This window comes from Stenella coeruleoalba (assembly GCF_951394435.1).
Source record: "Stenella coeruleoalba genome assembly, chromosome: 5".
In the NCBI taxonomy this organism is placed as follows: domain Eukaryota; kingdom Metazoa; phylum Chordata; class Mammalia; order Artiodactyla; family Delphinidae; genus Stenella; species Stenella coeruleoalba.
The window spans coordinates 17,494,482-17,566,570 of record NC_137150.1 but is presented as its reverse complement, the minus strand read 5'-3'; the positions used below and the strand labels follow the sequence as shown (position 1 = coordinate 17,566,570).

Genomic DNA, 72,089 nt, shown 5'->3' with positions numbered 1-72,089 from the left:
GCAATCCCACTACTGGGCATATACCCTGAGAAAACCATAATGCAGCTATATTTTAGTGGCAGGATTCTGTGGGCTGTTTTGTTGGAGTCAACAGTCCTCTGGAATCAGCAGGTGCACACCAGACCTTTTACAAGGGTTGATCAGCCTTGGGGGTCATTGATAAGGGTTAAGTTTCTTAGGTACCACTGATGCCAGTGGGTTCTTTAAATTGTGTTATTCATCTATATATGTTGAACAAGCTGTTAACTTTACGAATGGAAAGTCATGTTTAGTATCCATTAGGCTAATGAAAAAACTTCAAGTGCTGGTGAGAGATAAAAATACCTGAGGAGCTTATAGCAGCTCCCTCTCGAGTGGGGCCTTTTGATTAAAGGCCAGCGCACCACCCCTGGAGTGTATATTCCTGATTAGGGCATGACTGTCACAAGGGTGTATATATTTACAACACACTGTTTATGTTGAAATATTTGAAAGCAAACTACAGATGACATGAGACCTCTCACACCCTGGCTTCCTCTTCCTCAAAATGAGGGTAATAAAACCTATCTCACATGGTTGACACCGGACTGTTAAATTATGAGAAAGCTTACTATAGTGCCTGGTAAATAGTAGCGGCTCAGAAAGTGTTAGTGATATTGTTATTTTTTGCTTAGATACACCCAAGCAAACTTTTTTTTTAAAGATGTTGGGGGTAGGAGTTTATTAATTAATTAATTTATTTTGGCTGTGTTGGGTCTTCGTTTTGTGCGAGGGCTTTCTCTAGTTGTGGCGAGTGGGGGCCACTCTTCATCGCGGTGCGCGAGGCTCTCACTATCACGGCCTCTCTTGTTGTGGAGCACGGGCTCCAGACGCGCAGGCTCAGTAGTTGTGGCTCACGGGCCCAGTTGCTCCGCGGCATGTGGGATCCTCCCAGACCAGGGCTCGAACCCGTGTCCCCTGCATCAGCAGGCAGATTCTCAACCACTGCGCCACCAGGGAAGCCCCCAAGCAAACTTTTTAAAGAAATTATGTACCCATTGAACACTTCGAAGTTGACATCTAAAATTTTTCATTACAGATTTTTATAATAGCAAAGGATTTAATTTCTGACATGTAGTAATTATTAACATTTTAAATTAAAACTGTTGTATCAATCCTTTAAATATATCCAATGGAATCTAAATACAATGATTGGGTGCCAGCTATCCCTATTTTAAAAACACATGAACAAGCTTTTCTTTCTTGTAAAACCTCTTCTGTGATATTTAAAGTAGAACATTTTATTTCTTTACTTTTTCTCCTTGAATTTACATTTCCATTTCACTTACCCTACAGAATTTTATTCTAACATAATATACTTTTATGCTTGAAAGTCTTTTATTGATCACACTATTGTATTTTCTGCAACAAATATGTGTATGTAAAAAAAGGTTTGTAATTATTTCCTGTTACCTCAGGGCTCCAAATGTTAAAAACATTTAGCTTGGGTTGTCATTATAGTTATTTTTTTGTGTAGAGTTGATCAGAATAACAAACGTATGATACTTTTTTTTTTTTTTTTTTCCGGTACGCAGGCCTCTCACTGTTGTGGCCTCTCCCGTTGCGGAGCACAGGCTCCGGACGCACAGGCTCAGCGGCCATGGCTCACGGGCCCAGCCGCTCCGCGGCATGTGGGATTTTCCCGGACCGGGGCACGAACCCGAGTCCCCTGCGTCGGCAGGCGGACTCTCAACCACTGCACCACCAGGGAAGCCCCAAATGTGTGATACATTTTGATAAACATGTGCCAAAGAAAAAGTAAGCTTGTATTAGAAATAAACTTAATAAAATGATTTTTTCAACTAATTCATGTATCTGAATACTGTTTATTTCTAGAAGGAGACAGGAGTCGGGGAGAGCAAGAACAAGCTGGAACCCACAAAGGCAGACCGAAACCTTTCCCATTTTCCCAAATACTTTCCCATTTTTATTTTTATTGATATGAGAAATGAGGACATTTATTCATGTATACAGGAAGTTGGGCATGGAAGGACTCTTGCTCCAGCAATGACATTTAATTCTTTGAACTCTGTATATTTTAAGGGATATTATAACAACCCCTGAGAATTAGCTTGTAAAGTAGATTATGAAAGCAGTGACGTTGTTGTTTAGATCACGTGGACCTGGTAGAATTGATTTATCCACCCCACCTGGGCAAGGAACCACAATCAGCTGAGGTGTTTGCTGAGGGCAACAGTAAAGGTAAGAACTAAAAACTCATGCTCAGTTGAAAAAATCTAACAGGGTATTTCTTTCTTTCTTTCTTTCTTTTTTTTTCGGTACGCGGGCCTCTCACTGCCGTGGCCTCTCCCGTTGCGGAGCACAGGCTCCGGACGCGCAGGCTCAGCGGCCATGGCTCACGGGCCCAGCCGCTCTGCGGCATGTGGGATCTTTACGGACCGGGACACGAACCCGCGTCCCCTGCATCGGCAGGCGGACTCTCAACCACTGCGCCACCAGGGAAGCCCTCTTTCTTATTTTGATATATATCAGCCAGATAGTTTTGTTTTTCTTCCCTTATTATCATCCTTTTATCACATTTTAAAATGTGTCAATAGTATTTAACTTTATATCTCAGTATGTAAGTTACAGGATAGCAAAAGGGGCATGTGAGTCAGCTAGAAGAATGAACAGCACCCAAGAACAAAAAAAGGGACTTGGCGTCTCCTCTTGGGGAAGGGATTAGTGGGATTTTGATTGAGCTGTGGTTCAGCTCATTGGCAAGAGGCGGCAGCTGGGTCTACTTTAGCTTTTCTGACTCCTGGGCGGGGATGTGTGTTCAGCTACGTGAAGAAAGGCCCTGGCTTTTGCAGGACACCATTAAGGTCAGAGGCAACAAGAGCTGACATAGGTTTTGGTCTGCCTTTGTGGGTTCCAGCTTGTTCTTGCTCTACCCGACTCTACAACCATCTTCTCTTCTTGACCCCCCTGTCCATCATCAGTCAGGAAGACAAGCCCTGACTGTGATAACTAATTTTATGTGTCAATTTAGCTCAGCTAAGGGATGCCCAGATAGCTGGGAAAATATTATTTCCCCGGGGGTGGGGAGTGGGAAGTCTGTGGCTTCTGGAAGAGACCAGCATTCGAACAGGTGAACTGAGTAAAGCAGCCCGCCCTCCCCCGTGCCCGTGGGCATCATCCAATCCACTGAGGGCCTGAATAAAACACAAAGGTGGCAGAAGGGCGAATTCACTCTCTCTTTGCCTGAGCTGAGACATTCATGTTCTCCTGCCCTGGTAAGTTGGTACTTCTGGTTCTCAGGTTTTTGGACTTAGGTTAGGATTTACACCATTAGCCCTTGATTCTCAGGCCTTCGGACTCAGGCTAGATTATACCACTGGATTTCCTGGCTCTCCAGTTTGCTGATGGCAGTTGTGGGACTGATTTCTCAGCCTCCATAACTGCATGGGCAATTCCTATAATAAATCTCCTTTGATCTATATGTATAGCTGTCTATATATCTGTATCTACATCTATCCTATTGGTTCTGTGTCCTCAAGTCCGTTTTCTACGTCTGTGTCTTTATTCCTGCCCTGCCACTGGGTTCAACATTACCATAATGTTTAGATTCCATCTATATGCATTAGCATATGGTATTTGTTTTTCTCTTTCTGACGTACTTCACTCTGTATGACAGACTCTAGGTCCATCCACCTCACTACAAATAACTCAGTTTCATTCCTCTTTATGGCTGAGTAATATTCCATTGTATATATGTGCCACATCTTCTTTATCCATTCATCTGTCAGTGGACATTTAGGTTGTTTCCATGACCTGGCTATTGTAAATAGTGCTGCAATGAACATTGGAGTGCATGTCTCTTTTTGAATTATGGTTTTCTCAGGGTATATGCCCAGTAGTGGGATTGCTGGGTCATATGGTAGTTCCAATTTTAGTTTTTTGTTTTTCTTTTTGCGGTACACGGGCCTCTCACTGTTGTGGCCTCTCCCGTTGTGGAGCACAGGCTCCAGATGCACAGGCTCAGCGGCCATGGCTCACGGGCCCAGCCGCTCCGTGGCATGTGGGATCCTCCCGGACCAGGGCACGAACCCGTGTCCCCTGCATCGGCAGGCGGACTCTCAACCACTGCGCCACCAGGGAAGCCCTTGACTCTGTATTTTAATTCACAACATCCCAACACAAGCCAAACTACTCAGTTGCATTTCACAATTATAGTTCTATTTGACAGAATCCCTAATCCATTGGCTTTCACCGTTCTGCATTTTGTGCACCCCAGCACCAGTTGGCCCGCTTAAAGTTTGAGCTCTGCCTTTAACCTTAGAGGTGTATAAGACAGAGAAAGGCAGGAGTTATGGGTTCCTGATTGATTAATTAACAAAGGGAGAGGTTTTTATTCCCTGTGGCAATGCAACCGTAAGATCTGGAATAGGTGAGGGCTAGTGTGGGAGGGACTATTGTGGTGCAGCCCCCTCTCCTAGGTGGATCAGTTTGAGCAGAGTACCTAAGGAAGCATAGGGTCTAGAAAGCCGGCACCTTAAAATAATCCCTGCTCTAGTTTCTCTGGGAAGGTCTTTGTTTATCTGCAGAGGTGCAGGCTCTCATGTGAAGACTGCTCATCTACAGCTTGGCGTGGGTCCTCAGCATCCCCTGATGTCCTGCTTCTCTGACCAGGTCTCAGTGCAGGGTGGCAGCTCGTGCCCTGTACAAAGGAGCCAGAGTGCAAGAGGAGGGAGGAAGTCCAGCCCCAGGCTCGCCAGGCTTGCAGCCTGGCAAGGAAGGGCCTTCAGGTACCTCATCTTCTGGGGAGTTTTCTGTAACCTGTGCAGAGGTGACATCTGTGCTAGTGGAGACCCAGGCGCTGGGTGCCCATCCCTAACATTCTCCCAGTTCCATCGTCTTCCCAGTGTCAGGGCTTTAGGCCTCAAGGGTAGGAACCCCAAATCATCTTCATTTTGGCGTTTCAGTGGCTTTGTGTTGATTGTAGAAGTGGGGGGGGGGTCTTTCTTATATCATCTACTCAGTCATGTTCAGAGGACAGTAGAGCTTGGAGTCTCAGGGACACGCAGACTGTAAAGTAATCTTCATCGTATCCTCCCTTTTCTCCTTTAAACCCTTACTCCCTCACTGCAAAATCAGATGCTTTCAGCATCTTGAAAATTATACACGGATCCTTTTAACAATTTAGATATACAATGCTTGCTACAGAAATATTTTTAGAATAGCATTTTCCTGATTATAAAAATTATACCTGTTCATCATAAAAAAATCTTGGAAATTTTTTGAATGGAGACAAAAAGTTCTACCGTTCAGAATAAGTATTAACATTTTCTAATTATCTACTTTTCATGCATAGATGTCTATGTAGCTCTATTTGACAATATTAAGAATGACGTGTATTAACAGTTTTACATCTTGGTTTTGTCATTAAGTCTTTAAACAATTTGTTAAAAAATAATTAAAGAGTGTACTAGGAAAGGCACTGTGCTCGGCTGTAGGGTATACAGTGTGTGTGTGTGTGTGTGTGTGTGTGTGTGTGTGTGTGTGTGTGTGTGTGTGTGTGAGAGAGCTCATATAGGCATGATTATATTTTCCAGCCTGTTCCCCAAAGTAAAGAGGCAATAGATGTTATCTCTGCCCTCCCAGGCTTTCCAATCTAGTAGAAGAAATAATACATGTACATAATTAATTTCAATACAGTGGCAGCATAGAATAATAAATCATGAATTCCTCAGAGATAACTTGGAGATGGGATGAATCTACACATGCATATTCTGGGCATTTTCCTGTTCTAGTAGCTGACATTGAAGAACTGTAACAATAGTCTTGGAGCTTCCCCTGATCTGTGAATGAACAACTTCTGCTTTTCAAATGTAGAAATCATTGAAAAGTTTGGTATGCGCATGACGAAGGGATGTCGGGATCAATGGAATTTGTCTCATTTTCATTGTTCCCCACCTCTGAAAGGTCATTCTACCAACACTCTGTTTTGTCAGAGTCCTGGGGAGCTCTGCCACCTGTCTCTGGAATGTTTTGAGGGTGAGGAATAGATGAGACATTCAAAGAATGAGGAGAGGTTTTGCTCCTCCCTCCTTGGTGTGCCATGGGAAATCACTAATTTGGAGTAATTAGGGCTAAGTAATGGAGAAGGCATAATGGGACATTAGCCATGCATATGACACAACAGGAGATTGCCCCTGCTAATGAGGAGAGAAGACCCAGTCTCCAGTAATTCAGAGACTGCACAGTGAAGTCCCATCTGAAAAGTGAGACTTCCAGGTAGGAGGGGACTGGGAGATCAGAAGTGAGCCTATGATGGGTGAATGTACCCTTTACAGAGGCAGAGAATTCCCAGTGTGTCTCCTGGTGTGTTTCACGTAATTTTCTCCTGCTTCAGTGTCTGATCACCATTATTTATAAAAGGGATAATCCAAAGACCAAGGGGTCACCTATGCCTTTGTAGCTGAGGCTCTGCAGACTTAACTGGTTACCCTTCCAGAAAATGGAGGTGGTATTTCCAGTGCTTTTTATTGTCTTTCCTGGGAAGCTTTCAGGATTTCGGTGAATTTGCTTACACTCATACTCACAGAAAAATCCCATTAAATCTTGCTTCAGGGTGATTTGATTTTATTTGGGAAAGAAGGCTCTCTTCCCACCTTCCAGCAAGGATTTGCATATGCTATTTATTCCCCCTTAGTGCAGATATTTTATAGGAAACTGTGCAGACCTTATTTGGCATTCTTTATTTAAGGAAAAGAATCACTATTTTGTTGCCACTCACCGTTTCTTCAGGGAGGAAAGTCATTACATGACAGGAGCTGGGCCATCCGATACCAGGTGGAGAAATTTCAGAGAAAGCCGCCACCAGAGCGCACTGCTCCCAGAGCGCTGTTCAGAGCGCGAATACACTTGGGTCGCCTGAGGGATGTAAACGGCCGGGCCAACTTCGGAGTATTTTTTGGGTATGCTTGTATGGAAAAATCAGACTAAGAAAGTAAGTCAGGCTCCACCTTGAGAAAAGCTTCAGTGAATTTATCCCTGACTGCAAGGGAGCCCCCTGTAATGACAACCCCATTCAGGTGGAAAATGATATTCTTGGTCATCTGACCGTGGAAATTTTTCTTAGCAAGACAGGAAGTGGAAATTTAGTTTGTTATCAAATAATAGTGGTAAAAAGCAATAAAAGTCTTCCTCTGAGACAGGGACAAGGCAGTGAGGCTCCGCCAGAAGGCGTGCTGAATTGTCATTACCAGGGTGGTCATCTGTATTTGGTCCACCCATTTTCTCAGTCTACAGTTCACAAAAAATATTTGCCTAGGGGGTGCGATGTGTGGAGTAAATGCTTTTCTTTGTGCAAAGCCAAGATTCATTTAGAAAGGAGGACTGACCCCTGGTGACCTCTGTGCCCCTCTGCCGTCCACCTGAGCTCTTGGAAGGCAGAAATCTTTCTGACCACGTGAACTTCCTGCTTAAAATCCCTTAGGCTTCCGGATGATACCCACACTCTTTGAAGATCTGGTCACGGGCTATCCCTTTAGCATCTTCTCTGATAACTCTTCACTCTGCTCTCTGGGTGCCGGTCCTACCTACTTTTTTCTTTTTTTTAATCTAATACTTACCGAGCCTGTTCTGTACTACAAGTCAAACACTGTGCTAAGGAGTTTTACATGGGTTAGCTCACGTAGTCCTGATGGCAACTCTACGAGGTAGGCACACAGAGGTTAAGTGACTCACCTGAGGTCCAGTAGTTAATAAGTGCTGAAGCAGGATTTGAATCTGAGCAGTTTGACCACCAAGCCCATTCCCGTCACTGCTGGGCTCCACCGCCTTCTAACCTGAAGGCACCATGCTCTCCCGCCTCACTGTCTTTGTTTATGCTGTTCTTTTTGTTTTTCTTCCTCATGGATTCCTTTCCTTGTTTAGAAATAATATGGACGTCACCTCCTTCAGGAAGCCTTCTCACATGCACTCTCCCAGCACCTGTACTTAATTGTCATAGCCCTTGTCACACTTGTGTGCGTGCTATTTTTTATAGTCTCCCTTGTCACTAGGCCAACAGCTTCTTTTAGGTAAGAATGACATCTTTGATCTCCACAGTCCTACTCTGAGTTCCCAGAACTTAGGAAGTCCTAAGTAAGTCCTAGTAAGACAGTCAATACAGTTTTTTCTTTTAGGCAATGAATGCGTGACGTGTACCTTTTTCTCTCCAAACAGTCTGGATATGAGGGTCCAGGGTGGGGGTAGCAGCTCTAGGGTGAAGGGTCCCAGTTTCCTATCTTTTTGATTCACTGTCCTGAAGGTGCTGCTGTCGTCCACGTGGGCCTAGATGGACCATCTCCACAGTGTCCACCCACATTTAAACAAGTGGGAAGAGTGAAGGGAATGACGAAGCCCTCACTCTTTCCCTTTAAGGACCCAACCTGGTATTTGCACTCCTGACTTCTGCTCACACACCATTGGCTGGAACTGAGTTACGTGGCTGCATCTCGCTGCTAGGAAGCCTGGGAAATGTATTCTGGGAGGCCATCTGCCCAGATAAAAGCTATTAGTGTAACTGTATTACTGTAGAAGGAGGGTAATGAATATTTGGGGATAACTGTCAATTTCTGCCACAGTGAACAAGAATTTAAAAACCACCGGAGAGTCTATTTTGGGCATGTTAAGTTAAAACAGCAGGTGGAGTGTTTGAATTTTTAGTTTACTAAACAGTAATTTATTTTATAGAGTCTAAAGCCTTTAACAGTTTTCTGGCTGGAATCATTTGTCAGTGAACATAGGATTAGTGAATCAATTTAGTGGAACGATGGAGGAGTGGCCTGTCGGGGAAGGTTTCCTGGAGGAGAAGCATCCGATCTGATATTTGACGCATGTGTAGGAGTTAAGCCAGCTGATGACCAACCCATGTCTCCAGGTCCAGGGGCTGCAGTGGTGACCAGCTATGCCTGGCCCACCCCCAGCTTCACGCTTGCCCCTCAGACTTCTTGCCTTCTGTTCTGGGGCCTCCCTGTTGACACCGATGCATGGGAAGTTATGAAACCCCCATACACACACAACCGGAAATGCAGGGCAGAAAACACCCCCTGGAATAAACCTTCAACCTGAGAGGAGAGCTGCTAGATACATTTTTTCCCCTTTCTCACCCAGCTGAACAGTCCTGAGGCACATTTTAAATGGCTTCTCAGGATTTCCCGGGCGGTCCAGTGGTTAAGGCTCTGCGCTTCCATTGCAGGGGTCACAGGTTCATCCCTGGTCGCGGAATTAAGATCCCACATGCTGCAGGGGGTGGCAAAAAAAAAAAAAAAAAAAAAGCTTCTCAGAGGAGTGGCAGGAGGTCAAGCTTCTAGCGCTCTCCATGCATCTCACCCTCACGTGGTACTCCTCCTTCCCTGTCTCCCGCCCCGTGTCCCTTGCTCCTGCTTCGTGGGATTTCCACCCCTAAATAAAGGAGAAGCACGGAAGCCTTCACCTCTCAGACTCTGCTTGCTGGAGAACACCTTGTTTCCTCAAATCCCGTTTCCCATTCCGTCAGCAGCAGGAAGCCATTCTCCTCTGTGCTATCTCTGTGAAAGGGGTAAGGTGCACAATAACCGCCCACATGAGTACCCACCCCAACTTGCCCTGAAAGAGAGCGGAACTTCTGCAAAGACTCAGAGGCACAGGACATTTTCAGAAAGTCATTCAACCACACATTTCAATTTAGATCTCATTGATCCCATGTTAGCATGGGGAGACAGAGTTATTAAAGACTATGGTTGAGTGGTTCCTACCCTGGCCTCTGTCTCTCACAGAGGAGCTGTCATTGGCATGGGGTCGGGGAGGGGGGCAGGCGGGGAGGTGGACCTGCCAGCATCAGCGTCCCTCACGGCCTTCAAGAGTGGAGACAGATTTCTCCAGAGTCAAACTAATGTTAGGATGAAAGTCCCTCTCCACAACCCCATACCCACAAAAAATCTCCCACAGAGACTCAGCAAGGCACAAGAGTCTCATGTCGACTGTGGAGTCCCTACTTTTTAAAAAAGTCGCTTTAATTTTTATTTTTTATCGAAGTATTGTTGATTTACAATGTTGTGTTAGTTTCAGGTGTACAGCAAAGTCATTCAGTCGTATGTCTCTCTATATGTATACATACACACACACACACAAACACACAGTAGGTCCTTAGAGTTCCTACTTTACATAAAACCCAGAGGAAATCTTGTAAAGTTTCACCCGTTGACCAGTCTTGTTTTTGCCTTTTATGTGTTTAATTGTGAGAGTATGACATTAAAGAAATTTGAGAAAAAAGATCAAAGGTCAGCCACAGTCCCTCTCACCGAATACAATGCCAGGGAGCAGCTGTGGTAGGTGATCTTCATGGTGTCATCTGCATCCAGGAGCCTCTGGGTCTTGACTGTGATTGTGCTTCTCTTCCCTGTCCTGGTGAGGCTGGTGACAACCCATCACCTTCGCGAGCCCCCCAGTCGGCCCCAGCAGGGCCCCCACACTGCCATTCTCCCCTGTGCCTGGAGTGGAGCGGATCCTGGAAAGGTCTGAACTGGAGGGTACGATCCAGGTGGTTCCCTTATTAGCCCTACAGGGGCAACCCTCTGGGTGTGGAGGCATCTTCCTGCCATTGGGAAGAACTTGAATGTTTTTGACACAACAGCAAATCACATGGGCTTATGATTTACTTTTCTTATAGAATCGTAAAAAATAAAGTGTAAAGGGAATCATCCACAATTCCATCATCTCCTGATAATCATTCTTACTATCTGAATATATTTTCTTGTATATGTACATATAGAATGTTCTCTGCTCATCACGTGATTGCTTGAGCCTCCATGCTACCTTGTTAACAAGAAGCCCAGAATCTCCCCCTGGAATTCTGTTCTATAGGATGCCCCACTCCCCATGCTTATTTGTTGAAAAACTCCAGGAGCTTACTTGGGATAGAGTAGCTTAGTCCAGTTTCCAGATGCCAGGTGTGAGTACCCTCAGAAAACGTGATCATTCCTCTCCCACTCATTGCATCATAGAATTGCTCTTGAAGACCGATTCTGTGCTATTGGACAGATGACCTTGGTACTCTCTGAAGCATTACAGAGGTGCTTCACATGTTAGCTTCAAGGTCAGAGTCATGGAGTCCCAAAGCATGAAACAGCTGAGGAATGGCACAGCTGGGAAGTAGCCCATCCCAAGGCCTTTGTGTTGAGTCCGGACCAACTCTAAACTCCCCCCAGTATTCACAGCAGCACTATTTACAAGAGCCAAGACATGGAAGCACCCTAAGTGTCCATCGACAAAGGAATGGATGAAGAGGTTATGGTATATATACACAACGGAATACTCAGCCATAAAAAAGAATGAAATAATGCCATTTGTAGCAACATGAGTGAACCTAGAGATTATCATACTAAGTGAAGTAAGTCAGACAGAGACAAGTATCATATAATATCGCTTATACGTGGGATCTACAAAATTGATACAAATGAGCTTACTTACAAAACAGAAACAGACCCACAGACATAGGAAGCAAACATGGTTACCAAAGGGGAAAGGTAGGGGGGAGGGATAAATTAGGAGTTTGGGATTAAAATATATACACTACTATATGTAAAATAGATAAATATCAAAGACCTACTGTGTAGCACAGGGAATTTTACTCAATATCTTGTAATTTATAATAGAAAAGAATCTAAAAAAGTATATATATTGATATATGTATATATATATATATATATATATATATGACTGAATCACTTTGCCGTATACCTGAAATGAATACAACATTGTCAATCAACTATATTTCAATAAAAATTAAAAAAAACTACCCCCTTTTCCTCAGGGTAATTTTGTATCATGGCATCATTGCCCTTTGCTGATAGTACTGGATCTTGCTTAGGATGCCATGATTCTCCTAACAAGTTTCCCTAACTTGAATTTCAGTAAGCAGGGCTGGGGCATTACAGTACCTTCTTATCCAGAAGGAGCCTGGGCACTGTATGCTCAGAGATCTACCCATCCCCACAATTCTCCAGTCCTCCCTACTAGGGGGAGGGGAGTTTTTGCTAAGCTCCACGAAAGGTAGAGACCAGTCACACCCTTCTCTCCAGGGTCATGGGTGGCCGCCACCTACACTTCTATAATTAACAGGACTCCTCAAGCAATGGTATATCGGTCAGTGTTTAACCGGCAGATCTCTGAAAAGATAAAAAGCCCTGAGTTTTCGTTTGCCAATTCTTGTGACGGAAATATTCGTACCAATTTCAACCTATCCAGGTGATGCTACAGGACTTGGAGTTGGGTGTTGATGAACACCGTTGGCACACTCTGCCCTGGGAGTCCAGCCAGCTGCAGGACACCGCTGCCTCACGTGACTGGGCAGGACGGAGATCTGCTCTGAGTGCACCTTTCATCTTTGCCTACAGAGAACTGCTAGAAGCATTTTCTAAGTAAGTGCATAAGTAACTAAAGTATACCACATTACATACCTAAAAACTGAGATCATACCAAACAATATATTCTTTTAACATTGAAATAAGCCTTCTGGTATCCAGTTGTTTTTTTTTGACTTATCAAATATCTTAGAGGAGGTTGATTATTTTGTTTAATTATCAGGTTTAAAAACCTGTGCCCATCACTCGAAGCACCTCCCCCTGCCCATAACTTAGTAGGGCCCCTAGTGCAGAGAGCACCCCCTTCTGGGGCAGCTCCCTCCACCACGTTTCCCTTGTTTTCTGGGGATTTTGTCCATGGCCTTAAACATACATTGTGGTAAGATGTGATTTAGTTAAAATAGGAAAACCTTATAGGATCTGTGTATTGATTCAACATATTTTTATTCAGAACTTATGGTGTGCCAGGCACTGTTTTTCGGTGCTGAGATTTATCAGTGGACAAAACAGACAAAATTCCTGTCCTCGTGGAGCTAACATCCTAGCGAGGAGAGGCAGACAATGAATGAATGAATGAATGAATCAGTGCTGGCAACAAGGACCAGTGGCATGCTGGGGCAGAATTCACTTTTTGCTGGAGGAAACAGGAGTCTTGGCACCTTTCAGAAAGATTCCAAACGTTGGTTAAGCTGCTGTGGACTCTTGAAGGGCACTGTGTGAGGTCAGGGAGACGGCAGAACAGCATTCAGCTTTGATGTCTCCCTTTCTATCAACCCTCAAGACTCAGACTCAATGACTTGAGAGCAGTACCAGGGACCCTGGTCCAAGGGCCCTGGGAAAAGATGGGCTGGCCCCCCTCCCCTGTGCCCCCCGCTTACCCAGTGAGCCTTGAACTAATTAGCGAGCAGAGGGAGGGGTGGGGGAAGGAGTCCTGGAGGAAACCAGTGGCCTTGTAGTTCACTAGATGTAACACACTGGGCAGCTCGCTTACCTTCTCTGAATCTACTTCCTCGCCTGGAAAACAGGTTACTAAATCCAACTTCAAGGTCGTTGTGAAGCTTACAATAGCATCTGATACACGGGAAAGCATATTGCAAACCTAACACAATTTAAATGCCATCTATTTCATATCCTTTTGATTACGAGCTAAAAATATAGTGACAGGTGAGTTAGGCTGGAAATTGGTCATGTGCTTTCTTTGTCATTCTCTCTCTTGCTATGTAAACAGCACTTCCAATACAATACTAGATTCTGAAGCTATTTTCAAGTAGGGATTTAAAGCAGAGATTAAAGAAGCATGGATGGTAGCCGGTGGGAGTGTGAGACTTCTGATTAAGTGTGAACCTCCTCTGCTGTAGCAGAGGGCTCTTGGGATTTGACCTAATTGGAAGGTTGCAGCGGGTGCTTCCTTGTTCCTGGATGCTGGAAGGAAGGGAGAGGTTCCCATGGTGTGAGACTCGGGTGGAGGTGAGATGTATGGGCTGACAGAATGTTCAGGTGCAAGAGTGTTGGCGGAAAGACCCAGTCCATGTGGACAGTGGCCGCTTTACACCTCTCAACCTTCCTGCCGTCTTGCGTTACATTCCATTCTGTGGAGTTTAAGGGAAAAGCCGTTTCCTACAGTTGTAAATTGCACACACAAGGTGACCCTTGTTGTAACTTAACAACAAACTTAATTTTGGGTCATTATTTGCCTGATACCACAATGCTACTATCATTTCATAGGCAGCTCAGCATGTTCACTGTTGCTCTAAAAACATCCAATTTATGTCAAGGCATTTGCATGAATGAAATGGTCACTTTTAAAATTTGGTAATAGCAATTGGCAGAATGTGGACCTAAGTCAGTGTTAGGAAACATTATCTATAGCCTTCAATACCATGTCTTTAAAGTACACGGACACATTGTGTTTAAAAACGTAAGTGAAGTTCTTCACTATTAAAGTTCCACTAAAGCATGAAGCATGTTTTTTCTTTCCTTGATGATTGTTTCACTATTGTCTGAAGGAGCCTAAAGTAGTTAATGTAACTGCTGTCATCCTAATAATTTTGGAAACAGATTGTGGGTTGTAGTTATTTAAAAATGAGAAAATTGGAGCTCAAGAAGGGAATGCTATTTTCTTCTGGTGCAAAATATCAAGGCAGACTAATGACAAGAAGTCAGCTTTTCTGACTAAACAGGTACCTGTTATGTCTTTTCCATAAAACGTGCACAATTACTGGGCTGTACTGTTCTTTTTCTTCTCAGTTTAGCTCTCTGGGCAGCTTGTCCCTTACCAGTCTGTCTTGAGACCTCTGGAGGTTCTTCCTCCCTCCCACCCTCCCTGCCTCCCTCCCACCCTCCCTGCCTCCCTCCCTCCCTCCCTCCCACCCTCCCTCCCTCCCTCCCTCCCTTCCTCCCTTCCTTCCTTCCTTTCTTCCTTTCTCTTTCTCTCACACTCCCTATTCTTTTCATCAGTAAAGGCACCTGTCTTGATTAGATCACCAAAAGATACCTTTTAATCAACATCAAATGACTGATTAAATGTATCTCTCAGGGCTTCCCTGGTGGCGCAGTGGTTGAGAGTCCGCCTGCCGATGCAGGGGACACGGGTTTGTGCCCCGGTCCGGGAAGATCCCACATGCCGCGGAGCGGCTGGGCCCGTGAGCCATGGCCGCTGAGCCTGTGTGTCCGGAGCCTGTGCTCCGCAACGGGAAAGGCCACAACAGTGAGAGACCTGCATACCGCAAAAAAAAAAAAAAAAAAAAAAAAAAAATGTATCTCTCAGATCAATAAATGACTTATAAGGCAATGAATGGGTGAGAAGGAGGTACTGAGAATAGAAGGGACTAGATGGCTTTAAGACTTACTGACTCACAGAAATGGAAAACAAATTTATGGTTACCAGAGCGTTAGCAGGGGGTGGGAGAGGTAAGTTAGGAATTTGGGATTAACAGACACACACTATTATGTATAAAATAGATAAACAACAAGCACCTACGGTATAGCACAGGAACTGTATTCAACGTCTTATAATAACCTATAATGGAAAAGAATCTGAAAAAGTGTGTGTATATATATGTATATGGGAAGAAAGTAGGAAAAAACCCAGCCTGGGTATGGCCTGTATGTTGGAATGGCAGCTGTTCACACACATTTCTTCGGTTGTTCCCGGGAAGGGGTAGCACTTTGAGGGGCAGAGCAAGGAGATCCGTCACACCTTACATAGCTGGATCTCTTAAATTCTTGGACGATGATTTCATCCTTTCCATTACGCTAGCAGCTGCAACCTGAGTATGCAGGGCAAAGTGACCTAGATCATTCCAAGGAGCAAAGTATTTTCTATGGTGTACTGTTCCTTTTTTGAAATGGGAAATCTCATTCTATGGAAAAGACTCCAAATTGGTTTTTCATTTTACACGCTAATAGCCGAGGCAGCTACAAACGGCTTTAAGCAGTGATTACAGCTCTGTGCATGGAACAACTTTCTGCCTTTTGATTACCCTGGAAATTCAGGCTCTGGAGTGTATCTGATGTTACCCGGAGCTGGACTCACCGTTCGGAAATGACTCATAGTGGGCACGCTTGCCCTCACATCCCCCGAGACCTGGTACTGACTGTGCTGTGAGACTGTCCTGTGAACTGCCCATCAGCCAGGGGCTGTTTTACTTTCTATGGTGACAGTTGAGTTCACTTAGCCAGCTCATTTGCACAGCTCTTTCCTCCCCGGTGGCTTTCAATTGCTCAGTTAGTGAATCTGTCTTACTTTTAAGTAGCATTCAAGCAGGTTGCTCACCTTCTACTTTGGTTCTGCCCGTCAGGGCTGCCCTGTCTTTCTGCCTGGTCAAGTCTGATTAATTCTTGCACATCGTGGCTTCTTGGGCTGCTGCCGAGGGGTAACCTGTGTGTTCCCCGCAGCACATCTCTCGTGGATGGTGGTCAGCCATTCAGGCACCCAGGGGAGAAAGGGGAAAGAGTCCAGGGAAGCTGGGGCTTCTGGGAGAGGAAGGGGCCATTTGCATTGCTGCCCCCCTCCTCGTTGGGTTACAATCTCATGCAAAACAAAAGCTAATTAGAGGTGAAGGGGCTTAATCAAGTAGGGGAGGGTCTGATTTCAGTGTTTGAAATAGGCCAAAGTACCAGCTTCTTTTTTTTTTTTTTTTTTTTGGCGGTATGCGGGCGTCTCACTCTTGTGGCCTCTCCCGTTGCGGAGCACAGGCTCCGGACGCGCAGGCTCAGTGGCCGTGGCTCTCCCTCCACCATAAACAGTCATGCCTCTCAAGACACGTTGGTCAGAGGCAAAGACTTCTTGTCTTTGCAAATCTATCAGATCCTTATTATTTTACTATGGCCCCTTTCAAACAAATGGTGTTAGTACCCCTTATAAATAGCAAATTTTTACAAACAGCTTTATTGAGATATAATTTATGTTCCATAAAGTTCATCTGTTTACATGTTCTTTAGTGTATGTACAGAGTGTGTATTCAATTCTATGATGTAATTTTAGAACATTTTCATCATCCAGAAAAGAAACCTTGTACCCTTTAGCAGTCACTCTCCACCCATCCTCCCTGCCTACCCTCTCCCCCCAGCCCTAGGCAACCACGAATCTACTTTCTGCCTCTATAGATTTGTCTTTTCTGGTCATTTTATATAAATGGAATCATATAGTATGTGGTCTTTTGTGACAAACTTCTTTCACTTCGCACAATTTTTTGAAGTTCATCTATGTTATAGTCAACTGTGATGTGGTCATCTGTGTGGGCCACTCCTTTTTATGGCTGAATAATATTCCATCGTATGGATATACAATATGTTGTTTATTTATCAGTTGATGGACCTTTGGGTTGTTTCTACTCTTTGACTATTATAAATAGTCATTTATAATATAATGCTGATACAAACATTTGCATGAAAGTTTTTGTGTGGACATAGGCTTTTGTTTTCTGGGGTACATATCTAGGAGTGAATTGCTGGCTAATGTGGTAACTTCATGCTTAACATTTTGAGGAACTACCAAACTGGTTTCCAAAGTGGCTGTGCCATTCTACATTTTCACAGGCAATGAAGCAATCAGCATCCTTACCAACACTTGTCTTTTTGATTACAGCCATCCTAGTGGGTGTGAAGTAATATTTCTTAGGGTGTTAATTTGCATTTCCCTAATGGATAATGATGTTGAAGATCTTTTTGTGTGTTTTTTTAGCCATTTGTAGATCTTCTTTGGAGAAATCTCTATTCAAATCACCTGCACATTTAAAACTGAACTATTATTGAGTTATACATGTTCTTTACATATTCTGGGTACAAGTCTCTTACCAGATGCATGATTCTCAAATATTTTCTCCCAGTCTATGGTTGTCTTTTCTTGATGGTGTTCTTTGAAGAACAAGTGTCTCTAATTTTGAGAGGTTCAGCTTATCAATCTTTTCTTCTACTGCTTGTGCTTTTGGTATTGTATCTAAGATACCTTTGCCTAATACAAAATCTCAGATTTATTCCTATGTTTTCTTCTAAGACTCCTATAGTTTCAACTTTTACATTTAAATATATGACCCACTTTGAGTTAAATTTTGTGTATTGTGTGAGATAAGGGTCCAACTTCATCTGTTGCATGTGAATATCTAGTTACCCCACCACCATTTATTGAAAAGACTATTCTTTCTCCCATTTAATTGTTTTGTCCTCTTGGTCAAAAATCAACTGACCGTGAAATTTAGGGTTTATTTCTGGACTCTTAATTCCCTTCCATTGATCTATATGTCTATCCTCAAATGTCCTAGTTCAGAAAAATCTTTTTATTAATTATAATATGCATATAGAAAAGAGCATACATTTAAATGTATAATTCTGATTAATTTTTGCAAGTGAACACAGCTGTGTCGCCAGTGCTCAGACTTGGAAATGTAACATTACTTGCACCCCACAATGCTCTTGTACCCCCGCTAGTCACTACTTCCACAGCTTATCGCTCTCCTGACCTTTATCACCGCAGATCTGCCTATTTATTTTTTTAGTTAATTAATGAATTTTTTATTTATTTCATTTTTGGCTGTGTTGGGTCTTCGTTGCTGTGCACAGGCCTTCTTCAGCCGCGGCGAGCGGGGGCCACTCTTGGCTGCTGTGCGTGGGCCTCTCATTGCGGTGGCCTCTCCTGCTGTGGAGCACGGGCTCCAGGCGTGCAGGCTGCAGTAGGTTTGGTTCGTGGGCTCTAGAGCACAGGCTCAGTAGTTGTGGCGAAGCTTAGTTGCTCCATAGCATGTGGGATCTTCCCGGACCAGGGCCCGAACCCGTGTTCCCTGCACTGGCAGGCAGACTCTCAACCACTGCGCCACCAGGGAAGCCCCAGTTCTGTCTATTTTTGAACTATATATAAATGGAGCTGTGTAGCACGTAGCATTTCCTGTCTGGCTTCTTTCCTTCAACATTATGTTTATGAGCTCCATCCATGTTGTTTCATGGAGCAAGAGTTCATTAGTAACTCATACGAGTTTTTGATATGGCATTATAAAATACGACAACATTTAATGATCTACATAATTCAACAAAGCAATATTTTCCAAATGACTAGTGCATGGGAAAGATGCATTGAAAGTGCAAGGTACACCAATGAATTTTAATATAATAGAGTTTGAAAAGCTCGTTGATACGGTTTCACTTTCTGCATTGCAACTAACCTTTCAGAAATGACTACTTGTAGAGTTCTGGTGTAGTATCAAAGAAGAATAGCCACAAAGCTATTCCATTTCTCCTTTGTTTTCCAGCTAAATATCTATGTGAGGCCAGATTTTCTTCATGTATTTCAGCCTAAAATTGTATCACAACAGATTGAAATAAGAGGCAGATATGAGAATATATAGCCATCTCATGTTAAGCTGGCCTTGAAAGAGACTTACGGAAATGTAAAGTAATGCCTCTGCTTCCTTTGGAAAATACAGTTGTTTTTCATAAGATAGGCTAACATGTAACAGGTTTATTATTGTTATTTTAATTTTATTTATTTATTTATTTTTTGCGGTACGCGGGCCTCTCACTGTTGTGGCCTCTCCCGTTGCGGAGCACAGGCTCCGGACGCGCAGGCTCAGCGGCCATGGCTCACGGGCCCAGCCGCTCCACGGCATGTGGGATCTTCCCGGACCGGGGCACGAACCTGTGCCGCCTGCATCGGCAGGCGGACTCTCAACCACTGCGCCACCAGGGAAGCCCTATTGTTATTTTAAATGAATGAATAGATAAATATTTAAACAAATTTTCAGCTTTAATTTCTAACAGGATAAATATTAACAGAATAACCCTGATAAACAAAAAGTTTTCGGGGTCATTGATAATTTTCAGGGCATAAAGACGTCCTGAGACCAAGAAGTTTGAGAACCACCGGGCTAGTGGGTAGTTAGGCATTCCACACATAAGCATACAAATAGGTATGTAATTATTAACCACCACAGTGAGTGTATAAAGGAGAACAAGGTGCTAAGAGAGACAAACCTGGGAGAGCTATTAGATGGGGGATAGTGTCGGAGAAGGTCCATCTGAGGAAGTGGTTTTTAAGCAGAGATCTGAAGAGTGAGATAGGGCTGAGCATCCTGTTGGCAGAGGGAGGGGGATGTGCGCCAAGCTCCTGAGATGGGGGTGAGTTTGGCTTGGGTGGAGCATGGTGGTTAGCAAGAGAGGGGCATGAGATGAATCAGAAGTTAAATCCCACAGGCTCTTGGAGATCATGTTAAGATTTCAGCATTTTGTTCAAAGTCCATAAGCATGACTCTACTATGTAATATGATCAGATTCAAAGTTTTAAAAGATAACTGTTGTGTTGAAAACAGAAGAGGCCAAGAGAGAAAGGGAGAGGAGTACCTGGCCAGCTTTTTTTTTTTTTCTTCCGGTACGCGGGCCTCTCACTGTTGTGGCCTCTCCCGTTGCGGAGCACAGGCTCCGGACGCGCAGGTTCAGCGGCAATGGCTCACAGGCCCAGCCGCTCCGCGGCATGTGGGATCCTTCCGGACGGGGGAACGAACCCGTGTACCCTGCATCGGCAGGCGGCCTCTCAACCACTGCGCCACCAGGGAAGCCCCGGGCAGCTATTTTAATAGTCCAGTGGTGTCTGCACCAGGAAGGCGGCAATGCGGATGGAAGTATTTTAGAGCTAACATTTATAGTTCTTGCTGCACCCCCTCCACACCCCTCCCCCCTCACCGCCATTGGAGCTGAAGAGAGAGAAAGACTCCAAGGAGAGCAGTACTACCCGCCATGCTTAGTGACACCAGTTCTAAGTATCACAAAAATTAAATATCCGTCGCATCAATTTTATAATTATTTGCTTATTTTTGTGTGTGTGATTGAACTGACCACATTTAATTATTTTTGATGAGATTGAAAAAGTCACTCTCATAGCACCACCTTGTGGACAGCAGTGAGAAGTTTTAAAAATTGGGTTTAATAACTGGAGGAAAAAAAAAAAAAGACACACCAAGTTCTCCAGAAAGTTTACCAGTTATCAGCCACCCCAGGTCCTTCTTGGAAAGAGAGGGGATATGAATACATTCAACAGAATTAATTTCCGGCTATCCTGAAACTGACAGGCTGTATTTATTCGAAGTCCATTCTCTCTGGTTGAGTTTTGACATAAAGAGTCACTGACTGAAAATACCTTTTATTCAGATGTCATCTGAGGGCCACCTCCTATATCTCTGTCTGCTCCTTCTCTGTCTCTTTTCCAGGCTCATCAGAACTTGCATGACCACTAACAGTGGAACTCCTCGGGGCTCAGATTCAGGCCCAGTTCTCTTCTTACATCATATTCTCCTCAGGCAAATTTATTCCCGACCACCATGTTCCTCACCACTGGTACCTCCCAAATGTATTTATGTGGTTCAAACCTCTCCTCTGAGGTCCAGATCTTTATTTCTAACCCACTGTTCTGCCTGTGCATGTGAATGTTTCACATCCAAGACTGAACTTGGGATTTCCTCCCCTCCAAAACGGCTGTTCTTTTAGTGTTTTTAAATCCAATGAAGACAAAAAACTTCCATCCAACTTTCAAACCAGAAGCTTAGAAGCTATTCCTGATGCCTCCTTCACCCTCACCTCCCCCCACACCCCCGCCCCAGCAATCGATCTCTTGGCCTTGTCTGCTTTACCCACCACGTAGTTTCTCCTGAGTGGCCCACTTTGGCCGACCTTTATTGCCACCACTCTGCTCTGGTCATTTCTTGTCTAGACCCCTGCTGTAGGCTTCTAAGTAGTCTCCGTGTCCACCGTGGGCTCTCTAATCCATTCTCCACACTGAGGCATTTTCTCAAAATGCACATCTTCTCAGGCCACTGCAAACCTTCCAAACCCATGCCTCCTAGTCTGCCTTGTGGTGGGTCCTTCCCTGCCCCTCCAGCTGCTTCTCAGCCACGCTCCACGCCACGCTCTGGCAGACCCGCTGCTTCTCTGTTCCTCAAGCGTGTCCACTGCAGGGATTGGCACCTGCTCGTCGCTCTGCCCGTCCCATGCTTATCTCCACTCAGCCTTCCTACCTCAGCTTAGCCCTCTGTTCCTCAGAGGTGCCTTTTCCTGAACTTCCAGCCTTTATTAGAAGCTATTACACATCAGAAATACCTTCCCTCTGAACACTTATCTCAGTTTCCAAGCTTATATTCACGAAAGTGGTTTCTTGATGAAAGCCTTTGCTTCAAAAGAGCTCCAGAGGGAAGAGGGCCCACGGCTGAGTTTGCTCACTGTATCTCTCCAGCACGCAGCCACGTGCCTGCACATAGGTGATGTTTAAAAAGCTCCCTGTGGGCTTCCCTGGTGGCGCAGTGGTTGGGAGTCCGCCTGCCGATGCAGGCGACACGGGTTCATGCCCCGGTCCGGGAGGATCCCATGTGCCGCGGAGCGGCTGGGCCCGTGAGCCATGGCCGCTGAGCCTGCGCGTCCGGAGCCTGTGCTCCGCGACGGGAGAGGCCACGACAGTGAGAGGCCCGCGTACCGCAAAATAAATAAATAAATAAAAAGCTCCCTGAATGAATGAGTGAACTGCTGTGTCTCTGAGGCCCTGACGAGGCAATTACAACAGTCCACAGTGTATATCCATAGTTTGTGTTACGAACTTGTAAATAAAATCAGGTCCAGGTGTGATGGAAGGTTGAACATAACCTTCAGATGCCAAACCTGGCCAGGGAAACTCAGGCCCGCCTGCCCCCTGGCCTGGTCCCGCCTGGTCTTGTGACATTGGTGAGCATACCCTTGACAAAAATGATACGGGCATCTTCGCTAAGAACAAACAATGATTTTGAGGGACATACCAAAAGTATATGCCGTCTTCTCAGGGGCATGGTCTCACTAAAAACACATTCAGTTTAGGTAACTGTTCAGAAAAATTATTATCTCTATCTTCACACAAATAGGTTTTTCCTGCTTTTTGTTTTCGAAGCTGACAGGACAATTAAAGTCATTTATCTCAAAACACAGAAAGTTCAAAGGTGAACTGCCAGTCCTAGGAAATTTCTAGCTGCTTTTCAATAACATGTTTCCACGTTACAAAAAGAATCAAACATTATTGGGTGCCGTGTTCCTAAGATGAAATAAACACTCATTTTCACTGGATATTGACATACAAAGTGATTAATGCCTCTCTATGTCAAAATTATTATACAACTGTGTATAAAACATGTTCTTAATCTTTCCTCTATTATTTTACTTATTAATACATTTGTTCCAGGAATAATTGAAGATAGTATAACAGCACATAAAATACAGCAAAGTAACATAAATTATAAATCAATTAAGAATTCAAAAGAAAAATAGGGTAGGATAGAAAATAGATTCAGAAATGAGGCCAATTAAAAAATGCCTTTTGTAAGGACTAATATACTGCAAGGCAACATTGCTGGTTGTCTGCACAACAGGTTGTCCTGCCCTTCTTCCTTCTACAGAGTCCTGATTCTGTTCTGATATCGAGTATCCTGTGCTCAGTCCTGGAGGATGAACCATGGTTGATCTAAGAGAGTCACGGGCCCCTATCTGGACCATTTTGTTAGAAAGGAATGTCCTTGCTGTGTGAGACAATTTTAGTGAGATCTCTTACTTGTGGCTGGGAGGTTTCTGACCGATGCACTTGCTGTGGTTCTCATTAGGCTCTAAGCTTTCCAGCAGTCCACACCAAAAGGGAGATTTGGTTAGAAATAAGGCAGTGTCCGTAAAACAAAAACAGGCTCGCACCTCAGGAAAAGCACAATATTGCTAAGACTAAGCAGTATGCTGAGGGTCTGTAGGGATCCACTCACTTGTCCAATGTATTTAAAATCCCGAATGAAAGCATCAATGATAAGGATGCTGTAATCGGCAATCCAAGCCATATTGCCTTTTTCTTTTGACATAATTCATTATTCACCTTGAAGTTTCATTTTCTATATGCTTCTCAAGTTGAAACATTATTCTTCGAGCCAAAAGAAAATGCACTTAACAAATTAATTTGGACAACGGGTGCACACAAGTTGTTCTTTGCAAACGAACCTTTGGCTTATGACTACAAAGCCCTAATTCTATGAGTCGGTAGACCGGTGAGGTGGGTAGGAAAAAGGTCTAGATGGTCCCCATGTGCTTCTTTTAGAAAGAATATGTGTCTTGCTCTGTGTATTTCTACAGAAAAAGTGTAAGCATGCAACAGGACAGGGAAAGATCATATTCTAAAAAGAATTGTTTTCCCCCTTGAACAGTGACATAAGAAGACGTTTTACTTTTGTATCTAATTTTATTTTGTCTAGGAATCAGACTTCTTTTTCAGTTTATCTGTTTGTCCGTCTATGTATTTATATCCAGCTTATAAAGAAACGAAGCAAACATAGCACTGGTAGAAAGAATCTCTCCTTCTGTGTGCTCTCCTTGATGGCTTGAACTCCCAGCCAGTTGCAATAGCCAGCCTACCAGGAATAGACCCCACTTCAAGCCCATTTACTATTTTAATGACAAGAACTTGCTAATGTGGGCACTCAAAATGTAACCTTGGAAGGGAATGCTCTTCATACCAGGAAATCTTTGAGAAGGCTTGAGTTCTTGCCATAACTAAAAATCTGATGATGTATTACTGATAACTTCATCCCCAAATGAAAGCTAGCTCCCTGCTTCCATAATCCCCGGGGAGAATCACACCGAGAAGAGAGGAATTTGGAGAGAACGTGAAGGAAAGAGACTTCAGTTTCTCTTTTGAATAAAAATGAAGGCACCAGTCTAGGTGAGTATAGAGGACACACCTTCCAGATGCTGCAGGAAGTGGCCTGCACGTCTCCTACAGCACTGATATAGCAACTGCAGACAGTTCATAGAGGACCAAAGAAAGAACAGACTGCTCACGGCGGGCGGGGTTTGGTGGGGCTTCGGAATGAGGAATGTAGATGTGAAATGGTCTCTCCCCCAATTAGGCTTTGTATCCCAGCGGTGCTGACACTTCAGACTTCATTGCACATCCTGGCTTTCTCTTTAGTAAAGGGGAACGGTTCCATTCCAGCTGACGGTGGCCTCTCCCCACCTAGTTCTGATTGCTGCCTCCACTGGAGAAAACCGTCTTCCTGGCCTGTGTTCATCTTCATGTCGGACTCTTTCCCAGTGATGGGAATGAGTATCTGAGGGGGGAAACAGCCAGCATTTAGACCCCAGCCTACGTATAGTATACGGTTTTGGAGGAAGCCAGGAAGGAAGGAAGGTAGGATGGGTGGGCAGGAGTTGGGCTCAGGAAGCTGTGTTCCTAGAACTGGGTAAGCAGAGGGGGATTCTAGTACATGATGGTATTTAGACTCGCCCCATACAAAACACGACCATGATAACCTGGTTTGTTGTAGAGTTTGGAAATGGAATATTGATGACATGGAATGGCATGGTCCAGCACCAGATGGGACACATAGAGCCGGGTGTAGGTCACCAGATGTTGTCAGGAAAAACAAGAAAAGAGAGAGCTTACCACTTCTCAATGCTTCTAAGAGTACCTTTGCATTTGGGGGTGAAGGGCAAAGTATTCTCATGAGTAGTCAAGAACTGAGTTCCAGGCCCAGGTTGGTCTCAAATGACATTTGAGAGGGTACTTAACATCTCTCAGCCTCATTTACTCAGTTAGAAATCATTTTTTGGCCACTTCAGTTTCCTCTGTGTAAAATAAATATCATAGTATCTACCTCAGATGACTGTTGGGAGAATTTAATGGGATAATGTATGTAAAGTTTTCAACACAGCACCCGGAACAAAACGTTTGCCATGCATGTGAGCTAATAAAAACAAAAACAAAAAACGGTGCTTTCCTCAAAGAAGAGAGTAAAGTAGAAACAATGATATATTTTAAGGAATGTATTGTCAATGTCCCACTAAATGAAATGGGCTCATGTATATCTATATATCTATATAGATATTTCTCATAAGTAGAGAAAAAGAATTAGGAGTCACACAGATAAAGCAGTCACTAAGATATTTTTCCAAATTTAGTCATAATAATGACAAGTTGCTTAACACCAGACCTGTGATACTGAATGCAAAGAGTCAGACATCAAATCAGCAAGGCTCCGCCTATGGTGCCGAGGTACCAGATACAGCCTCCCAGTCTCATCATGATTTTTCCCTTGTCCAAAAGGCCAATGTTTAAAGACATCTTAAGATTAGTCTTTTTTCCTCATGTGTTTAAAAAAATATGGTGGGAATTGAAGTGGATTGTGTGGTCGCCCTTGGAGCAGAACCTCTAAGGTTTGCTGGGACTGTACCTTCATTATCGTTGCTTTCCTAGTGGCTGGCTGTTAGTAGGCCTCCAAAATGCTTTTTGAACTAATCTGAACACAAATGCCGTCTCAGTTTCGTTACTATGTCCCAGGATGATTGATCATCTGATGTTTGTTCTTGGGATAGAATAGACCAGTTGGAATCCCCCTGCCCCATCCCTTTCTTTTTCTAGTTCTTTCCTTGGGCATTACATGCCTTGTGCTCACAGATAGAAGACTCCAGGGAAGACTTTTTTGGAAATCTGACTCTCAACCTTTTGTTTTTTCTCTTACCTAAAAGTTGTTGGTTCCTCTGTGCTACTTCCGGACCCCCTGCCCTTATTTAAAGCAGGTTTAGAATTTCCACGTTACAATGCTTAGGTTAGGCCCATGGGATTGATGCCTAGGTTTCATCTCAGAGATCACACTTCTACCTCTTCCTGTAGAGCTAGCATGAGCTGTGAACCGGCAGTAGCCGCATCTCTCTGAGCGCGTTAAAGGTCAGGGCGCTTGGGATCTGGAATGCTCACCTACGGTAAGGTGCGCAGGCTTGTTCTGTGCGGGCTGGCCACTGTAGAAGTACAGATCAAAGAGGCGCTCCACTTTCCAGTCTGATAACAGCTGCCTGTCTGTGCTAAAAAGGACGCTGTAATTTCCGTTGATGTTGCACAGCCAAATAGGTAACTTGGGAGTCTTCAGCATGCTGCCCACCTGCAAGGGGAGAGGGGAATGCAGATGAACATAGAGATTTGGCCACATTGTGAAAGATGCTGATATGGCATCAGGATCAAAAAGCAGCTTGGAGGCTCGGCGTTGCGCTGGGAGCTGCGCAGGGTGCAGTGTGTGAAGGAAGATTTCAAACGAAAGCTTCATCATGAATGAATTTGCATTTATGAATGGTGTGGTGGTGACGCTGCAGTTTTTCTCTGCATGGATTGTATTTTAAAACATTTTGGGGATGGGCTCACGGAGGAGGTGGAACCATCTCAGTTCAGTTTGGAAGTGAGGTGGAGAATAAATAGATAAACTGAAATAGAAATGTAGGGGTGGAACAAGAGAACGTCAAGTGGTCTTTGTTGTTGACTAGTGTATTTACCCCCGTTCCCAAGGTAGGACAGTATTTCATTCAGCAGGTGGTCATTCAGGCAGCACTAACCATTTAGAATATAGGAAAAAGAGACTATTTAGAATATGGAAGTAGTGAATATTTTGAATACAAAAAAAAAGCTTCTGGGAAATAAGGGGAACACACACACCCTCACTCACACAGATATACCTATATCTGCGTGTTAACGTGTAGATCAATTGTGAAGAGGTACTTGGAGCTGAGTGTACTAGTTTAATATTACCTATAATTTTAAGTTCACTGATTTAATCAGCTTGTTATCTGTTTTTTCCAGGCAACTGTCAATTCAGCCTTGAATTTTCAAGTTAGTGCATTAGATTCACAAAAACCCCACTCTGGGAGGTGCTGTAACAAAGGGTCCTGCACACTGCAGTAACCCCTGAGGGTATCTCGATATTATAGTGTATTTTTCTTAATGGTGTCTCCCCTATTGTTTGAAGAGGCAGGGAAGCACATTTTGTTAAATGCCATTGAAACTCATTAATGTTAAAAAAAATTTTTTTTTCTACTTAAAGAGATAAACATGAGCTACATGGAAACCCCCAGCATTTTCCCACGATGCCAGGGAGAGCTCTGGACCCTCAGCCCTGGCACGTCTTCCCATGACAAAAGGATTCAGTTCTGTTTCTTTTCTTCTCAGTCCTTCAAGTTGTCCTGTGTGCTCAGGAGCAAATTCTTTTGTGTGGGAAATCCAGCTTTCAGAAAATGGTCACGTGTTTTGTAAACCCAAGTACTAAAGGCTAATAACTTGACATTCTGATTTCTCAATAGCTCTATTCAAATCTCTTCCTTTTTCTAGAGTTTAAATTCTTCAGTTGTGGGTGAGTGGGTGAATCAGAGGTGCTTTTGTCTTTAAGCTTTTCTCTTCAGCTACTGGAGAAAAATTATATTACTGTGTTCAAAAGAAATGACCTCAGTTTTAGTTGACAGTTGGAAAAAGGGGTGCAAACCCAGCACCCCAGTCTGGATACGCTCATAGTGGGTGCAGGTGGTACCACACCAGCACTGGCCCCTCTGGGCTGAGTATAACATGAGCCTCTCACACACCAAACGTGGGGCAAGTCGCCCATTGGCTACGTTGGAAATAAAACACAGAGGATGTGCCGTTGAAGCAGCCCTATGTGTTTAAGTTCCAGGAGCCGCCCCCAAGTTCCAAAGAACACTGTCGCCATTCATAGTTATAAAATAAGCTCTTTCTTTCCCAGACCTTCTTGCGATGGTGCCTCCTGTGCTAAGGTTATGTGTAATCAAAATATGATCCATATGACTTGGGATTGTTAAGGTTGGAACACATGGATCAACCAATTAGGAAACTGAGGGCTGTTTGTAATCAAAAGCCACTCCATTTGAACTTCAGGTCGATGTTCTGGCTGATTTTAAACAAACGAAATTTCCTGTAAATTATGTGTGGGTGGATGTAATAGACTGTAGGCATATATGATATTGTTTCATGGAATCTTTGTAATGTAGGCAAAATTCAACAGGCACTCAGATTCATACTCTGCAAAGGGCTGACACCACACTGTAGTGATTTTATGCAACAATGCAATGGTTTTCTTTCCTGAACTCAAAACTACTCAAGATTTTAAGTAGGAGGAAAATGAAGTAGTTATAAATATAACAATCTCCAACACCCAAAGTGATCACCCAGAGACCCCACACTAAACAGGCAGAGTCCCGCTTGCCTTGAGAGATTCTGGTCAAGAGGAAAATGTCTGTCACAGCACTTTGGGTTTTAACTCTGAGGGGTGAGCCTTCGGATTACAGCTGAGAACATACCTGGTTTAAAGGGAGTCCCACAAAACCAAAACTGAGCACCTCCCAATGGAACCCAGCCAAATATCATGCCCCTTTCATTCCTCTGAGCACCATGTAATCTGTTTGACTGGAATCTTCTGTTAAGAATTTGTATTGCGAGTTCAAGATGGCGGAGTAGAAGGACGTGTGCTCACTCCCTCTTGCGAGAGCACGGGTATCACAACTAAATGCTGAACAGTCATCGACAGGAAGACACTGGAACTCAACAAAAAGATACCCCACATCCAAAGACAAAGGAGAAGCCACAGTGAGATGGTAGGAGGGGCGCAATCACAATAAAATCAAATCCCATAACTGATGGGTGGGTGACTCACAGACTGGAGAACACTTATACTACAGAAGTCCACTCACCTGAGTGAAGGTTCTGAGCCCCACGTCAGACTTCCCAACCTGGGGGTCTGGCAATGGGCAGAGGAATTCCTAGAGAATCAAACTTTGAAGGCTAGCGGGATTTGATTGCAGGACTTTGACAGGACTGGGGGAAACAGAGACTCCACTCTTGGAGGGCACACACAAAGTAGTGTGTGCATCGGGACCCAAGGGAAGGAGCAGTGACCCCATAGGAGACTGAACCAGACCTACCTGCTAGTGTTGGAGGGTCTCCTGTAGAGGCGGGGGGTGGCTGTGGCTCATCACAGGACAAGGACACTGGCAGCAGCAGTTCTGGGAAGTACTCCTTGGCATGAGCCCTCCCAGAGTCTGCCATTAGCCCCACCAAACAGCCAGGTAGGCTCCAGTGTTGGGTTGCCTCAGACCAAACAACCAACAGGGAGGGAACTGAGCCCCACCCATCAGGAAGCTTGTACAAGCCTCTTAGATAGCCTCATCACCAGAGAGAAGACAGCAGAAGAAAGAAGAACTACAACCCTGCAGTCTGTGGAACAAAAACCACATTCACAGAAAGATAGACAAGATGAAAAGGCAGAGGGCTATGTACCAGATGAAGGAACAAGATAAAACCCCAGAAGAACAGCTAAATGAAGTGGAGATAGGCAACTTTCCAGGAAAAGAATTCAGAATAATGATAGTGAAGATGATCCAGAACCTCGGAAAAAGAATGGAGGCAAAGATCGAGAAGATGCAAGAAATGTTTAACAAAGACCTAGAAGAATTAAAGAACAAACACCTGGAAGAATTAGAGAACAAACAAACAGAGATAAACAATACAATAACTGAAATGAAAAATACACTAGAAGGAATCAATAGCAGAATAACTGAGGCAGAAGAACGGGTAAGTGACCTGGAAGACAGAATGGTGGAATTCACTGCTGCAGAACAGAATAAAGAAAAAAGAATGAAAAGAAATGAAGACAGCCTAAGAGACCTCTGGGACAACATTAAACACAACAACATTTGCATTATAGGGCTCCCAGAAGGAGAAGAGAGAGAGAAAGGACCCCAGAAAATATTTGAAGAGATTATAGTTGAAAACTTCCCTAACATGGGAAAGGAAATAGCCACCCAAGTCCAGGAAGTGCAGAGAGTCCCAGGCAGGATAAACCCAAGGAGAAACACGCCAAGAAACATAGTAATCAAATTGACAAAAATTAAAGACAAAGTATAATTATTGAAAGCAACAAGGGAAAAACAAAAAATAACATACAAGGGAACTCCCATAAGGTTAACAACTGATTTCTAGGCAGAAACTCTACAAGCCAGAAGGGAGTGGCATGATATACTTAAAGTGATGAAAGGGAAGAACCTACAACCAAGATTACTCTACCTGGCAAGGATCTCATTCAGATTCGATGGAGAAATCAAAAGCTTTACAGACAAGCAAAAGCTAAGAGAATTCAGCACCACTAAACCAGCTCTACAACAAATGTTAAAGGAACTTCTGTAAGTGGGAAACGCAAGAGAAGAAAAGGACCTACAAAAACACACCCATAACAATTAAGAAAATGGTAATAGGAACATACATATCGATAATTACCTTAAACGTGAGTGGAATAAATGCTCCAACCAAAGACACAGGCTCACTGAATGGATACAAAAACAAGACCCATATATATGCTGTCTACAAGAGACCCACTTCAGACCTAGGGACACATACAGACTGAAAGTGAGGGGATGGAAAAAGATATTCCATGCAAATGGAAATCAAAAGAAAGCTGGAGTAACAATACTCGTACCAGCTAAAATAGACTTTAAAATAAAGAATGTTACAACAGACAAGGGAGGACACTAAATAATGATTAAGGAATCAATCCAAGAAGAACATACAATTATAAATATGTATGCACCCAACTTAGGAGGCACCTCAATACGTAAGGCAACTGCTAACGGCTCTAAAATAGGAAATCGACAGTAACACAATAATAGTGGGGGACTTTAACACCTCATTTACACCAAAGGACAGATCATCCAAACAGAAAATTAATAAGGAAACACAAGTTTTAAATGACACAATAGACCAGATAGATTTAATTGATATTTATAGGACATTCCATCCAAAAACAGCAGATTATACTTTCTTCTCAAGTGTACACGGAACATTCTCCAGGATAGTTCACATCTTGGGTCACAAATCAAGCCTCGGTAAATTTAAGAAAATTGAAATCATATCAAGCATCTTTTCTGACCACAACGCTATGAGATTAGAAATCAATTACAGGGAAAAAAATGTAAAAAGCACAAATGCATGGAAGCTAAATAATACGCTACTAAATAACCAAGAGACCACTGAAGAGAGCAAAGAGGAAATCAAAAAATACCTAGAGACAAATGACAAGGAAAACACGACTATCCAAAACCTATGGGATGCAGCAAAAGCAGTTCTAAGAGGGAAGTTTATAGCTATACAAGCCTACCTCAAGAAACAAGAAAAATCTCAAATAAATAATCTAACCTTACACCTAAAGTAACTAGAGAAAGAAGAACAAACAAAACCCAAAGTTAGTAGAAGGAAAGAAATCATAAATATCAGAGGAGAAATAAATGAAATAGAAACAAAGAAAACAGTAGCAAAGATCAATAAAACTAAAAGCTGGTTCTTTGAGAAGATAAAAAAAATTGATAAACCATTAGCCAGACTCATCAAGAAAAAGAGGGAGAGGACTCAAATCAACAAAATTAGAAATGAAAAAGGAGAAGTAACAACTGACACAGCAGAAATACAAAGCATCCTAAGAGACTACTACAAACAACTCTATGCCAATAAAATGAACAACCTGGAAGAAATGGACAAATTCTTAGAAAGGTATAACCTTCCAAGACTGAACCAGGAAGAAATAGAAAATATGAACAGACCAATCACAAGCACTGATATTGAAATTGATTAAAAATCTTCCAACAAACAAAAGTCCAGGACCAGATGGCTTCACAGGTGAATTCTATCAAACATTTAGAGAAGAGCTAACACCCATCCTTCTCAAACTCTTCCAAAAAATTGCAGAGGAAGGAACACTCCCAAACTCATTCTATGAGGCCACCATCACCCTGATACCAAAACCAGACAAAGATGCTACGAAAAAAAGAATATTACAGACCAGTATCACTCATGAATATAGATGCAAAAATCTCAACAAAATACTAGTAAACAGAATTCAACAACACATTAAAAGGATCATACACCATGTTCAAGTGGGATTTATCCCAGGGATGCAAGGATTCTTCAATATATGCAAATCAATCAATGTGATACACCATATTAACAAATTGAAGAATAAAAACCATACAATCATCTCAATAGGTGCAGAAAAAGCTTTTGACAAAATTCAACACCGATTTATGATAAAAACTCTCCAGAAAGTGGGCATAGAGGGAACCTACCTCAACGTAATAAAGGCCATATACGACAAACCCACAGCAAACATCATTCTCAATGGTGAAAAACTGAAAACATTTCCTCTAAGATCAGGAACAAGACAAGGATGTCCACTCTAGCCATTATTATTCAGCATAGTTTTGGAAGTCCTAGCCATTGCAATCAGAGAAGAAAAAGAAATAAAAGGAATACACATTGGAAAAGAAGAAGTAAAACTGTCACTGTTTTCAGATGACATGATACTATACATAGAGAATCCTAAAGATGCCACCGGAAAACTACTAGAGCTAATCAATGAATTTGGTAAAGTTGCAGGATACAAAGTTAATGCACAGAAATCTCTTGCATTCCTATACACTAATGATGAAAAACCTGAAAGAGAAATTAAGGAAACACTACCATTTACCATTGCAACAAAAAGAATAAAATACCTAGGAATAAACCTACCTAAGGAGACAAAAGACCTGTATGCAGAAAACTATAAGACACTGATGAAAGAAATTAAAGATGATACAAACAGATGGAGAGATATACCATGTTCTTAGATTAGAAGAATCAATATTGTGAAAGTGACTATACTACCCAGAGCAATCTACAGAATCAGTGCAATCCCTATCAAATTACCAATGGCATTTTTTACAGAAGTAGAACAAAAAATCTTAAAATTTGTTTGGAGACACCAAAGACCCCAAATCGGCAAAGCAGTCTTGAGGGAAAAAAAACCGAAGCTGGAGGAATCAGACTCCCTGACTTCACACTATACTACAAGTCTACAGTAATGAAGACAGTATGGTACTGGCACAAAAACAGAAATATAGATCAATGGAACAGGATAGAAAGCCCAGAGATAAACCCGCGCACCTATGATCAACTAATCTATGACAAAGGAAGCAAGGATACACAATGGAGAAAAGACAGTCTCTTCAATAAGTGGTGCTGGGAAAACTGGACAGCTACATCTAAAAGAATGAAATTAGAACACTCCCTAACACCATACACAAAAATAAACTCAAAATGGATTAGAGACCTAAATATAAGACCGGACACTATAAAACTCTTAGAGGAAAACATAGGAAGGACACTCTCTGACATAAATCACAGCAAGATCTTTTTTGATGCACTTCCTATTGTAATGGAAATAAAAACAAAAATAAACAAATGGGACCTAATGAAACTTAAAAGCCTTTGCAAAACAAAGGAAACTACAAACGAGACAAAAAGACAACCCTCAGAATGGGAGAAAATATTTGCAAACGAATCAACGGACAAAGGATTAATCTCCAAAATTTACAAGTAGCTCATGCAGCTCAATATTAGAAAAACAAACAACCCAATCAAAAAATTGGCAGAAGACCTAAATAGACATTTCTCCAACGAAGACATACAGATGCCCAAGAGACACATGAAAAGCTGCTAACATCACTAATTTTTAGAGAAATACACATCAAAACTACAATGCGGTATCACCTCACACCAGTTAGAATGGGCATCATCAGAAAATCTACAAGCAACAAATGCTCGAGAGGGTTTGGAGAAAAGGTAACCCTCTTGCACTGTTGGTGGAAATGTAAATTGATACAGCCACTATGGAGAAAAGTATGGAGGTTCCTTAAAAAACTAAAAATAGGGCTTCCCTGGTGGCGCAGTGGTTGAGAGTCCGCTTGCCAATGCAGGGGACACGGGTTCATGCCCCGGTCTGGGAAGATCCCACATGCAGCGGAGCGGCTGGACCCGTGAGCCATGGCCGCTGAGCCTGTGCGTCCGGAGCCTGTGCTCCGCAACGGGAGAGGACACAACAGTGAGAGGCTCACGTACGGAAAACAAAAAAACAAACAAAAAAACTAAAAATAGATTTACCATATGACCCAGCAATCCCACTACTGGGCATATACCCAGAGAAAACCATAATTCAAAAAGACACATGCACTCCAATGTTCATTGCAGCACTATTTACAATAGCCAGGTCATGGAAGCAGCCTAAATGCCCACCAAAAGACGAATGGTTAAAGAAGATGTGGTCCATATATACAATGGAATATTACTCAGCCATAGAAAGGAACGAAATTGGGTCATTTGTAGAGACATGGATGGATCTAGAGACTGTCATACAGAGTGAAGTAAGTCAGAAAGAGAAAAACAAATATCGTATATTAACGCATATATGTGGAACCTAGAAAAATGGTACAGATGAACCGGTTTGCAGGACAAAAATAGAGACACAGATGTAGAGAACAAACGTATGGACACCAAGCGGGGAAAGTGGCAGAGGGGTGGGGTGGTGGTGTGATGAATTGGGAGTTTGGGATTGACATGTATACACTGATGTGTATAAAATGGATGACTAATAAGAACCTGCTGTATAAAAAAATAAATAAAATTAAATTTAAAAAAAAAAGAATTTGTATTGCTTTGGGGTAGACACAGTTTATCAGCCAAGCTCCCCCAAAGGAGGATTCTAAATATGTTTTATTGGTGAGATTCCACCAATGCAGAATTGGTGCGTGTTGCCTCATGTTGCCATGGTAAGAAGGAAATTAAATTGTGATACAGTGGTGCTATAAATAAAATACCTTTCTCCTTAAATTCACTCATCGTGTAATAAGCCCAGTGTGTTCAGCCTTACATGCAGCAGTCAAGCCTTCCATAACATGTATCCTTTAATGTAAAGTTATGAAGATAGGAAGAAGGACGGGACAATTCTAAGCACCAGAGGGTGAGGATGGCGTCCACGTAATGCTTTCCTATGCTGCCGTCTAGAACAATGGCTCTTACAGTACGCCTTTGCACAGCGAGCTTGATGTTGAAGTCCCAAGGCCCCCAGCCGGTGATCTGAACCAGAGAAAGGTGTTGGAAGTGTTGTGCGTTTTTCGCTGATTCCTGGTGACAATTTGTGTGCATGAGTGCTCGTGGTTGGACTCTCATCTCTGCCACCTGGAACCTGAGTTGATGTAAATTCTCTCAGTGAGTTTGCAGGGATGTTGTCATGTTTGCGGGGCGCTACCTCAGTGACTCAGTGGTAGAGAACAGTGGGTGGAGCTTCATCTGGTACTTTGAGGGTTGGCTATCTTCCTATCAGTCTCTTTAAAGGGAAAGTGTAAAAAGGGAAGAGGGTAGGACTCGGGTGGTGATGTGCTCTGCCAGGGCTGCCGGGGGAATAAATCCAGCAAGATATAAATGGCTTCAGTCCCTTCTAAAAACCAGAGTTGATTTTTCTTCTCTGTGGCAGGTGCGAAGGTAATGTAAACCTCCTAAGGCTTTCCAGATGGTGTTAGATTCCAACTGCTTTATGTTCTCACTTAGGTATTGGAACCTCACACTCAAACCTGTACCTTCAAATAGAAAAGTGACGGGAGGCTTCAAAATAGTGCCTCGTCCTGAGGGGAGCTGGCTGTGTGCTGCAGGAACCAGCCGTCTGCTGGGCTCTGGGGGCCTTGCCATGTCATCTAATGAGAGCTCCTTTTTCATTTTTTAATCTCACCCGCTGGGCTGTGACATTGGGACTGAAAGACGTGTGTTTTTGCAATCTCTGCAATTTTGTCACCGAGTAAGAAGAGATTCACTTCGGGAAGACAGATGCAGTGGTACAGGAGGGGTTTCACCTCGACAGCAGAATCTGTCAGGCAGCACGTTGGTTTTCTTTTGAACTCAGAAACCTTCTTATATTAGGTTTCTATTACCAGTGCCTACACAGAATCTTCTGATTTAGAGCATCCACCGCAGGCAGGAGTCCCTAAGTACCCATAAAATGCTTAAACCTAGATGCTTTTGGCATATTCACGTGTCCTGTGCAGAGTCACCATGCCTCAGAGCAGAAAGGGAGGGGAGCGATTGTGAGATCCTCAATCCAGTGATGCTTAAAGCATTGTCCTAGACCCACATCTGGTTCTTTTCTGAGCAAATTGTTGCTCTGCAAGAAGTTCTATGATAAAATGTTGTGAAATACTAGACGTCTGTATGCACGGCAGTCAGATGGGGCTTCTGGTTAGCATGTCTCTGAGTGCCCCTGAGCTTGTCCTTCTAGCATGTAAGCGAGAGTTGTGGGCTGACAAAGCACAGGTGAAGGGTAACAGGTGCTTGAAAGGGTGCGTGCTACCAGTACCTGCAGTTCATGAGCAACTCAAACTCACCACTGCTTTAACCTAGAAGTCAGTGGAGAAAGTTCTAGATGTTGAGCACGACCGTCATGCATTCTAAAACGGAGCCGTGATCTTGCCACCATCTAACTGTTGTAGTTCAGCATCACTGGACCTGTGATTGATCTCACAGATGATGTAATACAGGTCTACATCTCTATGTCCATACATTGATGTGATCGATTACGAAAGTACTTCTGATGATATAATGCCAGGGTGACATTTTGTATTTACCACTTTATCAGAAAACAAGCCAAGATGATCATGACAGGCAACGTGGCACAGTGGGCTGAAGGGGCCTTGGAATGTAGCTGGGTCTGGGGTCAGAACCCTGGCTCTGACACTTCCCTAGCTGGTGGCCTAGGGCAACTTCCTATACTTTTCTCAGTCTGGATTTTCTCATCTCTAAAATGAATGACCAAACAACAGCCAGTGTACTTGAACTAACACTGATTATACCTTTGAGTGGAAGTGAGGAGGAAATGAAAGAAGATATCATTACCAGTGGCTTAGAGAGAGCCTGGCACACAGTACGTGCTCCACACAAGTGGCCGTTGGCACTATAATGACTAAATGAGCTTTAAAAAATGCCATCTTCAGGGATGATGAGAAAATATAAAATTCTTATATCCATAAAATCATTCTATGTAAAAATTATTTTAATAATAATAGATGAGTTGTGGATTGCTCTTATCCTGGAATATAATGAGCTGCTATAGAAACTAAAAAAGCACCTTCGGATTAAATAAACCTTATATGTACACATGTGGCTGCCGAATAGTCATATATCTCAGCAGTTCAAGTAAGAATACTACCCACCAGCCTATATCTGCTCTTTAATACATCTGTTCTGAAACCAAACTTGAAGCGCACGTGAGAGACAACATAATAAACATCCTCCGGGTTTCAAGCCATTAGTGTACAATTTCAGGCAATTTTTACCGCGGGTAGGGTTCATAGGCGTCTCCCTGGGGAGAGAACACTGACTCTAAGAAGAAAGGACGAAAAGCCACATTAGTCACTTTTCGAAAAGATGGAAGCTTTGATTCCTACATGTGATTTCTATGTAGATTTAAAAGCTAACCTGGCCTGTCGCCATCCTTTGCCCTACTTCCAATCTGCGAGCGGGCCTTTGGACGGTGGTCCTGAGGTCGGGTACATTTTGCCCTCTTCCCAGCAGGAAAGCTCTTATTTATTTTTTTTACCTTAGGCCTCGGTCTCTTGATTGACTTTAAGGTCCCAGCAAACATCCACTTTATTATTGGAAGATATTTTAGGCTCTGCAGGTATTTTTCTTTAGAGCATGATTTAATAGCACTATTGGTCAGAGCTGACTTGTATCAAAAGAAATGCATGGAAAATGGTAGCACTGGACGGCTGTGAATTCTTGCCTCTCTGAGGCTCTCTCTCTCTCTCTCTCAATCTCTCTTTCTTGGAGCAAGGGCAGGGGTGGTGGTGGTGGGGTGCGTAGCCTTCAATATAGTTTCTTGTGTTCGAGCAGCTTAGTAGCTATTTAGCAAACACCTGTTTAATTGTAATTTAAGATAAGGTTTGAAACTTGCCCCGAAAGCCTTGCAAACGGTAAAAAGGAATAGAAAGCTGTCAACCTTTCTGATACTGATTGAAAGAAGATACTCTTTCTTGTAATTTCAGTTGAAATAGCTAGTTTTCCAATTCTGCACGCCATGGGTTTAATCAGCTAAGTCTAACAAGATTTTTTTTTTTTCTGTTTTTTAGAGCAGTGATTCAGGCAGGGCAGTTTTGTCCCCCAGGGGACATTTGGCAATGTCTGAAGACATTTTTCGTTGTCACACTGGGCGGGGGGCATAGTGGGTAAAAGCCAGGAAGCTGCTAAACATCCCATAATGCACAGGACAGCCCCCATCACAGAGAATTATCTAGTCCAAAATATCAGTAGTGCTGAGGTTAAGCAGCCCTGTTCCAGAACAGAGGTTTCTAACCTTGGGTGCACATTAGAATCACCTGAAGACTTAAAAAAAAATTCAATGCCCAGGTGCTCTCCAGCCCAGATAAACAGAGTCATTGGGTAGGACAAGGCTATACAATTTGTCGGGTCCAGTACAAAATGAAAAAGTGGGGGCCTTTGTTGAAAAAGTGTTAAGGATGTTAAGGCAGTGACAACAGAGCATCAAACCAAGTGCAGCACCTTGTAAGTGTGGGGCTGAGTGTGAGCACACAGGTCCTACACACGTGTAGTTGACACTGTTCTGGAGGGTGACCTGGGCATTGATAGTTTTAAAAGCTCTACAAGTGGACCAAAGACTGACAGACACCTCACCAAAGAAGACAGACAGATGGCAAATAAGTATATGCAAAGATGTTCCACATCATATACTCTAATAGTATCAGGGCGATGCCAAAAATACCCCAATAATTGAGATACCACTACATACCTATTAGAATGGCCGAAATCTAGAACACTGACAATACCAAATGCTGACAAGAATGTAGGGCAACAGGACATCTCATCCATTGCCGGTAGGAATGTAAAATGGCATAGCCCCTTTGGAAGGCAACTTGGTAGTTTCTTACAAAACTAAACATACCATATGATCTAGCATTTGCCCTGCTTGGTATTTACCCAAAGGAGGTGAAAATGTACATCCACACGAAAAACCTGCACATGGATGTTTATAGCAGCTTTATTCATAATTACCAAAACTTGGAAGCAGCCAAGATACCTTTTGTAAGTGAATGGATAAATAAACCATGGTTTATCAGTGGAATAATATCTGTTCAATGAAATGTTACTCACAATATTCCAATGGAATATTATTCAGTGCTATAAAGAAATGAGATATCAAACTGAAAATACATGGAGGAAATTTAAATGCATAGTATTAAGTGAAAGAAGCCAATCTAAAAAGGCTACGTACTCTATGATTCCAACTAGGTAACCTTCTGGAAAAGGCAAAACTATGAAGACAGTAAAAAGATCATTGGTGACTGGGGTTGGGGGGGACGGAGGGTTGCACAGCAGGGCGCAGAGGATTTTTAGGGCGGTGAAACTACTCTGTATAATGCTATAATTGTGGATACGTGTCATTGTACCTTTGTCCAAACCCAGAGAACGTAAACACCAAGAGTGAACCCTAATGTGAACGATGGACTTTGGATGATAACGATATGTCAGTGTAGGTCCATCAGTTGTAACAAATGTACCACTCTGGTGATGGACACTGGAAATGTGGAGGCCATGCCTGTGTAGGGACGGGGGATACATGGAAACCTTTGTAAATACTTTCCACGTTGCCGTGAGCCTAAAGCTGCTTTAAAAGAATAAAGTCGCTTGAGAAAACAAAACTCTCCAGGTGATTTCAATGTGCAGCCAGTGTCAGGATCGCTGTTATTTAGTTTTTATTGCCTATCCTTCCTACAGCACTCAGTTTATGTCCGTGGTATTGGCCCACGTATAACTCCTCTTTGTATCGGACACAGAATCTCACAATCAATAGATGCTGAATGAACATGGCTGAATAAAACACTCTACTGTTATTCCTTATCATCTATTATGAAGCCTTATGTGTGGAGAGGTCATTCAGGCTTTCCAAACAGGCTTCAGCGTTCATGGTTTTGTTTGCTGTTCACATCAGTCATGTGGTTGCAGGGCAAGTGTTAGGACATTAGTCTGTGGATGAGGAAGCAGGCTCAGAGCAGGTAAGTGACTGGCCCAAGTCACACTCCTGTGAGTGGCAGGGCAAGGCCTCCAGCCAAGTCTCCTGGTTCCCAGGACAGGGCTGTTTTCCACGTGTTATGGGAACCTTCTCACTTTTACACCAGGTTTCTAAAGTATGGTGCACGTGCCCCTTGGTGGCATGTGGCGTGGAAGTCAGGGCACAAGGGGTGAACTTGAAAACAAAACACGTTTCCTTATTTATTTAATATGTATTAGAAAAAAATAGCATATCAAGTCCATAGTTTGTATTACTGCTGCAGAAAACGTTAGATTCAAATTGTAAAAGTGAGTTGATTTAAAGGAAAATATTAAGCAAATAACAGCAGAGGTGGTGTAAAGATATAACAGAGCTTTTGAATTACCTACTTAAATGACAGAACTATGAGAAACACCTTAAATCTTTGTAGTTTAAAATGAGGATACAGTGAAATAATATTGTGAAAGAGCTTTGTAATAGTAGGCAAAGCACTAAAATTGTTGTGATTTTTGCACCCTCACTCCTTGAAATCTGCCCCCAGTGTATCCTACCAGACTGAGTCTTGGCCTGTTACTGGGCTCTGATTGGTACAGAATGCTTTACCATGGACCTCAAGTGACCATGCATGGTTGAAAGAAAAGAAAAATACGTAAAATGAAATCTGTAAGTCCCCTATTTCTGGCTTAGTTTTCCTTGTCATTATATATATATATATATATATATATATATATCAAATTCTAAGATGAATTCCCAAATTGTCTGGAACAAACGATTAGGAACTTTATAATAATAATAAATCCATTCTCTCTAGGGCATATTCAAAGTACAGTCTTCACATTCATACAGTGAAAATCTTTGTATCCATTAAATGTGATGAAAGATATATATTCATTGGCATATAAGGACGTTAGTGTTAAATGCAGGGTTCAGAGGAGTAGGATAGAACATATTTATATGAGAAAGAGAAGGAAGCATTTCTGAGAGGATTGACCCTGGGTGATGGGATTGGGTTCATTTCTTTTGCTTTTAGCTTATCTGTCACTTCTCATTTTTTTCTTTTTCTTTTTTTAAATTGAAGTATAGTTGATTTACAATGTTATGTTAGTTTCTGGTGTCATTTTTCTATAATGGACTAGATTTCAAACTCAGGGAATACTAGGTAAACTTTTAAGACACACTTGTACACAAAATATACTAATTCTGCGAAAGTCAGACGCTACGTTCCCAGTGCTATCAGATGTGATTTGTATGTGTTGTGAGCTGCGGATTTCATGATTAACACATTGTAGCTGGAGCCAACAGTAGGAGGAAAGACAGATGAAGCTATGGATATAAAAGGACATTATAAAGTGTAAAGCCCTGTACGTTGAAAGGGATTTTGAGCTGGAACCAGGAGAGTGAAGGACAGGCTCTGAGTAATGGGGCCTCATTTGGTGCTGGGGGGCGGTGAGCCTGGGGGGGGTTGTCACCGTCACATTGAATTCCATCCCAGCTAGCGTTAGGGCCGCTCCAAGGAAGTGTTGGCTTTTCATAGAATCTGCCTTGCCTTCCCTGGGTTTTGTAATGGCATTTTGGTGAAAATATCACAGAAGCATCTTTGATTTGTGGTTCGGGTGGGTATACCTGCTTCCTCACTCTCTCTCCTGGTTGTTTTTACAGAACCACATCTTAACTTAATTCTCTGGCTGTGTTTTCAACAGCACAGTCTACTTTCTGGTTGTCAGAGGTTGTACATCCCCTGAGCTAGAAAGCTTTTTGAGAGGTGTTTCGTAAGTGGGATTCCCTTTTTTTTTCAGTTATTCTTTTTAAAGCTTTGAGCGATAGATAGAATATATGCATTCATGTTTGCATAATACACGGTTGGGAAGGTAACCATTCTCTGCTGACAGTATTGATTTCTGATGAGTGGGGAGGCCAGGAGACTTTATTTGTATATTTCAAGTATTGTTTAAAAATTATTTGCATATTACTCGTATTACCTATACTCTGTATACATAAAAATATATAAAGTAAAATAGGAAGCAAGTAGACTTGGATATTTCCATTTAGTCGCTGAAAAATCCCCACGTGTGTCTATATGTGCAAGTGGAAGGCATGCAGGAAAGTAGTAAAGGAAAAAGTAAGCTCCGATTTGAATTGCCTTGTCCAGATAGTGACACTCTGGTGGTGTGGTTGAGAATTGGAACACACTCACCTGTGAAAGTCTATCATCCTCTGAGGTGTCCTTATGCCACTGCAAATAGCCGACGTCACTGCGGGTCAGGACGCCACATAACGTTTCCTGAGACTTTCCTTTCTGATAGCCGTTAAAGACGTGTGGACTGGCTCTTCCAGTTAAAATCATGTTCAGAACTGCCTAGATGACGCATTTTACAAATATTTACATTTCAGGTAGCGATGACACAAGGACTTAATTTCTTTTTTCTTTTAATCATCATAAAATGTATCATTTGTAGTGAAAAGAATGAAATCCCACAATATATAATTCTGGGAAAACGTATGTCATGAATGTTTGGTAGTGTTAAAACAGGAGTTTATTGATTTTTTTTTCTTGAGCCATGCCCCGTAACTCCCCATGGGATCTTCCTCCCTTCATATTTTTTTTAAACTTAGGTTTCCATAGTTGTGATTGAAGCTGCATGAAGCTAAGAAGTTTTCATAGTGCTTTTCTTTCAGTTATTAGGGACTCCTGGGCGGTCTTGTCAAGATATTTTCTAATGTTTCTAGAATCTCAGGGATGGCAGGCTCTCAGAGGTAAACTAGAAAGGACTGTAATGGAAAGTGGGAAGATAGAATCTGATAACAAACTCAGGGGAGCATCTTAGTTTTTCAAAGATAATTTGATCACTCTTCACTTAAGGAGAGAATATGCTTAGTTGAAAGGAAAAAAAAAAAGGCCTAGGGCTTCCTTGGTGGTGCAGTGGTTGAGAGTCCGCCTGCCATGTAGGGGCTGCAGGTTCGTGCCCTGGTCTGGGAAGATCCCACATGCCACGGAGCGGCTGAGCCCGTGAGCCATGACCGCTGAGCCTGCGCGTCCGGAGCCTGTACTCCGCAACGGGAGAGGCCACAACAGTGAGAGGCCCGCGTACCGCCAAAAAAAAAAAAAAAAAGCCTAATTGAGATGCTACAATAAAAAGGCAAGGTCTTCCAACCCACCTGCCTGCACAGGAAACCTCCAGCATTTGGTCGTAGCAGATGAGTGGTGGAGACGTCCAGGTCCTTCTGAAGCCTGCAGAGTGGGAGAAGCCATCAGCACTCACGGCCGGTGATGCTCCAGGGACATGCAGCCTCTCCTCCCTCCGCCCCCCCAACGCAGAGCAGCAGTGACTTGGGCTTGCCTGGTCACTGTCCTTCCCATGTGCCTGGCACGTTTCCATCTGTCACTGGGAAAGCTTCTAGGACTGGGGCTGCAGAGGTGACGGGGCAAGCTCTGGATGCCGTTGGGGGAAGCCAGTGATAAGTGGTCAGGGAGGAGGACGAAGCGGCAGACCTCACACGTTAGAATCCCTGGGTGTGGGCTCCGTGTGGGTGCTGGGCTGTGTAGCAAAACTGCTTTTGCTGAGTGCCAAGGGACGCTTGACTTAGGGCGGTGACACGTGACCCCTCCAGAGAGTGCTGGCCCAAGGCAGAGTTGACCAGACTGCTCAAGTGGAAACCACCAGCTGGGGAGTTAAGCCCATGTCTCGGCTGAAGCCTCTACTGTTTCACCAGGGCCAAGGGGTCAGAGTTCCACCCAGGACAGTATAATATCGAGGTGGAAAGTGGCTCGTGTTGTCGCCCGGAGGGAGATGCTGAGCTGTAGGAGCTGTATGTGTTCTTGAACGAACCTGTTCACAGGACTGGAAGGTCAAGCACTTCTGTGAATGAGACCTAAAGACGTGGATCAAGCATCAGATGTAATTCAGGGCAGTGTTTCCTAAATGATGGCATGATGTTAGGTGGTATAGATATGAGCATTAAAAAAATTTACAGTAATGTGTTTAATACATTTTTTCTTTAGCACAGCAACTACGTGATTTAGAGGATATTAATGTTTAAGAAGAGGATGATATTTAAATGTGTGTTGATTTTGAATTTTTTCATTTTTTTTTGGCCGTGCCACACAGCATGCAGGGTCTTAGTTCCCTGACCAGGGATTGAAACCGTGCCTCCCCTGCAGTGGAAGCACAGAATCTTAACCACTGGACCACCAGGGAAGTCCCAAGTGTGTGTTGATTTAAGGACATTGTTAAGCAAATAATAATATAGATCATAAAAGTATGATATGCAAAAGACAGGTTTTCAGGAACTGCTTCAAGGCTTGAAATCCTTCCTTTCTGGGGGCCCTCTGTTTCTCTCTCTCTGACTCTCAAAAGCTTACCCTTTTCTCAGGGTCCAGAAGAAAGTCTGTTTCTTCCCAGAAGCCTTCCTTGGCCACCTTATCTGTTGGGGCCCCTCCCTCCTCTGGAATCCGTTAAGATTCATTGTCTCTGTACTTCATTTGGCACGTTAAGTACCACCTGGGACTGCTCAGTCTCTCTGTGTACCCCTGGTTTTTCCCAAATTGGAACCTGCAAGTAGGTCAGGGCCATATTCTCTTTTATTGGTATTTCCCACAGTGCCAAGAACTGTATTTCCCACAGTGCCAAGGGCTTTGCATTTCATAGGGACAAAATCAATATTTGTGGATATATATTTTATTGTACATAGAAATCATAAAATATTTTCATTTATGAAAACTGTACAAATAAGCCTGAGTGGTATCTGCCAATATTTATAACCACAAGAAAAAGGAACCTACTACTGTGCTAGAAAAGTAGATTCAGACTTTTCTGATGACATCCACTCTCCCACGAATATGGCCAAACTGACTACAGAAAAGGATGAATCAACAGAAGAGTGTCCACTAGAAAAAAATTGCACTCATGTCTCCAATAAGGCATGAAAATATTTTCCAACACGAGAGCATTGTTTATGTGACCCCAGAGCTATAGGAAATACCTGTGCAAATATTTGTAGAATTTACCTTTCAAATGTTCTGGAGAAGATCAGGCTGTAAAGAAACAAGATGACACCATGGCTTCCTTCTCCTTTGAACTATTTGAAAAACAAAGGAAAAACACGTTTGCATAAACACAGTGCATCTCTGTGTATCTGTGGGCATGAATTCAAGGATTTACACCTGAGAGATTTTTTTCTAGCTGCCGAAAGGACCATGGGAGCTCTCTCTGCTTCTCTAGGTCACCTCCACCCTCAGATGCATCCTCTTTCCTTGCTTCAGGCGTGCCAATGGCACCATCATTCTCTTGGTTTTCAACCCATCTTTCCTCCACTTCTATCATGTGATTCTCTTCGAATCATGGCTAAGACATAGTGTATACTTCCTCTCCATTTTCCAGCGTCTATCCTAGCTCAGTTCCTCAGAGCTGCTCTGGCTGGCCCTTATCCAGCCTCCCTCCATCAGAGCATCCTTCCTCATCATCCTGTTAAACTCAGGGGGAGCAGAGAAGCTTTCTAGAAATAGTTTTGGAGTTATACAAACCTGAGTTCAAAACCAGTTCTACTATATTAACTCCAGCTTCTTTAAGTTTCAATCTCATCTGCAAATGTAGATAAAAAGACCCTTTTCCTAGGATTGTTGCAAAAGTTAAATGAAATAATGCACAGGACCTACCGTAGTTCTTAGAACATGCTAGAACCACAGCAAAATTACTGTCTGTCCCTCTCTAAGGCACTTCTCCCTGTCTCTTTTCTTGGCCAGGTTACTTTTCTGCTCCGAACTTTCCAAAGGTGCCCTGTGAGCTCCAGGATAAAATCCATCCTCATTCAGGGCCTCTCACTGGTTGGCCTTATCTTAGCTTTGTGTCAATACTCTACCTGCAGAAAAGAAGCTCCTTGGCTGGCTTTCAAGGTGCCCAGGGTTAAAGCCTCTTCTTTAAAGTCATTATAACAGGAAGCCTTCTGCTAAAATGCATGCACTTTTCCTTTTGTAGATTAATTTGTCCCCTTCACTATCTATGCCCTTGCAGGGGCTGGATCTTCAGGCAGGAGAAGAAATTTCAGTGCCCACAGAAGCCAGATGGGAACCCAAATGGGTGTACGCCAGGACGTGAGGGAAACGGGGAGAGGTGGGGCCCGAGGCAAGGGACAGCACTTGTGTGTCAGTTTCCTGTTGCTGCCTTAACAGACGACCACAGACGTGTTGGCTTAAAACCACAGGAATCCATCATCTCACAGTTCTGGAGGTTAGACGTCCAGCCCTGGTGTCACTGGACTCCATTCACACTACTGGTTGGCCTGTGCTCCTTCTGGAGGCTATGATGTCTCCTAGCCTTTTCCAGCTTCTAGAAGCTGTCCTTATTCCTTGGTTCATGACTCCACATCACATAGCCTCTTCTCCTCTGCTTCCCTCATCACATCCCTTTTTCTGAATCTCCTGCCATCCTCTTTCTCTTATAAAACCCTTATGATTCATTGGGCCCATCAGAAAAATTCAGAATAATCTCCCCATCTGAGATCTTGAACTTAATCACATCTGCAGAGTCCTTTTTACCAGTTAGGTAACATCATTCAGTCTATCACAACTTGTCTAATGGGAGTCACTGCTCCCTTTATCAGCTGATTGAAGACATGCTAGAATACAGGCCTAGTGCTGTCAGAGTTTCTGATTTTGGGTGGGAGTGGGGAGGACCTAAACATTTAGTTTTTGTGTGTGTGTTTTTTTTTTTGTTGTTGTTGTTTTTTTTTTTTTTTGCTGCTCTGTGCAGATTGAGGGGTGGCTTCACCTTAGTTCCCCGACTGAGGACTGAACCTGTGCCCTCAGCAGCGAAAGTGAGGAGTCCTAACCACTGGACCACCAGGGAATGCCCGAACATTTAGGTTTTTACGTGGAATTTTCTGATTTTTTTTTTTTTTGCGGTATGCAGGCCTCTCATTGTTGTGGCCTCTCCCGCTGCGGAGCACAGGCTCCGGACGCGCAGGCTCAGCGGCCATGGCTCACAGGACCAGCCGCTCCACGGCATGTGGGATCCTCCTGGGCCGGGGCACGAACCCGCGTCCCCTGCATCGGCAGGCGGACTGTCAACCACTGCGCCACCAGGGAAGCTCTCTGATTATTTTTGAAGTTCACCAAGTCGAGTTTTTAAAAATACAACACCATATGAGCTAATGCTGCAGATCCTATGTAATAGATGTATTAGTTTCCTAGACCTACCCTACAAATGGCCAGAAATTTGAATGGCTTGAAACAGTAGGAATTTATTGTTTCACAGTTCTGAAAGCTAGAAGTCTGAAATCAAGGTGTCAGAGGCGGGCCATGCTCTCTCTGAAGGCCTTAGGGGAGGATCCTTCCTTGTATCTTCCTAGCTTCCAGTGGCTGCTGGCAGTCCTTGGTGTCCTTGGTTTGGGACAGTCTGCCTTCATTATCACATGGCATTCTCCCTGCATGTGTCGGTGTCTATGACCAAATTTCTGTCTCCTTATAAAGATACCAGTCATTGGATTAAGGCCCACCCTAATCCAGCATGACCTGATCTTAACATGATTACATCTGCAAAGAAACTCTTTCCAAATAAGAACACATTCACAGGTACTGGGGGTTAGGGCTTAAACATATCCCTTTTCTGGGGAGAGGGGAGATGCAATTCAACCCATAATAACAATAGGCCTGCTGCCCACATGTAACCCTCAGACCTCTAGCTTGTGATCTCTGCCTGAAGACAGGGCACAGAACTGCTTCATTTTGATAGTGAATGGTGTTTGGTAAAGGTCTGGATGGGGGCTGATCACACACGCAGCCCCGGTTAGGGAGTGCCCTTCAGAGGAGTATCTATGCATCCAGATGCCCCCTCACTCAGGAAATGGTGCCAACCCTTTCCCCGCACGGCTATGGTAATGGTCAGCTTGGGTCCGCTTGACACCACTCTTGTGCAAAGCCCACCTGCACCATGCAGTCTGATTCTGCTTCCTTTCATTACTTATTCCAGCTCAACTCTTAGTCTTTTTTTAAATTTTATTTTTAAATTAATTTTTATTAATTAAACATTAGTTTAAAAATTAAGTAGAGTTGATTTACAATGTTGTGTTAGTTTCTGCTTTACAGCAAAGTGAATCAGTTATACATATACATATATACCCTCTTTTTAAGATTCTTTTCCCATATAGGTCATTAGAGAGTATTGAGTTCTCTGTGCTGTACAGTAGGTCCCCATTATCAACTCTTTGTCCTTGAGGGGGAAAACCTATGTATAGCTCTAGCTCTAATCATCTTATTCTCAACTCTGGCTACACTTAAGAAGCCCTTGCAGATGTGAAAGACTTTCTTATTGAATCAGACTCTCCCAGGTCTGAGTTGAAGAGATGGAAGACAGAGAGGAAAGGGTTTGCCTCTGTTTGCTGGCAGAGTCATTTCTTACATGGTTCCTCTCCGTGTAGCCCCATTAAACATCTCCCTCTACCACAAAAAGTCCCTAAGCAGGCTTCTAGCTTAACATTTCATGTCAGGTATTTAAAATCTATCATATAGCTTCCATTAGTTTCATATTGCTGCTGTAACAAATTACCATACATTTAGTAGCTTAAATAATACAGGTTTATTATCTTAACAGTTCTTATCTTAACAGTTCTATCTTAACAGACAGTTCTATCTTAACAGTTCTATCTTAACAGGTTAGAAGACTGAAATGGGTCTTACTGGCCTAAAATCAAGATGTTAGCAGCCCTGCGTTCTTTCTGGAGGCTCTAGGGGAGAATCTGTTTCCTTGCCCTTTCCAGGTTCTAGCAGCCCTGCCCACGTTCCTTGGTTCATGGCCCCCACCTTTGACCTTCGATGCCAACAACAGTGGGTGGTACTCTTTTCACATCACATCAGTCTTCCCCTGTCTTACGCCTTCCTCATCCACATTTAAAGTCCCTTGAGATTACACTGGGCCCACCCGGATAATCCAGGGTAATCTCCCTATTTTAGAGTCATCTGATTAACGAGCTTAATTCCTCTTTACCATGTAATGAAACATTCACAGGTTCTAGGGGGTAGGGTATGGACATCTTTCAGGGGACCATTCTTCTGCCTACCACATAGACCCAAGAGAGGGTGGGGGAGGACGGTCTGGGGTAACTAGTTTAAGCAAGACCATGTAGCTAGTGTGTGACTGAGAACTCATGCCCAAGTTTTCTGTCCCTATGACCCTTGAAAGGAATGGGGTTGTGAGTTTCATGAATCAAATTTTCCCTTTCCATACAAGCCACATTTATATGGCTTCATGGTTACTCTAATTTTCCTCTGCTACATTGTAAGGTTCTGATTCTTTAGAAAATCAACTTTCATTTCTTTATCCACAGAGGAAACTTAAAAAAGCACCTTCCTGGGGCTTCCCTGGTGGCGCAGTGGTTGAGAGTCCGCCTGCCGATGCAGAGGACACGGGTTCGTGCCCTGGTCCGGGAAGATCCCACGTGCCGCGGAGCGGCTGGGCCCGTGAGCCATGGCCGCTGAGCCTGCGCGTCCGGAGCCTGTGTTCCGCAATGGGAGAGGCCACAACAGTGAGAGGCCCGCGTACCGCAAAAGGAAAAAAAAAAAAAAAAAGCACCTTCCGTTTTCCACCATCCCTATCCCCTACTTTGTGTCCTTCCCACACAGGAGGTGGGGGAGATTCATTGCAGGGGAGGGCATTGTGTGGAAGGTGCTGATAGAAGACGTGAAAGGGGGCCACCTTTTTCAGACTGGCAGTCATTTTTCTGAGCCAATGTGAAAGGCCGTTTTGGCAATTTAGACTACCATTTTTGTGTTTTATCCCTTAGATGAGGCAAGGCTGCTCTAACATTTTCTCTTCCCATAAAAGCAATCTTATTGTATATGCCCTCTATAGTATTATTCTCTGCGTTTGATTAGCCAAGGAGAAAGAGGCATTTGTGAGTGGGCCTGTGTGTGATCTGGCCTCTTTCTAGATTGTGGGGAGGGAGAGACAGGTTTCTCTTTCCCTCATTCTGCCCTCTCTTAGTCCTCAAAATGACCTGCTTTTCTTAACAAGTATCATTAGAAATACACTTTATAAAAGGAAGAAGATTCCTGTATGATCAGTTCAACATAAAGGAATTATCTCAACCCTTAAATACTTACACACTGTACGTGATCATAGATGAATTTCTCCGTGGCTTCTTTCTCTAAAAGTTCAAACAGCTGGAGCTATAAATCAGAAATAGAAGATAAAAATGAAAAGGAAGATGAAAGTTATAGCTAGAAGATGTCAACTCACTGTTAGTACCTCAAGGGAGTTCTTTGTTTCATTGCAAAATCACATGGCTAGAAACTGACATATACACAAGGCCCTGTAAAACATACATGGTAAGATTGGGTGGCCACCGGCCTCACTTTTACATTCCTCAGTTTCAAACCAATATGGTGTCTTGAGCAGGAAAACTGTAAACAGATTTTTTCCCTAATAGGTAGAATTCAGCCACGTTTAGAAGAGTGGCTATGGAAATGGAGTTTATGATAATTTCAGGCATGGGATATTCTTTAAAAAATTTTTTTGTTGTTGAAGTATAGTTGATATACAATATTATATAAGTTACAGGTGTACAATATAGTGGTTCACAATTTTTAAAGGTAATACTTCATTTATAGTTATTATAAAATATTGGCTCTATTCCCTGTGTTGTACAACATGCTTGTAGCTTATTTTATATATAATAGTGTGCACCTCTTAATCCCCTCCCCCTGTGTTGCCCCTCCCCTTTCCCTCTCCCCACTGATAACTACTACTTTGTTCTCTATGTCTGTGAATCTGCTTCTTTCTGTTGGGTATGGAGTATTCTTGATCATGGTGAATTCTGGAAGGAGAAATTCACAGCAGGCATCTCTATTTTGGCTGCTTGGATTACTTATGCCCTTGATCCTGGCCTCTTTGGCAGGTACCTTTGGCCACATCAGATGCTTACATCGTGGAGGTCCACCCAGGAGCCTCAGTTCCACCTCCAGTTCCATGGCGAGTCTAACACTCACCCAGGCTTCACCATCCTTTATCTGGTAGGACAGGACGGGCAGGAGTGCACTCACCCGTTCAGTGAAACCGTCCCCAGAGTAGTCAGGAGTCGGGGCGACGTAAGTGTCCTCGGTGACAAGGCAGATGGTGGCTTTCCGAGCTGCTCCTGCGGCCCACAGGATGCCCGCGAGCGCCGCGGCCAGCGCGTGCTTCTGCCCCTGCTTGCTCATCGCGCACAAACTTCAGCCCGGGGCGGGGGGAGGGTAGGAACGCATTGCAATGAGTGCCCCCTAGCTGAGGGCCTGGGCCTCCACTTTCATGGACCCTTCTGAGTATAGGATGGGTCAGTTTGGTTCCTTCGTCAACCTACACTGTGAGAACATTGTGGAGGGCCTCATCCTCTCTGCCCGCACTGAACGGGCATCCTCACCCCAGAGCATTAATCCTCTGGTTTCTCCACTGATCCCTCCCTGTGCATTACTGCCCCTGCTGAATCTCAACACTGTCTTCTCTCCTGAACTCCAGCTAGGCTCCATCCAAACTCTCTCACCTGATAACACAGGCCCTTCCCGAGTGCAACCCCAAACAATCCTTCCAGTTTTATCTCCCAGGTTTCCATTTTGCAAACCCTCTGCCCCAGATGGACTAGTTCCCTAGACATAGTTTCTGCATTCTCCCTCCATGCTTTTTCTCATGTACTTGTCTGCCTTTAATATGCAAGTTCTGTCTGTTCTTCCTGACTGATCACGTCCTACGAATCATTTGAGGCCCACTTCCCCCTTACTAACTTATAGTTTACACTCATCTGGTACTCACTGGGCCCAGAATTGTTCTAAGCACCTAACACATATTACCTCATTTAATCCTTATGACAACCTGTGAGGTGGATGCTATCAATATTATTAGTCCCATTTTAGAGATGAGGAAAGTAAGACAGGGAGGTTGAGTACTCTGCCCCTGGTCATTCACCTTTAAAGCAGTAGAGCAGTGATTTGAATGCGGGCAGTGTGCCTCCTGACTTAACCATTAGATTGTTCTTAACCATTAGATTCCATCAAATAATCCCAGTGGGTGAGAATTCCGCGGAAATGGGAGCCAATCTTTACATCACAGACCTTTCCTATGCTCATTTTCTAAATGTTTAACATTGACAACTGTCTTCCTGGTGAAGAAACACATGACAGAGGTTAGTGAATGAACTCAGCCATGATTTATAGCAGCGGTCCCCAACCTTTCTGGCACCGGGGACCGGTTTCGTGGAAGACAATTTTTCCACGAACGGGTGGGGGGGTGGCTTGGGGATGATTCAAGCACATTACATTCATTGTGCACTTTATTTCTATTATTATTACATTGTAATATATAATGAAGTAATTATACAGCTCACCATAATGCTGACAGGAGGTGGAGCTCAGGCAGTAACGCGAGCAATGGGGAGCGGCTGTAAATACAGATGAAGCTTCGCTCGCTTGCCTGCCACTCACCTCCTGCTGTGTGGCCCGGTTCCTAACAGGCCACGGACTGCTACCAGTCTGTGGCCCGGTGGTTGGGGACTCCTGATTTATAGAATCCATCTAGCTCTATGGTGATATCGAAATCAGTAGCAGGACCCTCACACTCCAAAACCCTTGTCCAAGGTAGAATGAGAGTCAAACAAAGTGCTGTGAGACTGCAGGGGCAGGAGGGAGAACTTGTGACTGGGAAGGTTCAGGAAGGCTTCATGGAGCAGGTCGATAATAGCAGTTACTCATTAGCATTTATGTGATACCTGCCACAAGCCAGGTACTGTGCTAAGTGCTTGCTATTCAGGGAGCAAAGGCTGTATGTGTTCCATCTGGATCCCTTGGGATCCCTTTTGCTCAGTTGGTGGACACGCCCCCCCCCCCCCCCCCCCCCATTGCTTTGGGCACTGCTGCTAGGGGCTCATACTTCTCAACTTTCTCTGATGAATTGGAGCCACCTTCCCTGGAAGTGACTGGGAGTTGTGCCACCTTCCCATAGGAGGGTCCATAGCGGATGCCTGATGAGGGTGGGAGGTGAGAAGGCCCCGCCCCCTTATCTGCAGATGGAGCAGTTGCCCCCCAGAGCTCCCATGGCTCAGGCGGAGGCTAGACATCACTGGCAGCCACAGTCCTCCTCTGCTTCTCCTCCTTCCCTAGCCTGCTCCCCTGCTCTCTTAGGGGTTTCTCCTGAGGGCATGCATTCCCTTAATAAATCACCTGCATGAAGAATTCCCATCTCTGGCTCTGCTTCTAAGGAAGCTGGTAATTCACGTTCTTAGAATAGATGAGACGTTCAGTTCCTGTTCTGGGTGATAAGTTACCCTGCCTGAGGGTAGGTAGATGCCTTTTAATTATTTCTGTTTCCTCGAATATCATAGAGTTTGATAGGGGTTTATTAGCATCTAAGAACAAAATAATTTGAACTGATTTTTTAAATAGGCAACTACCAAACACTGTACTTTGTCAGCGTGATTAAAGAGGAGGACGAGTCCTTCATTTATTAGGTTTGTCATCACCCCTTTTGTTCTCTCTCTGGAACTGTTAGTTTGGGACTTCCTATCAAATGTTGTCAGGTAAGCCTGTCTGGAGACCTGGTGCTTCGTCTCCTCTGTCAGGGGGCTCTGCAGTGGAGCATAAAAACTGTCAGTGTTACCCCTGCCACTGAACACTGAAAGGGACTCTGGAAGAGCTCTACCTACTCACGAAATTCAGTCCCTCTGGGAGAGCCAGAGCCATTTCTGTCTTACGAGGCAAGTCCTCTTATGAGGCAAGTCTCCTTCCTGAGGCAACCTGGGGAATTTTCCCTGGTGGTTATCTAGCCTACAAAGGTTCTCGGGAAATGGGTAATTCTTTGCAAATACTTTTCATAGGCCTCTTACCTGAGAAAGTTACAGTCTTTTCCCTTCCTTGTAAACAACAAATATTTGATGATGCATCCTTGTACAACCATCTGAATGCTTCGGGCACCTCCCTGAAAAGCGGAGGGGCAACAGTGAGGAGTTTACAATGGTGGTGGAACCCTCAGGGCCCACGTTATAAAAGAGAAGTCTTGGAAATGGATGTCATTATTTATTCTTCTCGGCAGCCTTTTCCCTTCTGGGACACAGCATCCCCTAGGCTTAGTGAAGGGCCACTGTTCTCTACATGTGCCACCGCTCCCCATGGGCTGTGGCCGGGCTAGAATCTGCAATGACCAGCTTCTCTGTGGAGCCCCATAGACGGGCACCCCGGGATGCCTGTCCCCCTCCGCCCCACCTTCACTGGGCTCGTGCCTCATGTCCAACCGTTAGATTTGCAGGAGGTAAGGAACCAGTCGGCTAGCTCTTGAAATTCTGCCTGGCTAGGGATCAATGGTTTGAATTATTGAGGTTTTAAACAAGCCAGAAAGAAACTCCTAGATCTCTTCCAGCCTCTAGATTCTTAGGAATGCTTAGGACCTGGAGAAAAGTGCCAGGAAAACGAAAATTTGGAAGAGAGTGGGGAGGAGTTTGAGACTTTGTGACATCCTAGATAGCGTGTCATAATTTTCAACAGTCTGTTATCATTTAAGGTTACATTTTAAATCGTCGATATGTTTCTACATATGATGATAATGAAAACATGCCTCGTATGGAGGAGGATGGAAGGAAACACAGACAGGGAGCATGGGATTAGGACTTTAAAAAATTATCACCTGGGCTTCCCTGGTGGCGCAGTGGTTGGGAGTCCGCCTGCCGATGCAGGGGACACGGGTTCGTGCCCCGGTCCTGGAAGATCCCACATGCCATGCCGTGGAGCGGCTGGGCCTGTGAGCCATGGCCGCTGAGCCTGCGCGTCCGGAGCCCGTGCTCCCCAACGGGAGAGGCCGTGACAGTGAGAGGCCCACGTACCACCAAAAAAAAAAAAAAAAAAAATTATCACCTGCTATTACCTTTCCCACTTCCAAAGCGAAAGCCAGGTCAGAAAAAGGATCATGAAACCGGAAATAGGCCTTTGTCCAGTCAGAGCTGAAGACGTGGGCTGTATTTCCAAAGAGGATCTGGCGCAGTTTCTGAAAAGACGGGAAATAAATGGTTCAAACAAGACACAAGCCCTCAGCAAACAGACTTAAGCAAGGTGGTGAAACCATGGAGGAGGGCCTGTCCCCTTCCTAGAGTCAGGTTCACACATTACTCTATTCCCTGATTGTAATTGTCCAGCTCTGTGCAAAAGGTTTGCATAGGGTTCACTTAGGACATTTTATCCTGAAGGCTGAGAGTGTCAACTGTGCACCTTTTTATCCCCATCCGAGTTCTGTCTCTGCGTCTGTCTCACCCTCCATTGCCAGCCATCTTCCCTGTACCCCCTTAAGATCCATGACGGGCGACTACGCTCTCCTTATGCCTCGCATTCCTCTAACCATGACTCTGTAACTCCTATCTCTCCCACGTTAGGGTCTTTCTCTCTTGCTCCAGAAAAAAGGAATAGGCAGGACTCTGATTCCAGCAGTCTGAGTACAATAGTGGTGTAAATTGGTATTAAACAAGCAGCCTCTGTTTTTTTGCCCTAGAATCTTTAAGTTTTTTTCTGGATACTCTGCAGCATGTTAAGATTGGAGAGGGTCTTTTAGAAAATCCCAGAAAATTGGGTACAAGCCTTTGTAAACCAAACCCGTGACAAAAAGGGAATCCCTTTATAATCAGAGGCATATTAATCATTCGGCTTGTGCTAGGTCCTGTGTGGGGTATGGGTATGGAGAGAGAACTTCCGACTGAAGTACTCAGGAGGGCTTCGTGGAAGAGGTGGCATTTAAACTAGGCTGGCAGATGGTGTCTAGCATTTATTGAGTATTTTCTACGCACCAGGCACTGGGCTAAGTGCTTTGCATTCATTATGTTAATTCAATTCCTTGAGAAAGGTACTGTTATCATCCTCCTTTTACAGGAAAGTATTTGCCTAAGGTCACCCAGCAAGTCAGGCAGGGCTGGTATTCGTACCCATGCTAACACCACTGATCTGCCTCCCCAGCTTTAATCGTGTATGTACCATCCTTATAACTGCTGTCATTTTTGTATGCCAATAATTATTGAATTAATATTTCTCATTAGCTTGGGACATTCTTTTATAACTTAGAAAACATTTATTTAAAGCATTTCTTTCTTTCTTTCTTTCTTTCTTTCTTTCTTTCTTTCTTTCTTTCTTTCTTTCTTTCTTGGTGGGGAAGTTGGCAGTTTCTCGTTTATTTCAAATCAGTTCACCGTCATTAAGAGCTTACAAAGGGTCAGATATGTGCATTATCTCATTTAATCCCCATTTTACGAGGAAACATTCATTTAAATAAATAAATAAAGCGTTTATTTAAAAGGACACTTTATACCACATCCTTAAATGAGAATCAAAATCACTTGCCATAATAAAAAATATAGAGATATAACGATGTTATTAGATTATGCTAGAAACTGTTGCCTGTGAAAGCTCTGACTGAGCCCTGCGCTCTTTGTAATTAAAAGGGAGATAAGAGGTGTTAAAGAGGTGTGAATGTGTGCTGCCCTTTACCGGGTCTTCTCCCTGGCCTGCCAGAGTGGAGAAGGGGCTGACTTTCCCACGAGGTAACTCAGTGCTATTCCATGTCACTTACTGCCATATCCCCAAAGCACCCCATGCTCCAGCACAGGCACATGTCCCACACTCTGTGACAGACCACACAGTGATCTGTCGCCTGTAAAGGCGGGGAGGCTGGGTAGAGAGAGAGAGATCTGCAAACACACACACATGGTACCAGGGTATCCAGGGACCGTGAGTGGTTCACTGGGTCTAGAACACTGTGTGTTCTGGGGCCCCAGGGCAGGAAGTCAGTGGAAGCTCAGAATGGAAAGTACCTTGGGTCTGACCCTGGAGGACTTTGAATATCACACTCAGGCATTTGGAGCCAGTTGAAGAGTGTGGACAAAAGGAACATGGAGCCCAACCGGTCCAGAGCCAGGGTACCTCTTCCCAGCTGTGCATAGCGTAGGCTCTAATGGTTTCCAAGAAGGACAGATGCAGGAGAAGCAAGCATCTGGAATGGTCTTCCCCATCTCAAACCAGGGTCTGGTTCCACGGCTGGAGTTTATTTCCTGGCCACCTCTGCACCCACCCTCAAAAGAAAAGATTGCCTCTACAGAGAAATAGAGACAGGTGCATTTCAGAATAAGCAAGAGCCTAGAATTGCACCTGAAGGAAAATTATCTGTCCGGTGGCCATCAAGGAGAGGGAGGAGAAGGCTGCTCTTGGGAGACACAGACTCGGTGTGCACCACAACCAAAGAGGGCCACCAACCCAGGACATCCCCAGCAGAGCCCTGAATATGGACAGAAAGTGTCTCCCTGACATCAAGACTGCACAGAAGAAAACTGCTCACTCCTGACTCCAGGGTTGAGAAGCCCCAGCTCTGCTTGGACATGCCGACCACATGAACGGGGACAGATTGTCAAACCTCTCTAAGGCTTTCTTTGCTTATCCTGAAACGGGGATAACCCCTGCTCTGTCCCCATCACTGAAATTGAAAGCTACCACTGCAAGAGGAGAAGTATGGAAAGGACTGTGGGAACCATAAGTGCTGTTATTACCTTTGTGAAAACACAGCCTGTCTACACTGGAACCTCTCATGTTGCATGGAAGAAAGTCCCAGCCCAGATGGAAAAAGCCCAGACACTGGCAGGGGTAAGGGAGGAGAAGCCATGGATAATGTGACAGCCTAAGACAATTGTGGCTGAGAAAGCTGAGAATTCAAATTCAATTTAAAAAGCTCAGTAAGCCAGATCAAACTCCCGTTTCTGTTGCCAGCTGCCCCCTCCAACTTAGGGAGAGCCACTGTCCAGCTTCACCTCGGGAAGGCCTAGAACAGGGGGGCTGCAGGCTTCTCAGGGAGCCCCCAGTGTCCAGGGTGGCAACAGAGATGACTCACCTTACTTATGTAACACTGACTTTCTTTTCTTTTCTTTTTTAAATTTTATTAATTTAATTTAATTTAATTTTTTTGCTGTATGCGGGCCTCTCACTGTTGTGGCCTCTCCCGTTGCGGAGCACAGGCTCCGGACGCGCAGGCTCAGCGGCCATGGCTCACGGGCCCAGCCGCTCCGCGGCATGTGGGATCCTCCCGGACCAGGACACGAACCCGTGTCCCCTGCATCGGCAGGCGGACTCTCAACCACTGCGCCACCAGGGAAGCCCTCTTTTCTTTTTTTTTTTAAATTTTTATTGGAGTATAGTTGATTTAGAATGTTGTGTTAGTTTCTGCTGTATGGCAAAAGTGAATCAGTTATACGTATACATATACCCACTCTTTTTAAGATTCTTTTCCCATATAGGCCATTACAGAGTACCGAGTAGAGTTCCCTGTGCTGTTCAGTAGGTCCTTATTAGTTATCTATTTTATATATAGTAGTGTGTATATGTCAATCCCAATCTCCCAATTTATCCCTCCTCCCAACACTGACTTTCATATCAGTATAATTTATAACAAGATTAACCTGACACATAGTGATACATGTATGTTGTTGTGCTGCCTGGTAACTAGACACAAATGGCAAATGGTCCTAATAAATGACTATAATGATTGTTATTACTTAACACAATCAGGCACGGTTTTTCTCTCTTCACTTTGTTAGTTTTCCAGGAATACCTCTCTTCCCTGATTGCTGTGGTGATGATAACGATGGTGATCATTCTCTCTCTCTCTCTGTTTTTCTGTCTCTCTGTCTCTCTGTCTGTCTCTCTCTCGCTCTCTCTCTCTCTCACACACACACATACACACACACACGTCCTGGATCATTCTTCCCAACAGATTTCATTTCCTTACCCTGACTGCCTTGTCCATTGTCCCTGGTCTTAGAGGGACCTCTTGTGACCACCTGTCCCCGTCCAGTCCCCTCCCACATGCTCCCTGCCCACAATTTGAAGTAGAATAATTTGCTTTGAAGCTCCTTCCCTAAATCTTTTCCTGCTTTAGAAATTACTGGACCATCATGGAATCAGAGAGGTTAGAATTACTGCGTCCTAAGAAGACATTTCTAAACTAGCCCATCAAATAGAGTGGTAGTCTCTTTACCTGGTTGCGTTCACCATCAATTTCTCAGCATCTGGTGCAGTACCTGGTACCTAGCAGGCTCGCAAGAAGTAGTTGTTGAATTTTTAAAAATCGGATTCGGCTCTCATTTTACAGTTAAAGGACTTGGGGCCCAGAGCAGTGAAGTGGTATGCCCAGGGTCACGTAGATAGTAAATGGTAGTGCCAGGAATCAAATGCAAGCCTTTCAACTGGTACCAGTCAGGGTCCCAGCAGGAAACAGATGGCACTCGAGTCAGGATAATTAACTTGAGGAAACTTTAATTCAGGGACCATTTACAAAGATGTGGGCTGCATGTGGGGCAGCAAGAGTGGCTAATGCAGGGCCCCAGGGTTAGCAAGAGTGAGAAGTTTTTATGTCGCTGACACCTGGAGGGGTGGAAGGGATGAGAGAGTCCTGGGAGAGGACTGCCTTCTGAGGAGAGGGATTCAGCCAGCTTTGCACACCTGACTTCATTCCCTTCCGTCCCTCCAGGCTCCCTCCAGGGCTCCCATTGGTCAAACTCAACAGGAAGTCAGAGGAGGGAGCCCTACTGATGGGGTGAGTACAGCTCAGTCTGCAGTGCAGAAAGCAGGGCGGACAGGCGTAGAGTATGCTTCTGAAGGGGCACACAAATGACACCCACTACCCTGTACAGCGATGCCTCTCTTGGGGATCACCCAAGAGGCAATGAATGAAACATCTACTGAGGACCATCTATCAGCCAGACCTATGTTGGGGTTACCAGGCTGTGCTTCCTGCTCCCCTAAAGCCAGCCCATTGCCTGTTACCCTCGATTAGAGCTTCATTTTTCTGGTTCTCCCCCAGAATATTTTGATCTCCCAGTATTACAGTTTTAATATGATCCTGCTGGGTGATATTGCAAATACACTAGGGGTTTGTTTATTGGCTGCTGATAAAAGAGGCAATAGGAATGTATTCCAGGCTAGGTCCCGCAGAAGGGCCTGACTGTGAAGGAGGATGAAAAACTTCTGCTGGTGGGAAGCACAGCGGGGGAGGGGGTGTTGCTGTGGAAGAGCCCAGAGGAGGACTCTCACCTTCTCCGATGATGCCACCTGGGCCAGCAGCCTTGCCCGCCGTTCATTACACCACATACACTATAAGACGTGCGGCTGGGGGAAGGAAGAACCCTGTGGTACTGGAAATAGGGCAACAAAAGGCGAGAAACAGGAGAGCTGGGGAAAGCAAAGGGGCATTGGCTGTTTTGCCCACTCCCTACTTTCTCAGCAGATTCCCAGCAAAAAGTGTGTGCCAGTGTCAGGAAATCCTATGAATCGCAATTCCAAATGGAGGCGGGAAATGAGAACAGCAGAATGACAACGAAAAACACTCTCATGTGAGTGCTAGGGTCCAATCGCTCTAATAATTTGCCAGGCGGCTGCACGGCCGAAATGTCAATTAGAATTGGTCAGGCTTCCAAACTGCCTCCCTGGACACGAGTATTCAGAACCGCAAGGCTCATCATCTTGAAATCCCAGGGTGTGTTTAATTAACGCTACTGTTATTTAAAGGATACCTTATCATCTGGTCCTCATAATGGGAATACGTCCAAATTTGTTTTTTTTTTTTTTTGAAGAAAAATCAATTCTCTTTGCTTCTGGGACTTCCTGAACCCTCCATCAGGTCTGATTCTTTCGTCTCCCAGCCTTTTCCAAAGGGAGAGAATTACCTTGGAAAAGTCACTGAGGAGGTCTCCAATTGCATCATGTCTGTGTTTGTAGGCAAGTGGGAGAATTCAGACCCAGACTCTCCTGCCTCCACAATAGAGAGAGGAACTAGAAGACTTTGGAAACACCTGTGAATGCCTTTTTTTCCCCCTGTTTTTAAAAGGCATGACGGTGTTTTTAGAAATAGATTGTCCATTCACATGGTTCAAAATCCAGAGAGTACAAAAAGCTATGCTGAGAAGACTCCCCCCGACCCAGGGCCCTTGCCCCTCTCCCTCCGCCTACTGTCACATTTTAGGAAGTCTTCTGGAATTTCTGTGTGCATATACAGGCAAATACGGTATCAGTGTAGAATCAGTTTTCTCTATTTTCCGTATAAAAGGTAGCCTATTTCCTGATATGTGTAAATTTTAAAATGACATTCTTCATAGAAATTCATTAGTAGCCAATAATACTTTTTTATTAAAGTGTTCATTAAAAACCTTTTACAGTAAAATGTGGATACACTCGGCCCTCTGTATCTGCGGATATGGGGGGGGCAATTGTATTAGGCCATTTTCTATAAGGGACTCGAGCATCAGAGGATTTTGGTTTCCTCTGGGGGGTCCTGAAACCAATCTCCCGAGGTTATTGAGGGGCACTGTAGTTGCTCTAACTACTGTTTCTACAGCACAGTGTAGGCAGAATAACCACTGAGCCTGGAGATGCTAATAGGATTACACGTCACCTGTCTTCATTCCTCAAAAGGAGAGTGATGAACTAGACACCTAAGACACACGTTAAGGCACCATCCAGGAACTGTGAGGCCAACGAGCAACGTGCAGCATCTCAAGAGAGCCCTGCTGGCCTGTCTTCCTGTGACATCTGGCACTGGGGCACAAGAGGGAAGGTGGATTGAGGCAGAAAGATCTGTGAAGATAAGAAAGAGCACGTGGGCCTCCCAGCACGTTTGTGCCGCAGCCGCAGCAGTGGAGAGAGTTGCTCTGTGAAGCCTGTGCGGATGTACGTGATGAAAAAGAACACGGGGGCTGTAGTCCCTGTGTACGATGATGTTCCACCTGGGGAGCCTCAGGAACAGCTACACTGAGGGTTAGAAATACTGCAGTCGGGGCCAGCCTGGCCTCTGGGCTCGACAAGCAGGGGGAGACTGTGAGGTTTCCCCAGAGGGGGTCTGGCCCCCACTCCTGCCTCTCATCAGGGACCCTGCCTGCAGGGCACAGACTACAGAGCTTTATGTCCATGGCAGGTCTGACTGTAGGCCTTGCTGGTCTTTACCCAGAAGACCAGGCTGGTCCCAGGTGGGTTCTGCAAGCGTGCCCAGGTGCAGGGCCGCGTGTCCTCAGAAAGGAAGTGCTTCTTCCGACTTTTGTCCTTAGGGCCCCAAGGAGAGGTTTCTGCCTAAGTATCTAGAATGTGGTCTGGAGGCTGAGGAAATGAGGTGAATGTGGGAAAACTGTCCCTAAAAGCCCTGATTTTCACTATGATTGAAAGGGCCATATTACAGGACAATCCTGTTGGCGGGATCTCTCACCCTCTCTGGTGCTTTTTCCCTGCCTCGACCCCTGGCTTTACTTCCCCAATTCCCGATCATGCCTCTTTGACCATGACAGCTGGTCCTTTGGCCATTCGCCAAGGCATTGCCCCCAGCCCATGCAGTGAGGTGTGTCTGGGTCTCTGCCTCAGCCCTCTCCCCAGCCCTGGTCAAGTTTTGAATGGAACAAACAGTCCCTGGGAACAGTAGCTTCCAGGTCCACTTGGATTCTTGAACATCGGGTTCTTTTCAAATCTGCTTATTTGTTGGTAGCCCCAGGGAACGTTTCTTTCTTGAGATCATCTCTTTGCCCCAAGACTGGGCCTGGACATGTGTCCCCATCTCCCTCCTTCCTGCCCACACAGGACAGGGGTCCTGTCTCCCACATCTACCTCGTCTTCCACCTTTGCAGTCCTCACCGGCTGCCCTGTCCTACCTTATACGTAAATTATTTGAATTTAACTCCCTCATGGCTTCACACTTGACTGTCACACTGAGGGAGTAAATAAAGAGAGACTGAGAGTTTGGGAGGAAAACCTGTAACGTCACCGGTGTCCTTGAAAAATACCATAAATAAGTCATTTTAATTATATTCGCCTTTTACCAGTAACCACCGTCTGTAGTCTTATCTTCCATAATACTCTCACATGACAGCAGATAAGATTCCCCTGCCTTGTTGTTTGGGGAAGATTACGTTTCATTTCATGTTTAATTGACAAGCTATACTTACCGTGGCCACTGCTAGGGAGATAGGAAGGCCGCCCGATTTTGAAGAGATGATAGAGGGTTTGGGAATAGAACAAAGGCTACTCGATGGCCAATGTCCGTGTCCTTTTGGCTGAGGTATTCCTGTTCCATCTTCAGTTTCACCGGCAGATATATGGTTGCCTTCACGATTCTGTGTAAAGTGCCACCACCAAAAAAACAAAGCAAACAGAGCTGGTGATGACCTTTTTTCCTCTCTTTTCTCTCTTTCTCTCTGAAATATCAGTGTTCAGAAAATGTTGTCTCCCTTTTAAAGCTGTCTGAAAATTTTCATAAATAGCAATAAAAGAGGCAGAAAAATCCCAGTGTCTGTGTCAAAAGGGTTTCTCCTAAGTTTTATGTGACTCGGAGAGGTTAAGTGTAACTATGGAAACATAATTAACGCTATCAAGACCTTGACTTGAAATTATGTTTATAGAAGAATGTAAATGTCACTGTCTCTTGTTTTGAGAAGGCAACATTTTATAAACAATGAGTGAATCTTTCCAGTCTATATGAGGTATTTCTCATTACGTTGTTAACTGGCCAGTAAACAAAGTCAGGTTACCTCCTTTTAATTCTCTCAGATTCCTGTTGCCTAGCAAGTGAATATAATAATTTTCTTCCTTAAAAAAATCCACCCCCTACCTTTAAGAAAAACATCTATTTTTACTTTTCTTAACTGATTCTTACGGCATTTAAATATAAGTTAGCATTGATTCTTCTTCCAATTTACTTCTATCCTAATTTCATGAAACAAATTTGCCCAGTTGGTAGCTGAAACATGAAGGAAACTGCCTTCCTAGTTTTTCTGGATTCCTAGAGGCTAAGATGCTTTCTTATCTCAGAAACACAGCATCCAAGTCACAGACTACTGGTGGGATAAGATGCATTTCGCAAATCACATGGAAAATCTTTACATTTTTGGCAGGGGGTTTCCCCCACCTTGTGTAAAGCATAACTTGACATTTATTTTTTTTCCTTGTAAAGATTGTTTTATCTTTTGACTATTCTGTTCCCCCAAATGATAGCTACCTCCATTTAATACTTTCAGGACTAAAACAGAAGTATTATCTCCCCAATTCTAACAGACCGGGTCAGAGAGTTTCAGCACATATAATAAGGCTTTTGATCACAGGTTACTTGGAGCAAGGTGCTTTAGTGGTAATAGTTAAAATATTAATAATTCAGTTGTTTGATTGTGTCATATATTAGTGCCAAGAAAATCACCTTAATATTTTATGCTGTGTTTGTTCAGTGATTGAATTAATATCTGAAACACAAAGTCCATTACCTTCTAAACTTTTCAGGTGATATGAGAGAAAAACATCTTTCATCTTATACTGTATAACAGATTTTAAAATACATGTTAACACCTGAATTCAGTCATCTTTTCCTTATTTGAAGATGGTAAGGAAAACAATTTTTCAGAAGCTGAAACAAGACAATAACTATTTTCAGAACTACTTTTCTTCAGGATCACTGAAGCACTTGGGTGTCAGAATCTAGTGTTATTTCACAAGTGTAGGAACTCTAGATTCTCATATTTTTTTTTTCTAAAATAATAACCACATGGTGCTTTTAATGATGAAGAGGAGATCAGCTCGGTGCTCTGTGGTGACCTAGATGGGTGGGATGGGGTGGGGCGGGAGGGAGGTCCAAGAGGGAGGGGACATATGTATACATATAACTGATTCACTTCATTGTACGGCAGAAACTAACACAACATTGTAAAGCAACTATACCCCAATTAAAAAGAAAAAGTAGGAAGAGGTTTTTATGAAAAAAGAAGGTGCAAGAAAAGATCTTCAACAAGGTTTCTAGTTTTGTGTTTTCACACGTTAAATGCTGGGTGCCTGAGTGACATTATGTGCACAGAATAAATGCAGGTTATGCTGTTAATGTGATTGTTTTGAAGAAGCAGCTAGAGGAAAACACACTGGCTCTGAGAAAAATAATTACCTGAGAAGTTGTATTATTGGTTCCCAACCTATACATGAAAGAGAAAACATCAAGAAAATTACTCAGTATGTTCAACCCTTATACCCTCAAACCTCTTCAACTTCAACCTTGCTAGGGATGGCTCTTTCTGCAAACAGTCATACCTGAAGCATTTAAAATGTAAATCTGTAACGGACACTTCTCACGTGGCAAGCATAAAAGCTGATTACTTAAACACCTAAAATCCCTCTGGTTCTCGAGAAATGAGAAAATAAGAACATCTTACCGGTGATAACTAAAGATTTCCCTCCACTTGTCCAGAAATGAAATCTTCCTAGTTATCTCCTCTAAATCCAGCTCTTGGGAGCTCTGTTCCCCGTCCGAGGGCTCCATGGCTGTTTAGATAATGTAAGGAATTAGAAGAAGGAAGTTGTTCAGGTGGGAGAGAGAGAGCTGGCAGTGAAGTGAGATGGCTGGCATAGATGCCCAGGTGAAGTGTGTGCAGCCCCTGCTTTTTGACCAGCAAGGAGATCACGCCACCCAGTTGCAGCTTTGGGCGTTTTGTAAGCCCCCGCTATCAGATAATGATTAAACTTTCATTAGAGGTAGAATACTTCTGTGTTTTTCTTCACTGTATGGACGCCATGAATGTTTAATCCAAGACACAGATTTATAAACAAAGGGACTGCAATTACTTACCTGTATCAGAGCAACTGGGATAATTTAATCGATGAGAGATACCATGCTGGTGGAATGTGATAGCACCTTATTCTGTGGTACCTCCTTGGAAATACGTAGTCAAAGAGGATAAAAGCCATCATGCTGATATTGAAAAATGATAGCAACCACTATTGGGTAATACGTAGGCCGAGGAAGAATCTGGCCAAAGGATAGATTTTAGTCCACAGAAATATTACACAATTTGAAGAGGGACTGGTTTGATTTGTTTTGGGGAGAAATTTAAAGGTATGTCTCTTCCTATTGGCTGAATGAATTGTAGCTGTAATAACTGGCATAAAAAAGAATATTGATGGTTGTGTTGGTTAATTTTATGTGTCAACTTGCTAGACTATGGTGCCGAGTTTTTGGTCAAATACCAGTCCAGATGTTGCTGTAAAGATATTTTTTAGATATGATTAACATTTAAATGGTAGAATTATGGTTTCTCTGGGTATATGCCCAGTAGTGGGATTGCTGGGTCATATGGTAGTTCTATTTTTAGTTTTTTAAGGAACCTCCATACTGTTCTCCATAGTGGCTGTACCAATTTACATTCCCACCAGCAGTGCAAGAGGGTTCCCTTTTCTCCACACCCTCTCCAGCATTTATTGTTTGTAGATTTTTTTGATGACGGCCATTCTGACAGGTGTGACAGATGAATGGATAAAGAATATACAATGGAATATTGCTCAGCCATAAAAAGGAATGAAATTGGGTCATTTGTAGAGACATGGATGGATCAAGAGACTGTCATACAGAGTGAAGTAAGTCAGAAAGAGAAAAACAAATATCGTATATTAACGCATAAATGTGGAACCTAGGAAAATGGTACAGATGAACCGGTTTGCAGGGCAGAAATAGAGACATAGATATAGAGAACAAATGTATGGACACCAAGGGGAGGAAGCGGGGGTGGGAGATGGTGTGGTGGTGTGATGAATTGAAGATTGGGATTGACATATATACACTAATGTGTATAAAATGGATAACTAACAAGAACCTGCTGTATAAAAAATAAATAAAATTCAAAAAAATTTAAATTAGTGATTTTGAGTAAAGCAGATTATCCTTTGTAATGTGGGTGAGTCTTATCCAATCAGTTGAAGGCCTTAAGAGAAAAGACCAAGGTCCGCAGAGAAAGAAGGAATTTGACCTCTGAACTGCCTTTAGACCTGAGCCTGCAACATCAACTCTTCCCTGGGCCCCCAGCCTGCCAGCCTGCCGTGCATATTTCAGACTTGCCAGTCCCCACAATCATGTGGCCAATTAGTTTAAGGAAATATATTATATATATATATATATATATAGAGAGAGAGAGAGAGAGAGAGAGAGAGAGAGAGAGAGAGAGAGAGATCCACATGTCCTATTGGTTCTGTTTCTCTGGAGAACCCTGAGAAGTACAATGGTTTTATCAAAACAAATAATGATTACCAGAAAAGGGTTCCTGTCTTTTCTGACCTAAATTGGACCTCTTCAGCCGGAGGTCACTTTCTCTATGACATATCTGATCATGAGTTTTGTAAAATTCTGGTAATACTAAGAGGTCAAAGCAAAGAGGCTATGTGGATTTATGATGACTAGAGTAGTCAGGGCTGAGGGGACCGGTTATATCTTGAAACACAGCAAGTCACCACATCAACCAGAGGCAGATTTAACTGTCCGCAGTTTTGCTTGGGAACGCTCTACTTCCAGTTTCTTAAACTAACTTTTAGTGATTGTTTAACCATTTCATATTCACAGGTCTCATCAACTTCCACCAGGTTCAGAACTTTTATTGTAAACATAAGAGGCATAAAGAAATCCTTTCTTATCTCCCTCCTCTAACCATACATCCTCCTTTAAAAAAAGCTTTCCTCTGCTTTCTTCTTTATAATTTTATAGTTTTAATGGGAGCATCAGTATTTAATATTTATTGGGCACCCCCTAACCCCCGCTATAGAATACCAATGAAAATACTTGATCCTTGCTCTCAAATAATATAAAGGTGAGAAATGTCTTGGAATTTCCAATTTAGAAAGTCATATTAAAAAATTAATTCTGGATCTACCATTTAAATAATTTAACAACCCTAAACCAAGAAAGAGGAGTAGCTGAGAAAACTATTTTTCTTAAGAATCATTATTAAGTCTGTATATTTGGAACTATGTCTGTGTCCTGGTTTACAGAGGATTCTATAAAGGTAGAAGCATAAGCCCCATTGACTAGACAACTTACTAATGTACCATTTTGTTGGGTTCAATAAAAATATTTTGAGTACTTCCTGTGTGTCAGGCACTTGGAGATGCCAAGTTGAGTAAGATACGGTTCTTGCTCTTTCTAGCAGAGGAAACAGGCACACAGGGAGGGGAAAATGCTGTGAGAACAGTGGCTCGGGGCTGTGGGAGCACAGGGGGCGAGTAGGAAAGCAGAGTGGTAAAGGGCATGGTCTCTGGGCCCCAGCTGCTTAGTTTTGAATCATGGTTTCACCACTTGCTAGCTGTGTGGCCTTGGGCAAGTTATTTAACCTATCTGTGCCCAGTTTATTCATCTGTGAAATGGGGATAGTTCCATATCTTTACCATGTTGAGACTTCTAATAGATGAAAATGGTATATCACTCTACTTATGTAGATCTTATTTATCTTTCCATTGTTTAATCCTTAAAAGTAGAATGCCTGAACCAAACAATATGGTTATCTTAAAGAGTTTTGCTACTGCCAAATTTTGTTATTGGAGCATTCCTTGCCCAACCCCTTTTGCTCCTTTTATTTCTAAGTTGGAATTCATGGTCCCATTCTTTTCAATCAAGAAAGTGCTGTCTTTACTACCCTTCCTTTCTTTTTCTTTTCAGTTACATGTTGATAAGAGTTCTATAAATGGAAAGGGCTGGCCTCTGGACTACACCAGGAGTTAAGACTCAGCTACATCCAGAGGAAGCCACCCCTCTCTCGGGCATTTCGTCAAAAGACTTAGAGTAGGAGCTGGGTGTAAGAAGTAGGGTAGAAAGAAAGGATGGGATGGGGGCATCTCAGGCCAGATCTGGAGAGATAGGGCAGGAAAGGTGTACACAAATATGTAGAATTTGGGGTTATCCCCGTCACTTTCTAATACCTTTGCCCCCACCCCATGGCACATGAGGTCACCTAAATCTCCTGTCCCAAGACTGCCCATGATACATCAGAGGATTGGGGCTGAATACAGGGTCTCATGCAGCAATGGATCTGCAGCAGCAAAAGGAAAGAGTACAAAGCAGGGGCCATGGGGGAGAAGGGAAGTTTTGCAGCCCTGCAGAGGGCCAGGGGGATGGTGCAGGGTCTGAAATCCTTCACCTATAAAGGAAATACACTATGTAAGTGCAGAAACCTGTGCCTGAATCCATGTGCTTTCTTTCTTGATAATTTTGAAAAATAATACCAATGATTTCATGAGAAAAGCTAGTTTTTATTTCAAACTTGGAAATTAACATGTAAACATTTAATGTTATTAACATTTGCTATAGGTTCCCAGAAAACTATGACTGATCATTACAGGATTTACTCAGTTCATCCTTAGGGTCAAATTTGAAGACCTTGGGCTTGCAAGCATTTTGACCGGCTTGAAAAATTATCCCCAACCTTTCTTCTTGCTGTTTTTACATGAGACTTTATAAACAGAAATCTGGAGGCAGAATTTTAGAGCCTTTCGATTTTTTTTCTGAAATAAAATCTTGTTAGTGTTTAATTAACCTTACCCCTGGAAAGCTCTTAGGATTAAGTTAAATCCTTTATGGTTTAATTATCATTCATTTTCTTTAGTTCTTTCTGTGGAGATGGAAATTTCCTGATTGTAGTCCTTCCTTAAAGAATTCTGCCAATCCACTGGAAACTAGAAGATAGTTGATATATTCCCCTTTTGTTCTTTGGTGGTGTTGTAAGGAAGAGAAAGAGGGTGTCAGGTCCAGGGTCAAATCCCAGGGCCTCTCCCATGACCGTAACCTTGGAGAAGTTATTTAGTTTCTCTGAGCTTCACTTTCCATATCTCCTTTGACTTACCTCACAGAATCATAATGAATATGACCTATGCGAAAACTACTAACCTTTAGCCAATGTTCTCTTGCCTCTTATATATTAAAAATTCTCCTTTAAAAGTTTTACTTTTACCTGCCTTTACACGTTCTAGGGGTGATAGCCCAGGCTCGGGATAGAGCTAGAAGTCAAAAAGTCCTAAAGTATGAAGACTGGGGCATTTGTCCCTCAGTCAGTGGCCATGAGGTCGTTGGTTGGTCACTTAGTCACTGGTATGGGCCACAGTCCTCCTCCAAAAGGTCTTAAAGACCAGTGTGGTGTAATGGGATATACATATTTGGTCTTTGTCCCCAGTTCCTGTCAAACTGTTGGAATTTCAATTGTAGAACACCTAGGTGGTGTTGGAGAAATAGCGAATTTGTTGGTTTGGGGAAAAAAAAATCTCTCATCTGCTGTCAGAAAGAATCTGAGAACCAGGATTTAAAGCACATATCCTGGAGTCAGATTGGGTGGAAATCTTTGCTCCTCTGCTATATTAGTTATCTATTGCTGCACAAGAAATTACCACAAACTTAGCAGTTTAAAACAGTACCTATATACTATGTCACAGTTTCCCCCACTCAGGAGTCCAGACATGGTCTAGCATCCTCTGCTCAAGGTCTCACAAGGCTGCAATTAAGGTGTTTGCCAGGCCTTGAGCTCTCATCTAGACTCAGAGTCCTCTTCTAAGCTCACATAGTTGTTGGCAGAACTCATTTCCTTGTGACTATAGAACTTATTTCTTCAAGACCAGCAGGAAAAAGGGAGGCTCTGCTGCTTCAAGTCTCTGATCTTGGGAAAAGCCTAAGGTCTCTTATAAAGGACTAACTTGATTAGGCCAGGTCCACCCAGAAACGTCTCCCTTTTGATTAATTGGAAGTCAAACTGATTAGGGACCTTAATTACATCTGCAAAATTCCTTAACCTTTGCCATATGAGGTAACGTAATCATGGGAGTGATATCCCACCATCTTTGCCATAGTCTGTTGGCTTTTTCAGATGGTCTCTTTCTTGTGTGAGTTGTGTCTTTCAAGGAATTGGTCAATTTTATTTAAGTTACCAAATTTGTGATCATAGAGTTGTTTATAGTATTCCTTTATTATCCTTTTAATGTCCATGAGATCTGTAGTGATGTCCCCTCTTTAATTTCATTTTTTTATTTTGATTTATGTTAATTATTATATATGGCTTATATCATCATATGTAAAAAGTAACCAAGCAGAATTTTAAAAGCCCTTAGCTATTATATATTATCTACTCACTTCTTTTTTTTTAAACATCTTTATTGGAGTATAATTGCTTTACAATGATGTGTTAGTTTCTGCTTCATAAGACAGTGAATCAGCTATACATATACATATATCCCCATACCTCCTCCCTCTTGTGTCTCCCTCCCACCATCTCTTTCCCACCCCTCTAGGTGGTCACAAAACACAAAGCTGATCTCCCTGAGCTATGCAGCTGCTTCCCACTAGCTATCTATTTCACATTTGGTAGTGTATATATGTCCATGCCACTCTCTCACTTTGTCCCAGCTTACGCTCCCCCCCACTCATGTCCTCAAGTCCATTCTCTACATCAGCGTCTTTATTCCTGTCCTGCACCTAGGTTCTTCAGAACCTATTTATTTATTTATTTATTCTTTAGATTCCATATATATGTGTTAGCATACGGTATTTGTTTTTCTCCTTCTGACTTACTTCACTCTGTATGACAGACTCTAGGTCCAACCACCTTACTACAAATAACTCAATTTCTTTTCTTTTTATGGCTGAGTAATATTCCATTATATATATATGTGGCACATCTTCTTTATCCATTCATCTGTTGATGGACACTTAGGTTGCTTCCATGTCCTGGCTATTGTAAATAGAGC

General features: G+C 43.4%; 1 protein-coding gene across 1 annotated transcript; it reads right to left on the bottom strand.

The window, feature by feature from the left end:
- Positions 1-24,788: 24,788 nt before the first annotated feature.
- MINDY4B (MINDY family member 4B) lies at positions 24,789-65,865 on the bottom strand (the record flags this gene model as incomplete). Its single annotated transcript, XM_079922821.1, has 12 exons — positions 24,789-24,931; positions 26,578-26,758; positions 42,759-42,920; positions 43,721-43,793; positions 45,570-45,640; positions 50,658-50,723; positions 51,597-51,762; positions 54,404-54,495; positions 55,435-55,554; positions 63,518-63,685; positions 65,494-65,521; positions 65,759-65,865. 12 exons carry the CDS (start codon positions 65,863-65,865, stop codon positions 24,789-24,791), a joined length of 1,377 nt encoding a protein of 458 aa, XP_079778947.1.
- Between the last annotated feature and the right edge of the window lie 6,224 nt (positions 65,866-72,089).